Source organism: Miscanthus floridulus, chromosome 5, assembly GCF_019320115.1.
Source record: "Miscanthus floridulus cultivar M001 chromosome 5, ASM1932011v1, whole genome shotgun sequence".
Taxonomy (NCBI): domain Eukaryota; kingdom Viridiplantae; phylum Streptophyta; class Magnoliopsida; order Poales; family Poaceae; genus Miscanthus; species Miscanthus floridulus.
In genome coordinates this window covers 19,412,079-19,483,569 of record NC_089584.1, presented here as the reverse complement: position 1 = coordinate 19,483,569, position 71,491 = coordinate 19,412,079, and the positions used below count along the sequence as shown (strand labels likewise).

Sequence of the window (71,491 nt, the reverse complement as noted above, 5' to 3'; positions counted from 1 at the left end):
GGTCAAAATCACCACGAAAATTGTTGCAAGGCGCACCGAACGAACGCCGCGCCATAACGTCGTGCGAACTCGAAGCAACCACCACAGACGGGAATGTCTTTTCTCTTCTCTCTGTTGGTCTGTGCTTCTGCTTTTGAGTGACAGTAAAGAATGCGCAAGCTAGATCCCGGGCGGCGGCGTGGCCAGCATGTCAGCGGCGGGCGCAGACGGCGGCGGAGTGCGTACGCGCGCGGCCCTTCTGTTCTGAATGGCCGCTGCTCGTTGTAGTAAGCATTAATATATATTTTTTTTTGTCCGAGTGGAGTAAGCACCATTCCAACACTCCCAAGGGTCCGTGCTTTTCTTGGCTTTGGGAAGAGACAAATAAAAGCAATTGGTTGGGCTATAAGCTTGTTTAGTCGCTGTTAGTGGTATATCTAGTACTGTAGCATGACTTGGAATCGCCAAGCTAAGAAGCACACTCAATGCCTTTTCTGTTCTCAATCTTAAACCGCCCACTCCACATATTATGTACTACATTCTGTCAGCAAAGACTAAAATACCAATCATTTTTTATACTCATAATTGAAAAAAGGCACACCCAAGGGTGAAGTTTCTGATGGTTTCGGCGATGCATTGATCTTCAGGTTCGTCAGCACTCGTCGTGCTAGAGTAACCTGTCGATGAATTAGTAACTGTCAGGCAGTCAGGTTCAGCGTACAAACCATACAAGAAACAATGTAGCATGCAGAAGCCGTACGTTGAGCAACCAACGTTGGACTTGCTAGCGGCGAGGACGATGGATCATCAGAATGCGACGTACGTGTCCAATTTGCAGCCGCCCCACTGCAGCTGCACGACGATGTGGACGAAAATGCACGACAAAGCTTCAAGGCACAAGCATCGGCTAAAAGCAGCAGCGAGGTCGGTTACATATATCGTGTTGTTTAAAACCTACTCCTATATGTGATCCAGGAGAACCACAGGATCAGCACCAGCAGATCAGCAGATCGCTCTCGAATCTTGGCAGCAGCAGCAGCAGCTTCACCTCGATCGATCCCGGTCGGCGATGTCACTTTCAGTACGCAATGCCGCGCTAGCTACGCATGCATGGAACTCGATCAGCTCATGCTTCACGGCCCAAGCAAGCAAAGTGGAACTCGATCAGCTCATGCCTGGTTCCAGCGTGCATGCAGTGTGTGTGCTCTGTCCGTATGCCAGAGCTGGGATTGAGATCGGCCACGACGTCACGTTTGTTTCAGTGTGGAACGTGGTGCACTCACAAGGGGAAAAGGCGACGAAACGGCTCCCTGAAGCTACGCATATGAATTTTGCCGTGTATGGGCCATTACTAACTGAACATTATTTGGAAAACAAACGCATCTACAGTACTCTTAGGGGGGGGGGGGGGGGAGACATGTAGAGTATATTGGTATGCTTCTTCTTTGATGTGACAAATTGAAAACGTTGAATGATGTGATCAAGAAAATGGAGGTGGAACAAGTCTTGGTGGTAGGCCTGAGAGGGATTTTGAGGGCACTTCGTTTCCCCGTGGAGGCAATCCACGAAGTGCTGTTCTCCCTGTCGCTCTTTGGGAACCAGGGGTAGATCACGAGGGAGGTGGTGGAGGAAGTCATCACGAGCAAGGAGGCAGAGGCGACGCAGGACCGGACGACCCGAAGAAGAGAAACAGAGGCGTCGACGGGAGATGCGAGCTGAGGAAGAGAAACAGAGGCGGCGGTGAGCAAGGAGAGCGCTTCTCGCCGTTCTCGGCCTATTGGGTCCTGGATTTCTCCCCCATGGAAAGTAGAGGGAATTGGGCTCCAAAACTCTATCACTTGGGCTTCCAAATGCTACGGCAATCTGCCACGGGGAGGATGACCCATGGACTCGTGGCCCCGGGAAAAGGGCGGGATCCCGGCGGGAAACTGACTGCTAGCGCTGAGTGGGTACTGTAGGATGGGGCTGGAAATCGCTTTGAGATGCAAACTTGAAAACATTTTCTACAAACTGAATATTTTTTTTGGCAAATATAGTTGAACCATCATGTTGATTAAATTGTGAAACAAAATGAGATCAAATAGTAACATTCAATTAGTCTTCTAAAATAATCTGGATCTGGACATTGTAAATGTGTACTAGTCCAATATGTTGGGTATAGTATTTCAACAGTTTCAACAGTCATGCTTCCAAGCATTAGCGGAGCCAAGATGAGCACCTCGGGGGGCTAATCAATAGAGATTTAGAACAAATGTCGAAGATTAACGGTGAAATCACGTTTTTGCTACAGTAATTATAAAGGAAAATCACTCTCACAGGGGCTGCTGCCCCCCTAGCTCCCCCCCCCCCCCCCCCCCCCCTGGATCCGCCACTGCTTCCAAGAGTGTTGAATCGGCTCATCTACATCATGCGCACATAGGATTTTTTTTTCGGGATTATAGACGGTCTGGGCTGTATTAATATTGTATGACATCATGTTTTCTGGGACGGGCCTGCAGGCCGGGCTGGCAATGGGAACGAAACAAGTGCACGTTGGCTAACAAACGCATCTCTTCCTTTCAAATTCACCCACGTAACACGTTAGCCCAATAACCGTAGGATCCGGCAAACCCGTGATATGGACCATCTGATCGGGACGTAGCGGGTCTCTCACCTGTTAAACCGTCAATCCAGACAGTCGTGAATCCTCGTGAACCCACTATTGACGGTTGTTAACAATCATTATAAACCGTCAATATAACATGCATAAGGGCATAAATATAATCACGAACGAAGGTTTAGGGGTTTAAACTAATAAATTCTATGAGTTTTGGTGAATCTATATTTTCTGCAGAGTTTATTCAGAAAACCATCAAGGTGGACCTATATGTCAGATTTAATCGCGCTTATCCACAGCGAAACGGACACTAGAAAACTCTAGAAGACTCGAGAGGACTCCGCGCCGAGGTAGAGAGGCAGAGGCTGCCAGGTGAGGCCGGCCGGCCCCACCTGCACGCCGCCCGCCCCCCTGGGCCCACATGTCAGCCCCTTCTTCGAATGTCCGTTCTCCACTACCTCCTAGGTTGCATCTACGCCATCCTTTAAGTCGGTTTGATCCAAGGGCTCACGTTGGACGCTCTAGCCTATATATATCAGCCCCTGCCACTCTTTAGGCATAACCCCGGTCATCAAGTTATTTGAAAAGACAGAAACCCTAATCATCCTCAGAGCTCCACCATATTTTAGGGCATAGCTAGTTAGGCTAGCTCTAGAGGGAGGCAAACAGGCTTCGATTGGATTCCCGATCTTGTCAAGAGCGTGATTTGATATAATCTTTGTACCTCCATTATTTTTATATGCTAATTACAATTGTTATGACAATATTAATATTCATCTTATTCATGTTCTTTGTTATAATGTTAATCGTCTACTTTAATTATATGCTTAGTATAGTTAGATTATCACCATGTTCATGCATAAGTTCGTATAGCGCTCACTCTAAGGTACCATGGGTGAATAGTCGATATTATGTAAGCGTATTGCTTATACGTTACTCCGTCCTAGAATATCTGTCGTTCTCGTTTCTCGAGAAACAACTTTAACAAAATATATATTAAAAAATATTATTATTTATGATACATAATTAGCATCATTGGAAAGATCTTCGAATCTAGTTTTTTTAATAAATTTATTTGGAGACACAAATGTTGCACACATTTTGTACAAATTGAGTCAAAGTCGTGGCACGAACACCGAAAACGACAGTTAAATTGGGACGGAGGGAGTATTTACCTGCGGATACACCCTATATTCTGGGTCATGTGGTAGATCGCGGATATGACACTCCCATTGAGTTCTTTGTAGTCCACTTCCCGAATATAGACGCATGTAGGGTCCGGTTACGAATGAAGAACAAGCTCCGTTCTTAATCTTACTTAGTAATATCCCTTATGTGTAGATATGAAGATGATCTTAGCAATGACTAATAGGCATAATTACACTAATCAATATATGTTTTGACTTGTAATTAAGAATAACTCAGAAATTATTCCTCTAATATTCTACCTGACCATGCTAATGCCATAGAAAGGAGTACTCTAAGTGATTTATCATTATTATTAGTCAATACTTATCATATATCTTATCCTATGACTTACCACTGTTATGAGTAGAACATTGGTTATGGTTTACTTCTCCATCAATAGTATAAGTTATTAATACATATCTGTGACAGACCTTTTCTGTGATAAAAATATAAATAACGATACCTGGAATACTCCCGGATGAAGTGCTACAATGATATAATTATCTGTGCGCTTGCAGATTCCTTTCATATATATAAATTCATATCTATTCTTTTTAGTCATATAAATTAATAAAGAACTTCTTAGTATAATTCTTGTAGCAATGATAGGTAATACCAACAAACATCTCTGGCATCATTACTAGGGACGACAACCTAATAAAGTAATGTTAGAAGATGTAGATAAGCAATAGGTGGCTACTTAAAACAAGTGATAAGTTAATAAATACCAATAAGTATTTTTGGCGCCGTTACCGGGGACTAGATTCTAACTCTATTCTTAGCAGTGACGCTAAGAAATGTCAAGTTGTTGGGGACTAGATTAAGTCTGTTGTTAGCAGTGACCCTAAGAAATGCAACACCCGCTCGCGAGCCCTCTCCACGGCGCATTTCTCTCCTCTAGTCCTCAGGCTGCCCTCCGTCACCCTGGCACCTCCCTGCTCCTAACGGCACGAGCGGGATGCGGGCGTGGCGTTCCCGGCGCGGGTGGATCCCCAGCGGCCCTGGCAACCAAGGCGCAAGCGGTTTGCGGGCGCGGCGGCTACGGCCACCCTGGAGCGGGCGGCGGGCGTTGGCACGGCGGCTGCGGCCACCCCGGCGAGGGCGTGGGGCTCGAGCGCTGCAGCCCCTCTCGAGATGCTCCTCCCCTACAGCAGCGCCGCCTCTCCTCGCAGCATGCGCCAACCAGCCACGTCACCCGCCGGCTTCTTCACTTTGTACGCCTCGTAGCTCACGCCTGCCTTTGCCATGGCCCTCCTCTGGGACCTCCTCCGCGCTGACGCTCTGTAGCTCCCCGCGCCCCTGTGTGACCTACCACCGTGCATAGCGGATGGGCCAGTGCTCTGGCAGCCGGAGCAGCCGACAACATCCACAACGCCCAGCAGCTATTTGACAAAATGACTCCGAGGCATGCCGCTCACCAAACCAGCACCAGGCCCAGACGTCCTCGACCCGAGAGGCCTAGAACAAGGTGGCAACTTTATCCTTGGCCATGTCTTGCTTGTGTCCTCAATTTGAAATTTTCTATGTAGATTTTTTTCCCAATCTAATTTCAACGTAGGCCTTGCAGCTAGCATGAACACACAAGCAGCTTCTCAAACTCAACCAAATCAAAGATGCAAAGAAGATCGCCTTGAAGCACTGGCGGCGTCAGTAGCAGCACAGTACCAAACCCCATCCCCGTCTTCCCTACGCCTTCTGTGTTTTAACTAAAGGAGATGCTGGTGAAGGAGTAAAAATGTTATTCAGGTTGAGTCTCAAATATTTTTCCCACCAAAAGATCAGTAACATTGTTCAAATGTTTAATCTACTGATAGCTTGCTAATTCCACTTAACAGACTATCTTAAACTATTATTATTAATATAACAACCCTTTGAAGCTTTACAAGTTTCTCTGTTTAACTGAGTGTTAGATCAAAGAAAACCGCACTAGAAAACATATTGAAGTACAAAAAGTATTAGGGATGCCGTACTATTAATTTTCTCATGTGCTGCTGAAATTCGAGTTTACAGATCTTATCCAACCCAACGAGATTCATAACCTCACACAACAGGTGAAATTGTCGTTCTCTTGTTAGTATGTGCTGAAATGAAATGATGCAAGTGTGATATGTGGCTTAGATGACACTAGACTCAGTCAGTAGTTTATGAGGATGACCGATTTATGTTTGGAAGACCGGAACAATGGTTTTTCCCCCTTAAAATCATCATATTTCAAGTCTCTGTGTGAAAGCTCTAAACTGACTACAAGATCTGCATACTTCCTGGAGAAACTACAACGTCATTAGTTTTTACAAAACTACATCTTATCTCATTTGTAGTAATTAGCGGATTTGTAACCATGTCCAATGGTACCCATAGAGGTTCTATGTGCATCTTTCTTTCTTGACCTTTTTTTACAGCAAGCTTGTGAGAAGGGCTATGCCTGCATTACATATCATTGCAGAAATCTCTGTCAACCTATGATGCTCCATATCTTCTGTCGGCACAAAATTTAATATTACCTTCATAAAATATTTTACACATTAAGTAGTTTCAGTTATAGATTATATACTACTTTGCAGTGAATGGAAAATCTGTAGTGGAGAAATGGTGACACATCTTTAGAGAATTCCTAGGTAGGATAAGAGGATTATTCAAAAAGTGGACAGGTCTTATCTTGAAGTATTTGAAGATAGTAAAGAAAATGTCTTAAAGTGGGTGTAAAAGCGTTTTTCACTAATAGTTCCTTCCTGTGCTCCTTAGGTCTTTTAATAGTCTCCCCTCACTGTTGAATAGTAAAACCTAACCATGTTTGTTTACTGAAAATACATTGGGCAAGGAAATTGAACAGGGCCCATTTACGTAACTGCACTTATCCCCTACATATGTTCTTGCTAGCTATCAATTACTATACTTTGATGGCTTCAGTTTTAGAGGTCAAACAACTTTACAAAATTCATGTGCTAGATAGGGGTAAACATTATCTGAACCACCCCCTCTTCTCTGTTAATGAACAAAACATTATATTGCCTCAAAAGAGCAAATTCGAGAGACCTAAAATTCAGTTGCCTCTAGTAGGCGTGAACTATGCTATTGAATTAGTCTCACACAATATCAATAGCCAGACTTCCTGATATATTGATTGTCTTGCTATCCGCTGCACAAACACTAAATTCTACACAACCAGCTGGCCAAGCCTCTCTTTGCCCCCACACGATCATGTCTTGCCCGTCCATTGGAAGTTGGGCGCTTGCAAAATGTGGAGCTGCGAGGGAGGAGGACTCAATCATGTGCATGGGAACTGAAGCACGTATTGTATGCATACCAGGTGTTCAATGAAATAGCTAAAGGCATCAACTCTCATTTCTTTTACTCACTGGCAATTTTCCCGGGCTCAAAATTTTCTGATATGGTGTCTGATGATTATGTCTTCTATGGTGCTTATGATGTAGATGGTAATTAATTCAATCTAGCTTCATATACTGCTTTTATGATTCTGAAAATGTAAGGCTATCAGATTTTTTTTGAAAATTACATCCATGTGCTATAGCCGGTCTAAATTTTTTACAAGATCCAACCTTTACCAGGCTACCAGCTCACCTGCAAGCATTATTATTATTTAGCATAATTATATTATGTAACCACTGATCTTACAACAAAATCTGGTTATTTGTGTTATATGTGCACCGCAGATGATTAATTCACATGCACATCTCAAGAAGATCTGAACAGATTAAGAAAGCATATTATCGATCACATTTACCTATGACGCTAAGAACAACGTCAGCTACATACCTGTTCTGAACTATAAAATGTAAATCATCTTTAGTAATCCACCCATTTATGAATATGAGTGTTCAGTCAAGTTCTATTCTATTAGAAGAAATTTATTTCCTTATGTAGAGCTCACCTATTCCAAAAGTTGGATATGCTAAATTAAATGTTTCTTCATTGTATCTCTACAGCACTCCCATTCTCAGACATCATCATGTATTCTTTGTTTCCATGCAGGCTCTTGAAATGAAACTTTGCCTACAGATATTTGGGAGTGCAAGTGTCCGCCCGTGCCACCGGTGCCCTATACAGAAAAGACAGGGTCTCACATAGTGGACTGGACGCTGGTCATGTGGTGACCGGACGCTGGAGTCCTGCGTCCGGTCAGTGGCAGCAGAGAACGCGCAGCGTTAGTCTTCAATCGGATGCTGGCGCTGAAAGTGACCGGACGCTGGCACGGTGCTTCCAGTCAGGCTGACATATGGTGACTTAGGCGACGCGGAGAAGTTGGAGAAGGAGCGAACGCTGATGCTGCGTCCGATCATGACCGACTGGAAGCGTCTGGTCATGACAGGATGCTTACTGGAAAAGATCGGACGTTGGCTGAGTGAGAGCACCTCAGGGGGACTTTGTGTCCATGCTTGTGAGTGCTTAGGAACCCTCCATCTCACATATGCTTGATAGTGATCATCCAATTGTGTGAGAAAGTGATTCTAGTGTGATTGCATCGTGAGGTTGCATCGAGTGGCACTAGGTGATCGAGTTGTAAGCCGGTGGTGCTTGTTACTCTTGGAGGTTGCCACCTCCTAGACGGCTTGGTGGTGGTCTCTGTCGAAGCCCGCAAGAAACTTGTGCGGTGCTCCAGAGAAGAGCTTTGTGAGGGGCATTGTGCTCGCCCCGCGGGAGCCGCGAAGAGCAACTCTAGTTGAGCGTGTCATTGAGCTACCCTCACTTTTAGGGTAGGTTCTTGCGGTGCCCGACGTGCGGGCTTAGCGGGTGATGACAATTAGCCGCCGAACCACTAAGTGAGCGGTTGACACAACGGGGACGTAGCGTGTTGGCAAGCACGTGAACCTCGGAAGAAAATCACCGTGTCTACCTTGTTATTCCCGTTGGTTTGCAATCCCTTTACACAAGCTTGTGATTACTTTTATATATATTGTGCTTGTGTAGTTGCTCTTGTAATTAGTTAGCTTGTGTAGCTCACTAGTTACCTTCTTGCTTGTGTAGCATAGAAGTAGCTCCCTTGCGTGGCTAATTTGGTTTGTGTAACCTTGTTAGTCACATTGCTTAGTTTGTGTAGCTACGTATTTGCGCTCTCTAATTTGGCATTGGTTGCCTTGTTATTGAGCATTGCTAGTGAGCTTAGTTGGCCTTGTGCTTTTGCTTATTAGCATGTGTAGGAGCTCCCTCATTGCTTGAAGTACTAGTGGCATAGGTTTGTGTGATCTTGCTCCTAGAATTGGTTAGGTGAGCTCTAGCTAGCCCGGCACCTTTGTTGCTTAATTAGGATCTTAGCGAGGTGTTAGAGAACATAGATAGAGGGGTGTAGTCTTGGCTAGACCGATAGTTTTAATTCCGCACTTGTTTCAGTTAACCGACGTGATTAAGTTTTAGAAATGACTATTCACCCCCCTCTAATCGCCATCTCGACCCTACAGCAAGGATGTTACATTTCATAGAGAAATGCCATGCAATTTTTCCCTTGGACATAGTGTTCTTTCAGCTTAGTAGGCAGGACCTTTTCACTTTTTGGCACTATATAAAATACCATTCCCATGTTGGGCTATGCTGACAAATCAAGGACAACATAACTATTGTAGAGTCGACATACAGCTGTGGAGTTGCACGATTTAGTGAGAGCAATGCATATGAATCCATACTAAGAAATCTGAATTGAATCACTAATTTGATGATCAGGTCTTCTCGGTAATGTTCTAATGCAAGATGTTGTATTCTTCTCCGGTAACAACAACTTAGTTCAACTTCAAAATCATCATCATCATATATCTAATCTCGTAGCTCAAGTGCTAAACCTTTTTTTTGCAAAAAAAATGCTACACTGGTTAACTCCAGGAGGGCACGGCAAAGCCGCCCCGAGTTTTCTAGTGCAGCCTAATTTGAAGTGTACGTGCGTGTGTTACTGTCACGCCCGAACGCAGGAGAGTCGAGTTTGAAGAAGAAGAAAGAAAGAGCAGAAACGAACATGGGCTGACCTTTCCTTGTGATGGGGCTGAGTTTTATCCTTCTGCCCCACATGGGCTGTTGTTGTAACACCCCCGGTGTTATGATCTCGTTTAGCACCGCGATTTAGGCCTAAGAAAAAAAATTCGAATCGAGTTTTTCTCGGGTTTTAATTTAAAACGTACTTGAGGCGATAATCGGATCCTGTGTGACGTAGTTTCGCGGACTCAAATAAACGTCCAGGTTAAATTTCAGTGCATAAAAATATTTTGGAATGTCGAACGATAATCCTGGCAAATAAATGGCGAACGGTTTGTTCTGTTAGATTAAGTATGAAAAGCAAAGTGCCAGTAACGAGCCCCGTTGATGATTGAATGTGCTGTTGCCTGCTCTGCTCGACACTGTTCACGACCAGAGATGGATGAGCCGTGTAAATGTCATCGTCTTGTTTTTTCTCCACCTCACTCTCTCTCTCTCTCTCTCTCTGCCCTATGTTGTCTCTGTTGCCGTGGACTGCCTCCGACAGGCGCTGCCTCTGCTTGCCTGATGTGACCTGTCTCTGTCTATCTTTTTACTCTCTCACGTTGCTTCCTCGTTGGCCCACTCTTGTCCTCGCTGCTGCCATCATTGTACGTGGTTTTGTCCCTGCCGTGCCGTGTCCCTTCACGTTCTGTGGGCACGCAGACGTCGTTTTGGCCATGTTGTGACAGGTCGCACACGCTACTACCTCCAACCCTCTGCTCTTTCTACTTCTTGAGGACGCCAGGCCACTGCTCGACTTGCCCACCCCACTCTCCACTGACAGTTCACAGAAGCAGTCTCTCCTCTGCTCCCACTCCTTCTCTCGGCCGGGTCTGGCACGCCACTCCTCTCGCTGCTACTACCTCACGTGAGCGCCCTGCCATGGCGCGTCCCTGCTGCCTACGCCAGCAGCGCCTTGCCTCCACCTGCGCGCGCCCAAGTCCTCGCTGTCGTGCCGCATCCGGCGTCCACGCCCTTGCCGGCACGCCGCACCACCATGTCGCCACGCTGCATCTCCTTTCCCCACTCGGCACCATGGCTTCTCCCCGACGTTGCCCCTTCTGCAGTCCCACAGCGCGCCCGTGCTCGGTCATGGCCGCACACCACTTCTCACCGGACCGGCGGCCCCACGGCGCTCCTCCTCCAGTGCCGTTTCTGCCTCGCCTCGCTCCTCCGTAGCGCCGCCATGGCCAGTCATCGGCGCACGCCATGCTCGTGCTGCAACGCTGCTCCGCCTCGCGCTGCTCTTCCTCTCCCTGCTCTCCACTTCCCGTGTGCAGTACCGGCTGCTCTTGCGCCGCTCCACCTCCACGCCAGTCTTTCCCCGCGCACCCTGCGCGAACCTGCGGTTCCTTCGGTGCGCCCGAGCCATGTGCGCCCAAGCTCCTCATGCCCCCGTGCTGCTCCGCCCTGGTCCACGCTGCCAGCGCCCTCGGCCCGCTGTCGCCCGAGCCCATCACCTAGGGACCTACCATCACCACCGCGTGCGCCCCTCGGTGAACCGAGCAGCTCTCGACGGCCTCCGCTGGCACCTACGCTGCTCCCATCGCCATGCCGCCTCTCCCTTCCCCGCCGCTGTCTCGCAGCACGCCATGGCCGTGCCCGCTTCCGTCAGCCATGGCCGCGAGCCTCGAATGCGAGCGCAGCCCCGCCTATCAATCCGCTGCCGCGCGCGTGTGTGGCTAGGGTGCCGTGGGCCACCGCTGGTCATGCCGCTGGCGTCCACGTGCACGGCCGGGTCCATCGCTGCCCCGCGCGCTGCCCTGCGACACCACTGCCACCGGCGAATGGTCTTCCCTGCCATGCTCTGCTCTCGAGGAAGGGGATAGGTGAGGAAACGTGAATAGAAGTCTTTATCGGGGTTATTTTGTAAAAAGCGCTAGACTCGTAGATTCACAAATAAGGGCTTAGATAATTTCAGGTAAGCTCAGGGTTCTTTATGCATAGTTGCGCGCCCTTTCTCGGTAGGCCGTGCGTGGGCTGGTTGGTTGGGCCGCCTGTGCGCTGCTTGGGCTGGCCTGGTGCCACGCTACGCGCCTGTGGGCCAGCCTACTCGCGTTACTGGCCTGCCGCGCGCCCGCTTAGGGACTGCTAGGCCGCCGGCCACGCCCCCCCCCCCCCCCGCTTGGGCCGGCCTGGTGCCGCGCGCGCCTAGGCCACTCACCCCTGCGCTGGGCCGCTGGTGTGTGCTGTGCTCTGGGCTACCGCGCGCCGTCCGCCTAGGCCGGGCTGGTGCCGACTGGGCTGCCTTGCTACTGGGCCAGTTTCGTTGACGCCGGCCTTTTTAATTTGTAGAGCAGTTTCTAATTTAGCTTACAAGGAAAATTTATAAACTTAAAATAAAATTATGTAGATGTCCAAAAATGAAAAAACCATTTTTGTTAGTCTCCTAAAATCATGATCTATCTGTTAATATATATTTTATTCACATGGTTTGATAATATTCTTGGAAGCTATATAATTAAATTGAGATACTTAATATCGTTAAGACATAAACTTGTAGGAGTTTCTATGATAAATTGGTAATAGTGTTGGATCCAAAATTTCTACAGTAGGTTCCTAGCAGTATTAGGTACTCATTGTAATTTTTGTAGCTCCAGAATAATTAGTCTGCTAGATAGATAATGAGGCTCTATTTCGAATAATGATTAAATCGATAGAATAAAATAAAGAAACACCTTGGTTTATATAACTAAAATTATTGCTGGGAAATAATGCCTTATCCGACAACATGTATATGTAGCCTAAGTACGGTAATCGTTAGAACTAGCCCATTAACTCGAGAGCCGTACATCGTATTTTACGAGTCACGATTGCAGTTGATTAATGACATCTTTGCATTACATCGCATTGCACATCATATAGGTACGATGATGGATCAACGGATCAATTGAAGGATGGTTGGAAATCCAAAGATGGTGTAATGGTATTCTCTCCAGGAGATGATGCAATGGGCTTGTTATTTAGCTGATGGTGGATGATCTGAAGATGCAGATACTAACTTTTTAATATATCTTACCCAAGCAAGCCTCGGTGCATAACCCCTACTTTTCTGTAGTTTAAATTATATTTGTGCATTAAGTTTTAAGGAGTTGAATGAAACCCACTTGTATATATATATCTTTATCCTATGAGTCTTACTAGTATGATAGGATCGTGTAGATTGCTATGCTACAGGACTCCGGTAGAAGTCGAGTGATGGCTGTCACTCGCGAGAGATAGAAAATATCTTATTGGACTATTATCACTTGGAAAATATAAATGGTGGAAAGGAAAATGGTGACCAGGCAGGGATATGATTTGGGTATTGGTGAGTGTAAGAGGTTGTGTCGCCGTAGATGCGGGGCATGGCTTGGTTACACTGCTTTCCCTGTCTGGTCGATTAAGGACCGATCGTTGCATAAGCCATCGAGGCAAGTCACAGACTTATTATCCCAAGCACATACTTGGGTATGGGCGCTTGAAAGACTTGTTGCTCTCTTGTCGCGGATCCGGCTCTTTCTAGACTGACTGATTAGAGGCGGGGATGGTGGAGGTCCTTGCACCATACGGAGTCCGGGACTCAGGATGTGGGGGCTTGGAGTCCAAGTTTGGACGGGGACCTGGACACCCAGGACAGGAGAGTGATGGGTTAGTCCTGCTTGTGCCTAGGGTGCAAGCGGGGCATGTGTTTTCGGGGTACCCAGCTGGGGGCATTAATTCGTGAATCGCCGGGCAATCCGGTACGACTTGTTTCATGCCTAGCATCGTAGTAAGAATCGAAGATGAAAGATAGAAAAAGGAAATCTGATTGCTTACCACCTGCTTGAAAGTAGCACATGTGCTTACATAGAATGGTTAGTTATGAACCAATGCGGCTATTAATAAAAACCGAATATAAGGACGCACATTTAGTAATGCTTCCTGCAGATGCAATGAACCCATAAGCCAGATAGCCTTGCATATTCTTGGAGTCTTTTCTTTTCTCCTGTCGGGTAAATCTTGCTGAGTACAATTGAGTACTCAGGGTTTTATCCCCCCTGTTGCAAGTGATAGGTGGACGCTAGAGCTGACCCTTGTGTGTGGATTCCTCCTGGTGGGCTCAGCGAAAATTTCCTTTACACTATGATCATATTCTTTATTTATAACTCTCACTAAATATTTTTATAAATGAAAGTTTTATAATCTGTTGTCATATTGTACATATCGAAGTTTCATCATGTCATGAATAGATATTTACATTCCGCTGTAATTCTGATCACATGTTTATATTTCGCTGTTAAATTAAATTGTTCATAACTCTGATAATATGATTATATTCCGCTGTTATAATGATAAATATTATACTCTGATGTTGAATTAAAAGTGATGTAAGAAATGGTTAAGAATGATGTAAGCTTTATTCTCTCATTTGTGATCCTGATGGCAAAAATGTGGATTTTCGGGTTCTCCCCTGGGGTGTGCCCGACGGAACCAAGTAATTTAGTGTTCTCCCTCGAGTGCTTAGTGTCTAATGGAAGACGAGCACTCCTGTGAGGCATTAGATTAGGCGGTTCTGCCACAGTTGTCTAGTTGTTTGCTGCTGAATTTTGTTTCACAATCTCTATATCTGTGTAATACTAATTCTGAGCAAAAAAAAGGGCGGGCAGTCGATCCGCATCGCCCGTTAACAAGTAATCGTGACATTCACCATCTGATACAAATGATAGTGGGTTTGTCGTCCATTAATAGAGAAATCAGGCACTTAGCTCTCCTCGAATCAACTTGGGAAACGACCTCATTCCATGCGATTTGCAAGAATTGTGATTTGTGTGAAGGTGCCGGTCTCCACCCTTCACCTATTGGCATCCGCCCTCTACCTACTACACCATTGCAAAAAGCACCCACTCGAGTGTTACAGACGCAAGGGACACTCGATTTTTTTCCCGTACGCAGCTTCTTCCTCCTGCTGCCCGCGCCCCTCGTCTGCCGCACCCTCCCTCGCTGTCTAGCACCGGCCGCCGTCCTTGCCTCTGCCCTCCTCCTCATCCTCGTCCTCGCCCCCACCGCCGCACACCGCCCCGCCGTGGTGCGCTAGGGTTCGTCGGCGCTGGAGCTCCGGCGAAATCTAGCACGCCTGCGGTGGCCGCCTTCTTCCCCTCCCCTCCCCTCCCCCTTGCCGGAGCTCCGCCATGGCCATCCTCGCCGGCGACGCCGTGACACCCCCACCCTTCCCTGTCCTGGCCGCCTCCACCACCGCCAGGACCCCTTAACCGCTCGGCCACCATCCCCACTGTCTGGAGTTGGAGAAGAAATAGGGGGAGAGGCTCGCTGGAACCCTAGCCACCGCGCCGGAGCTGGGGAAGAAGAAGGTGGCCGTGGGCGAGGAAGAAGACGGCGAGCGCGGAGTTGATGTTTAGCATTTCTGTAGCAAAAACATCTAGACACTAAGTGGGCTTTGGTGAATTAAGTGACAACAAGATTAAAGAACTAATGAGTTTGGCTAAGTGTTTGAAGAGGTGGATAATCCATGAAGATTATCTGTATCACTCAGCTTATTGATTGATCAGATTATATAAGATAAAGTTTATTTCCCATGGATTGTGATATATTGATATGTTATATTGACATATGCGTAAGTTGAAATGTGAAAGAGATATAAACACATGCGTAAGTTCAGAGTTGGCACCATGCTTTGCTGCAGATCGAACTTGTGTTCACGTTCCCCTCTGCCGAAGACTTAGGTGTACGCCCAGGTCAACTTGAGCTCTGCAGTTGGAATTACTGGGACTGCTTCAGGTCTGATCATTGAGATTTGAGACTGCGATATTCAACATTCAGTGATGAACCTCAACCGGACATGCTGCTTGTTTAGTATTCCGTATGGTACTGTTCTCTATGGTTGTGAGCTTGCGGTGGTACGGCAACATGTACATGCTGACACTTGTTGTCTAACTGAACTAGTGCACTAGCTCTAAGCTTATCTATATAATAAAAAGATGGCAAAAAGATTACTTCTTTAATAGTTTGTCTCATTGCTCAAAGTTATTTTTAATAATTTGTCCTTTTTGACAGGTTTTTTGTTGAGTTTTTCCACTGACTTCAAAAGCCCAATCAAATGTATGTATACAAGAACAGCTCCTGAAGCAGAAACAAACAAAAAACATTGAAGTGGAAGCCAATTTTATTAAAAATTGAAGCCACTAAGGCCCTATTTACCGGCGCTTCCTAGCTCCACTCCACACAAGAAGTTCTCTATGGTTGTGAGCTTGCGGTGGTACGGCAACATGTACATGCTGACACTTGTTGTCTAACTGAACTAGTGCACTAGCTCTAAGCTTATCTATATAATAAAAAGATGGCAAAAAGATTACTTCTTTAATAGTTTGTCTCATTGCTCAAAGTTATTTTTAATAATTTGTCCTTTTTGACAGGTTTTTTGTTGAGTTTTTCCACTGACTTCAAAAGCCCAATCAAATGTATGTATACAAGAACAGCTCCTGAAGCAGAAACAAACAAAAAACATTGAAGTGGAAGCCAATTTTATTAAAAATTGAAGCCACTAAGGCCCTATTTACCGGCGCTTCCTAGCTCCACTCCACACAAGAAGTTGCAGAGCGCCAAACACCGCTGCAGTACTCTGCCCCCGGAATCGCTTCCTCCGCTCTAGGACTTTTGTACTGTGAGTGGGGAGTGGAAAAAATCTGCTCCCTACCTTTCTATGCCGTTCTCGGCCATGCCACCACTCCTCTCCGCCCACGCCTCGCCGCCCCTCCTCTTCGTTTGTGTGAGCGAGCCCCACCTCTTCGTCCTCGCCTTGTCACCCGCTCACAAGGCGTCGACAACACTCCTCTTCACCCGCATCGTGTTGTCCGATCCTCTCTGCCTGCTCGCGGCGCACCAGGATTGCCCTTCCTCTCCACTCAAGTTGAGTCGCTCGCTTGCGCCTCCTCTCCTTGCACTTGTCATCACTCCTCTTTGCCAGCACCATGCCTCTCTGTGTACTCGAGGCTAACGAAGAACCTTTGCCAAATAGTGTTTTTTAGTGAGGAGCGAGAAGAACTGTAGCTAAGGGAAGCGGGAATTGGAGCCGTGGGAGCGACTGCTACCAAACTAGCTCTAAAATGTGGCTTTCCCTGACGTCAAGAGTTTTGGAGAAGCCCGCCTTGTCAAAGACAACCTTAATATCTTTCACAACAACATAGTGTAAACCCCACTTGTAATGCTATTACTCTCGCCTTCTAAAAATTGTCATTCCCACTTTTGAAGAAATCAATGAATCACAAGTTTGACCAAATAGATACAAAAAAGTACTAATTTTATGATTGTGTAATAACTATTATTTGAGGGATCCTAGAATATATTTTTATAATAAATCTATTTAGAGATATAAATATTGATAATTTTCAATAGAAAATTGCTATATTTCTTTCGACAGAAAATGTTGATTCATATATGTCAGATTCTAGACTGTTTATTTTGTTTGAAGATTCATGCTGTCCTCTGGGTAGACTGTCTACCTATCAGCTGACGGATTTGTTCTGTCAAAATCTATCAGATTTTGACCAATGAAAAGATGACAACTCAGAGAAAAAACTGACTTTGTACTATATAGGTTTAAAACTTTGAGCTATCACATTATGAACTTTGCACTGCAAGGTTCAAAACTTTAGGGTTAGGATTTATAAACTTTCAACTATGGCATTATAAACTTTGTACTGCTAAGTTCAAAACTTTGAACTATCACATTATAAACGTTGCACTGCTAGATTCAAAACTTTACACTCACAATTTATAAACTTTCAACTATAACATTACAAACTTTATACTTCTAGGTATAAAACTTTGAACTATAACATTATAAACTTTGTGCTGCTAGGTTCAAAACTTTACACTTATAATTCATAAACTTTCAACTATGACATTACAAACTCTGTACTGCAGCTGCTATGTTCAAAACTTTGAACTATAAAATTATAAATTTTGTACTGCAATGTTCAAAACTAAAACGAGCGGGTTTCCAAACCCGTTAACCGTCAATCCAAAATTCAACATATATAAAGCCAACAAAACTGTCGACAGATTTTCTTTTGGTGAGCAGTCTTTTTTTTGATTGGCCAAAAATCTGACAGATTTTGTCAAAACAAATCCGTCGCCAGATTTCTAGACAGACCTTTTTTTTTAAACGAAAACGGGGCGGGGAGCTTCCCCACCAAACTTCATTCAGAAGCAGCCTCCGAAGAAACGGAGGTAACAGTTGTGTTACAAGCTATGAGATACAAGCGCCACTGCCTAAGACAAGCTACGTCATGGCTAGACTTAAGACGTTTTTCCCAAATTACAAAATCATCACACACTTTAGAGATTACACGCCGGCTACAGAAAGGCTCATCTCGAAAGATTTCTCCATTCCTGGCGTCCCAGATTCTCCACAGTAGGGTGAGCAGCACAAATGGCCATAAATTCCGGTCCAGGTGCAAGGGAATGGTAGCAGTCCAAAAGTCTGAATCTGTGAGGGTCATCACATTCCGTAGCTTGAGTTTGTCCCAAAGCTCCAAGCTAGATGAGCAAGAGAAGAAAAGATGTCCCCGGTCCTCTGGATGGAGAGAGCACCGACGGCATATATCATCTTCCAGGACATGCTTAGCGGATAGATTGCAGCGCGTACTTAATGTGTCCCTGAAAAACAACCAGGCAAAAATTTTAGAGTAAAGTGCACCGCCGGTCTATAAACGTGTACCGTTGTGTTATCCCGGTCCCTAGACTCGCAAATCGACCGTTTAGGTCTTAAAACTTGTCATTTGTGTCATCCCGGTCCCTAAACTTGTTCGACTGTGTCATCCCGGTCCTTAAACTTGCAAATCACCCGTTTAGGTCCTTAAACTTATTCAGTTGTGTCATCCATGTCCCCACGCTTAGTTTTGAGTCTCATCTGGGTCAAAACAGGGTGATCTAAAAACTTTATATAAAAAATAATTCATAACTTTTTCATATGAAGACAAACTTTATATCAAAATTGTAGCCCTCAACGCGATCTACGACTTTGTAGTTGAAAATTTTTTGAATTAAAATTGTTTAGGGTCCCAAAATACTATTGTATATTTATAGATTTTGAAATTTAAAATTTAAAATTATCAAACAATCTTGGATATTGATATGGTCTATATGAAAGTTATAGTTCTCAATACGATCTACAACTTTGTAGTTGAAATTTTTTTGTTTGAAGTCATTTAGTGTCCTAAAATTTAATTTTAAATTTTAAATTTTAAAATCTATAAACATACAATAATATTTTGGGACCCTAAACAGTTTTAATTCAAAAACTTTTCAACTACAAAGTCGTAGATCGCGTCGAGGGCTTCAATTTTGATATAAAGTTTGTCTTCATTCGAGTTCATATGAAAAAGTTATAAATTATTTTTTGATATAAAGTTTTTAAATCACCCTGTTTTGACCTAGATGAGACTTAAAACCAAGTTTAGGGACCGGGATGACACAACTGAACAAGTTTGAGGATCTAAACGAGTGATTTGCAAGTTTAGGGACCGGGATGACACAACCGAACAAGTTTAGGGACCGAGATGCCACAGATGAACAAGTTTGAGGACCTAAACGGTCGATTTGCAAGTTTAGGGACCGGGATGACACAACGGTACAAGTTTAGGAACCGTTGGTGCACTTTACTTATTATTTTTTGATATAAAGTTTTTAGATCACCCTGTTTTGACCCAGATGAGACTCAAAACCAAGTTTAGGAACCGGGATGATACAACTGAACAAGTTTGAGGACCTTAACGGGTGATTTGCAAGTTTAGGGACCAGGATGACATAGCCGAACAAGTTTAGGGACCGAGATAACACAGATGAACAAATTTAAAGACCTAGACTGTCGATTTACGAGTTTAGGGACTAGGATGACACAGCGATACTCAGTTTAAGTTTAGGGACCGCTTAATTTTATTTGGCACCCGTGTTCTCCAGATTCGCTGCCCCACAAGGTCTGTTGAGCCTTGACTGGAATCGAGGACAGTATATGCATCTTTGGATGTATAATGTCTGCGTGTGAGCTTCAGTCGAAGGTCATCTGGCTCCTCGGTGAGAACAACATCCTGCAGGCAAAAAAGCAGAGCTGCTAGCTGAACACTAGCAACGTTGGTTAACCTTGGGCGAAGGCACAAATCAAACCTAGACTGGAAAACACGCTGAACCGATACATTAGGCCGGGAACTGTGGGAGAAGAGAGCAGCGTGGGTGATGTTAAGAGGACCACCAGGCAACTAGTGGTCGAACCAGAAAGAGGTAGAAGCACCGTTGTGAACATTCACATAAGTGATAGATCGGTAAGTATCAAGTTCATCGCTAATAATTTTCCACAAATAGGATTGAGATCCATTAGTGGGGGTGTCAAAGGATGCAGCATCTCGAAGAATCCAGTTTTGCAAGGAGCAAGATCATTAGAGAAGAGCTTATCAATAAATTTCATGAGCAGACACCGGTTTTGCTGTTCGAAATCCTTAATACCGAGGCCTCCACTGTCTTTACTGACACATACGTCTTCCCAGGCTACGAGACATTTGGAACCATGACAGACATCTTCCCCCGTCCAGAAGAAAGCACGACGACGGCGATCAATAGCTTTGATGATAGTCTTAGGGACATCCAAAGCAGCCATAAAGTGGAGGGGGAGGGAGCTGAGAACCGAAGTAGTCAGGGTGAAGCGCCCCGCCCGATTAAGCAGAGAAGCCCGCCAACCCGAAAGGTATCTATCACAGGAGGAGATGAGCGGCGTGCAGTCAGTGACAGACAGCTTGGTGGGCAAAAGGGGGAGGCCCAGATAAGTCTGAGGGAAGGAGGAGATCGTACATAAAAAAACAGCAGCTAAATCTTGGGCGGTCGAGTCCGGGACTCCAACAGGGAGGAAGGTAGTCTTGTGATAGTTGATCAAGAGACCCGTAGCTTGCTCGAACTGCATAAGAATGCGCTTCGTACCAACAACGGCTTCATGGGAGCAATGGAGGAAGATTAAAGTATCGTCCGCGTACTGAAGGACAGGGCAGGGATCATTCGGAGTGAGAGGGTGCCTAAGAGCAGTAGCAAAAGTTGGGTGCTGGAGCAAGCGACGCAAGACATCAGCAACAATGATAAAAAGGTAAGGGGAGAGGGGGTCTCCTTGCCTCAAGCCTTTACGGCAGTTAATCCAACGACCAGGGACGCCATTAAGGAGCACAAAGGTATTCCCAGTATTTAGGAGGTTGAGGATCCAGGAGCACCATTTGTCAGAGAATCCCCTGTAGTGAAGAATATGCACCAGGCTGTCCCACTGGAGAGTATCAAAAGCTTTATGGAAATCAAGCTTAAGAATAATTGTAGGTTTATTTCTGCTATAGCAACAATGAAGCAAGTCGGCGGCATAGGCAAAACTCTCAGCGATGCAACGACCAAGGACAAATCCAGATTGGTCACCGCCCACCAGGGAAGGGATGAATGGCAGGAGCGTGTTAGTGAGAACTTTAGAAATGCCTTGGTGCAAGCGTCTTACCGCCTGTGATCGGAAGGTCCCGTGTTTGAGTCGCGGTCTCCTCACATTGCACAGGCGAGGGTAAGGCTTGCCACTGACACTCTTTCCCAGACCCCGCAGAGAGCAGGAGCTCTCTACACTGGTACGCCCTTTGAGGTAGTATTCTGCAGAGCAATTGGTCTGAAGTCAGCCGGTCGGCAAGCATTATCTTTTTTAGGAAGCAAGACTAGATAAGACCGATTGATTCGCTCGATCTCAGCATTGTTATTGAAGAAAGAATCGAACAAGGCAAAAATATCAGAAGAGGTAACATCCCAGGAGTTTTTGAAGAAAGATGGGCCAAAGCCGTCCGGCCCAGGGCTAGAGTTGGAATGCATACGGCGAAAGGCGCAATCAATCTCAGAGCGGGAGAAGGGATCATCAAGGCCGGGAAGTGGGAGGGGGTGTTCAGGATAAATGTCACGAAGGTTGAAATCCTAAGTAGTGCTATGGGGAGTCCACAGAAGACTATGGTAAAAGGAATGAAGAACAAAGGCTTTCTGGTCAAAGAGCTCACAGCCATCATGCTCAATGATTTGAATTTTGTTGTTTTTGAAACGCTGGTTGGCGCAAGCGTGGAAGTATCTGGTATTCTCACCACCTTCAATTGCTTGACGGACCTTGCTGCGCTGTTTCCAGAAAGCAAGTTTAGCTTCAGTCACTCTTCCAAGGATGGTAACTATTACAGAGCGCAGCCTAAGCTCAGCTTGGTGAAGATTAATGACAATCTTGCAATCTGATTCCTGCTGAGAGATGCGGGGTTTATTTTTCTTCCAAGTTCTAAAAGCAGCGCGGGTATTTTTCAGCTTAGCCGCAAGGATGGCAGCGGGGTCATTGCACTGAACAGGGGTGCCCCAAGCCCCCAAGCATTAGAGATGATGTGACGATAACCGGTGGACTGAATCCAATGGTTTTCGAACCGAAAAATAGTAGATTTGGGAATGGTAGTGGAAATATTGATTTTAAAGGGGACATGATCAGATGTGGTTCTAGTCAAGGAAGAGAGCATGGAGCTAGGGAGAGCAGCATCCCAAGCAAGATTGATGAAGGCTCGATCAAGGTGCTCAAGAGTCGGAGAAGAGCAACGGTTGGACCAAGTGAACTGTCTATCAAGAAGGGGAAGCTCGATGAGGGACAGCTCATTGATACAGTCATTGAAAGCTTTGGCCTCCGTAATCCTGAAATTGTCGTTATTCTTTTCATGGGAGAAACGGATCATGTTGAAGTCGCCAGCAATGATCCAGGGGGTGTCTTGGGGAGGAGCAACCGAAAAGAGCTCGTCCAGAAAAGCTGGCTGAAGATCAGGCGTAGAGGGAGCATAGACATTAGTAAGCAGAAAGGAGATGTTGGAGGAGGTCGTGGTGAGGTAGACAGAGACAGAATGGGGGTGGACGAACTGCCAGAGCAGGAGAAAGAGCTGAGGGACCAAGCGGTAAGGATGCCACCAGAGCTCCCAGAGGCATAAGCGAGCTCCAGACCATCCAGGTGATGAGGTAAGAAGGAACGGAGTTTGGCACGGGAAATACTGGATAGTTTGGTTTCCTGAAGGAGAACGATGTCAGGGTTCGTGGCAAGGAGTTCAGAGAGGACATCGCCACATTTGACAGAGGCACCCAAACCACGGACATTCCAACAGATAACTGTAAAAGTTCTATTAACCATAGGAATGGTGAACACCACCAACCAATAGACAGAGCCCACAACCACGCGGCACTGTCTGGATTACATTAACAGGAATCTTGGAGGAAACGGGGTACAGACTAAAGACCTCTAAGGTCAGAGAGAAGACACAAGGAACAAAAGATAGCGTCTCCAGCTTGCTGTCACTAGCAGGGTACAAGTACAGAACTAAGAGGGACTTATTACATAGCCTGGGGACTACAAAATTGGAGATAGGATGCCTCCTAGCATGGCGATGAGCTTCTGGGTAAGAAGCGATGGTGGAGGCGCAGCCGAAGGAGTTGGCGCGCTCCGAACGAGCAGGGACAGGCTGGGTGATCATGCTTCTCCGGACGGCCCAGCCGTCACACCAGAAAAGATCGACAGGTCCTCCTGAGTCGCGCCGCAAGCCGTCGCTATCTCGACGAGGGCATCATCTTCACCAAGAAGAGAATCAGAGCCAGAAAGGATATGGGATCGAGAGATAGCAGTGCGAAGACGACGGGACGCACCAGAGTAGTCAAATTTGGCTTGCTGGACATGAGAGGCCTTCGCAGCAGGAGGTTCGTAGGAAGGCTCTTCCTTGGCCATCAGTCTTGTGCTTGCGGGCCTGGCTCTCATGCTCCACGTCAGAGGGGGGGCCCACATTGAAGACTGGGGGCTCCCCTATGTTCAGAGGGGCGAGCATGCTGATAGCAGCCTCATCAGGGCTGGCCACCGGAGAGGAAGGCTGCAGCAGGGGGGATCGGGCCCCGGCTCGTCGGCATGCACAACATCAGGCACGCCAGCAATGCCATACCATGGAAGATCATGAACCACGGGAGGATCATGGGTGTTCCGAGTGGAGGTGCAGGCTTTGTCGGTGGGATAGGGGGTGGCCTGGCAGGAGGAGGGATCGGGGATAGGTTGGAGTTGGGCCCATCCCCGACCCCTCATCCTCTCTCCAGCTTGGCCTAACGGTTGAGTTGGGCCTTGACCTCACGTTCTAATCAGGGGCGCCTAACCCTACATAGTTGGTGGGGCCCGTCACACTGCGCTATAAAGAGAGGTGGGGCCAGCGGCTCTCTTCCCGAGGTTCACCGGGAGCAGCTGCAGTCGCCGCACCGACATAACCCTAGCCCGATCTAGAGGTTGTGCAGCCAGTGACGGAAAGCCACCACCGTCTTCTCCGCCGGGACACCGCGCCACTGCTGGACAGCACCGCCAAACTCCACAACAACACCGACATCGCTATGGACCGCTCCAGCTCCACCGCCATGCCCTCCGACGGTCGGTGATGTCTTACCTCTCACCCTCTCCTCTCTGTTACTCTATTTCTTCATGTACTAGGATGAACTATATCTTTTATCACAAGTAGAAGAGGTTGTACCCACTAGATCTATGCCTAGTTGATCCTACAGTTACTATCAATGGTATCAGTCGAGCCTAATCTGGGCGTAGATCTAGGCTCTGGGGTAGAAAAGAAGAAGAAATTAGAAGGAGTTGATTCGATTTTTTTGATCTGGATGAAACCCTAACCCTAACCCTAAAGGGGAAAGGATGAAGAAGGGGAGGAACCTACCTGGGTTTTCTTGCCTCCGTCGACACTGCCGTTTGCGCGGGAAGAAGACCGCACCGCCGCTTCGCCGGGGCGAGGGAAGGGAGCCGCCGGAGGGTGCGGCCTCACCGCCGCATGTACCCTACCGGGATTGGGCGCAGGGCACCGCAGCAAGACCGCTCGACGGCGGCACGCTCACCCTCGGGTGAACGCGCGCGCCGGCGAGGGGACCTGCGGCGGCGCCGCTGACCTCCTTCCTCCGGCTGCGCTGCGGGTGGCCGTCGTCGCTGCTCTGCTTCGTGCTGAGAGAGGGAGAGGGAAGGGAATGAGGCTAGGGTTCGGGGGGAGAGCGCCGTCGAGCTGTTTTGATCAGCCAAGACGCGCGCTCAACCGTCGATCTGAGATGGATGGCTGCGAGCGCACCGGGCCGGATTGAGCCCAGGCGAGGAAGTAAATTCCTGGCCCAGGCCCAGGCAACGGCCTGGGCGCAGGGAGTGCGCGCGCGAGTTAGGCCTGGACTGCGCTGGAGCTGTGCTGGGCCGTGCGCGCGCTGTTGGGCTGCGGTTGCCGCACTGGGCCAGGCTAAAGGAACAATACTCAATGTTTTTTTAGAATTATTCATTTTCAGAAGCATTTTGATGTTTTTTCTCTATGTTTTGATGCTAAATCTCTGTCAAAATTTGAACCAACGAAATATTTTTTCGGAGAGTAGATGAGTACAGTAAAATGCTTCTAAAAAGTAGATAAAGTATTTTTCATGTTTCCGCTGCGAATGATGATGTTTATGATCTTCTAATTAAATTCGAACCATTGGGAGAATTTAATTTTGAGGAGTAGTTATAATTTTCAGTAAATTTATGATTTTGCTATTTTCTGACCAAAGTTGTTGATAGCAATATTATAAATGTTTGATTTATGAGTTTATGCATTAATTCTATTTTCTGCCCAACGGTGATGTAGAATTAATGTAGAAGAAGTTGTATGTTTTAATTTTGACCAACGTTAAATTAAGACATGCAATCATTATGTTATGTTTTCTCACTTTCTCTGACACTGTTTTCAGGACTCAATCCTATGGCATTTATTTTGCATATTACGCCTCTTGAAGGGGGCAACTACAGAGTATGGTGAGAGAAGTATGAGTTCGCACTTGCGCTGTCCGAGAATGACTTAGCACTTACCTCTCCGTGTCCCACTGAGCCAGAGGACCCGGTGAGGGTAGAAAATGAGACAGATGCTGATTTCACTCGTCGAAAGCGAGATCATGCAGAAGTTAGAATGAAATACGATCTTGATCGGAAGAAATGGGACATCTCGAACCGCAAGTGCTTGATGGTGACCAAGTCCACTATCTCAGATGCTATAAGGGGATCAATCCCAAATTGTGATACCGCCACCGAGTATCTTAAGAAAGTGGAGAGTTAGTTTACTAGCTCTTCAAAAGCTTATGCAAGCACCTTGATAAAGAAATTATTCAATGAAAAATACTCTGATGGAGGTATAAGAGAACACATATTGAAGATGAGCAACATGGTATCCAAGCTCAAGCCAATGGATTTGGGGCTCAAAGATGAGTTCCTGATTCATTTGGTTTTTGCTTCCTTGCCAAAAGAGTATGAAACTTTTATTGTTAACTACAACATGCAGCCCGATAAGTGGGATATAAAGAAGCTCATCGCAATGTGTGTTCAAGAAGAGGAGAGGCTGAAAAGCTCACAGGGTGACTCTGCTAACCTTGTGAAGGACAACAAAAAGAAGAATTTTCAATAAGAATGCCAAACCTAAAGCGAAAGCCCCTCAGAATGACCACCATCCAAAGAACAACAATGCTCAAGTTGAGAAGGATCAGTGTAAATGGTGCAAGAAGCATGGATATTACCAGAGGGAATGTCTAGACTTCCTGAAGAGCCTTCTGAAGAGAGGTGATGATTTCATTACATTCATAGATGAATCCTTGTATTTAAGTTATGCAAAATCTACTTTGTGGATTGATTAAGGTGCAACTGTTCATGTTGTAAATTCATTACAGGGATTCTGTACGAGGAGGACCCTGCAAAGAGGAGAAAGAAAAATTAAAGATGCAAATAGAGTTGAAGCTGAAGTTGAAGCCATTGGAGATCTATCTCTAGAATTATATTATGGTTTTAGACTGCAGCTTTTAGATATTCTTTATGTACCCTCTTTGCGTAGAAACTTGATAAGTGTTTCAAGATTAGATGATGATGGATATGATTGCCATTTTGGTAATGGCAAATGTAGGATTGTGATTAATAATAAGTGTGTTGGTCTTGCCTTCCGACAAGATAAGCTTTATTTATTATCACTTTCTGAGAATGTGAATGATGTGAGCACTGAGAATGAGAATGCTTCCTCGTCTATGAACGCAACAAATAAGCAAAAGAGAGTGCATGATGTATCTTCGAAATTATGGCACTGTCATTTAGGCTATATTTCGAGGGGGAGAATAGAGTGATTGATTAAGAAATCAATTCTTCCTCCTTTAGAATTTTTAGATTTAGAACAATGCATTGATTGCATAAAAGGAAAATACATTAAGAAAATAAAGAAAGATGCCAAACGAAGCGCATGAATTTTAGAAATAGTTCACACAGACATCTGTGGTCCTTTTTCTGTGAAGAGTGTGGATGGTTATGATTCATTTATAACATTCATAGATGACTATTCTTGTTTTGGCTATATTTATCCAATTAAAGAAAGATCGAAACCATTGGATAAATTTAAGATATTTAATGCTGAAGTAGAAAATCAGCACAACTTAAAGATTAAGGTAGTAAGGTCCGACCGTGGGGGAGAGTACTACGGTCGACACACCCCATATGGCCATGTTCCTAGACCCTTTGCAAGGTTCTTACAGGAAAATGGCATAGTAGCCCAGTATTTTACACCGGGCGAGCCTCGGCAGAATGGAGTGGCTGAAAGACGCAACCGTACCTTAATGGATATGGTGAAAAGCATGATAAGTTACTCTACCTTACCAATAAGTTTATGAATGGAGGCGTTAAAAACCGCTATCCATATTCTTAATCGAGTGCCAAGCAAGTCGGTGCCCAAAACGCCGTATGAGTTGTGGACAGGAAAGGAACCCTCACTTAACTATTTACGTGTGTGGGGTTGTCCAGCTAAGGCAAAAGTTTTTAACCCAAACATAGGGAAGCTAGACTCCAAGACAGTCAGTTGCCATTTCATTGGCTATCCAGAAAAGTCAAAAGGTTATCGCTTCTATTGTCCTGACAGACAAACAAAGTTTGTAGAAATAAGACATGTTGTCTTCTTGGAGGATGATATGATCAGGGAGAGCATGGTAGCGCGAGAAATTAGTTTTGAAGAGAAGTGGGTACACGTGCCCACTCCTATGGTTCAGGAGCCATTCTTCACGCTACCTATTGTTGTTGTACCAACAGTGCAAGACATTATAGTAACAACACCTATTGTTAGTTCTCCTTTGGCAACAATGAATGAACATAAGAAACATGTCCTTCAGGATCCCCTAGAACTCGTTGTCACACATGAGGGAGAGCAACAACAGCATCATATAGAACAAGCGTCATCTAACGAGGCCCCTAGAAGGTCTCAAAGAGTCAAGAGATCAGCCATTCCTGATGACTACGAAGTTTATGAATGTAAGGAATTTCAAATAGAGGGTGATCCCACCTCATTTGAAGAAGCCATGAGAAATACTCACTCATCCAAGTGGCTTGAAGCCATGGAAGATGAAATGAAATCAATGAAAACCAATGGTGTTTGGGACTTAGAAACAATTCCTAAAGAAGCCAAGACAGTAGGCTGTAAATGGGTCTACAAAACCAAACATGACTCCAAAGGGAATATAGAAAGATTCAATGCGCGACTTGTGGCGAAAGGCTTCACGCAAAGAGAAGGTATAGATTATAATGAGATATTTTCTTCAGTCTCATGTAAGGATTCTTTTAGAATCATAATGGCGCTTGTAGCACATTACGATTTAAAATTACATTAGATGGATGTAAAGACGGCGTTCCTAAACAGGGATCTGGAGGAAAATGTTTACATGGCACAATCCAAAGATTTGGTTGTGGAAGGAAAAGAACGTATGGGTTGCCGCCTGAAAAATCCATTTACGGATTAAAACAAGCTTCAAGACAGTGGTATTTGAAGTTTGATAGTACAATAAGAAAGTTTGGGTTTCAAAAAAATATAGAGGACAATTGCGTTTATGCAAAGTTCAAGAATGGAAAATACATTTTACTAGTCTTGTATGTGGATGACATCTTGCTCGCAAGCAGTGATGTTAATCTACTACTAGAAACAAAGAAGTTCTTGTCCTTAAAGTTTGATATGAAAGATCTCGGTGAAGCTTCATTCGTCCTATGAATAGAGATTCACTGAGATAGAGAAAATGTGGTTTTAGGATTATCACAAAAGGCATACTTAGAAAAAAGTTCTAAAGAAATACAGTATGCAAAATTGTAAGTCTTCACATGCTCCCATAGTCAAGGGCGACAGATATGGGGAATTTCAATGTCCCAGGAACCAATATGAGATCGATCAAATGAAAGTAGTTACATATAGTTCAGTTGTCGGAAGTTTATAGTATGATCAAGTATGTACTCGCCCTGACTTAGCATTTGTTACCGGGTTACTTGGCAGATATTAGAGTAATCCAGGAATAGAACATTGGAAATTAGTAAAGAAAGTTTTGCGTTACCTGCAAGGTACAAAGGGTCTTATGCTAATGTACAGAAGATCTGATTCCCTACACATAGAGGGGTATATAGATTCTGATTATGCGGGAGATGACAGAAAATCCATGTTAGGATACATATTCACTCTCGCAGAAGGAGCTATATCGTGGAAAAGCTCAAAGCAAACCGTCACTACATCGTCAACAATGTATGCCGAGTTTGTAGCATGTTATGAGGCCACAGGGCAGGTGAATTGGCTGAAGAAATTCATGCCCGGGTTGAAAGTGGTAGATGATATATATAAACCACTCAAGTTATACTGCGATAATAATCCAGCAGTATGTTATGCTCAGAATAATAAGTCAACTGGTGCTGCCAAACATATTGACATAAAGTATTATATTGTGAAAGATAAAGTCTGGGATCATATAACTAGTCTTGAGCATATAAGAACAGAAAAGATGCTCGCGGATCCGTTTACAAAAGGCTTATCACCCAGCGTGTTCAGAGAACACTTAGCCAGCATGGGTTTAAGGGAAAGCCTATGATTCCTGGACAATAAGGGTCTAGTTTAGAATCTATTTCAAAAACAGAGAAGTGCATTGTAGCTATTTAATCTAATGGCAACTGACTGTGACGATGAGGCACGCTCTATGCATTGATCTGTGATGAAATAAAAATAAGATAAAGTAAGTAAGTTAAAGTTTAAGTAATAAGATGAGATCAATGGGGAGATTGTTAGTGGTGATCTCTCCAGCTCGGCCCAACGGCCGAGTTGGGCATGACCTCGCGCCCTGATCAGGGGCGCCCAACCCTACATGGTTGGTGGGGCCCCATCACACTACGCTATAAAGAGAGGTGGGGTCGGCGGCTCTCTTCATGAGGTTCACCGTGAGCAGCTGCAGTCGCCCCACCAACATAACCCTAGCCCGATCTAGAGAATTTTTTTTAATTTTAACACTTTTTCGAACTTAATTTTAAATCTAACACTCTCGGTTTTTTTAAAACTAATACTTTTGGCCGCGCCTATTGTCCTGGCACGGCCAAATGCCTATGTCGCGCCATGCATGGTGGCGCGGCAGAGGGCTGACGTGGCGGCGACCAGAAGCGCTGATCGCTGACGTGGCTGGGCTCTGCCGCGCCACCGATCTTGGCACGGCAGTGCCGCTCCCTGATCCATGGCGCGGTAGAGCCAGGTACAACCTTCGCCGCGGCCAGTCCCGCTGGCCGAGCAGCAAAGCGGCCTACCGCCCACGCCTGCCCGCCTACCTTTGCCCGCGCCTGCCCACCGCTGTGCACGCCGTCTACCGCGGCCGCGTCCGCCCACACCAGCCAGCTCACCCGCGCCAACCAGGCAGCCAGGCAGCTAGGCCGCCAGGTGCGGCCGCCGCGCCCGCACGCCAGCGTGCCTCCCCCTCCGGTCATGCACGGTGGCTGCCCTACGCCCGTGCCTTCTGGCCCAGTCTTGCGCTCCACAACGAGGTACTCCACTAATATAGTTAGCACAGTTAATAAAGTTAGTAAAATTATTAAAGTATAATTAGTATAGTTAGTAAAGTTAGTTAGTTAGTTAAGTTAGTATACGTAATATAATAAGTTAGTATAGGTAGTAAAGTTAGGTAGTTTAGTTAGTACAGTTATAGTATGCCTTGTATAGATGTTAATATTTGATTAGTTAGTATAGTTATAGTTAGAAAATATATTAATGTTAGTATGGACATTACGTACGATGATTTCGATGACTTAATGAAGTTTCTTGAAATGCTTCTACAGATGGATTGTTGTGTTAGAGTTTTATACGGAGGAAGTGTTAGGAGAGAGGATGGTATGTTTGAGGATATGGAAGAAGAATTGGAATGGTTTGATGAACCTCCTAGCTTCAACGACCTTTGTGTCATTTGAATATAAAGTTTGGCGGTGATTTCACACTAAAGGGGAGGTTTGATACTGGGAAGACTAGGGCACACTATGTCCTCAAGCCCTTGCGCGACCCTACTCACTGGTCCCGCTACACTAGGGTTCTCCAAGGTTCCAATGTGCCCATGGCTGAGGTGGTGGTGGAGAATGGGTACAGGATGCATGGTGTTTAGGATGGCCTGTCCATTGATGGTTTCAGAGGCAATGAAAAAGAATTAGGGGTCGAAGGGGAAGCATCTCAGGATAACATGGATTTGGACGGTCAGTTGATGCAGGAGTAGTTTCATTCAACTGTAGTAGACTGTATAAGCAATGACTTTGATGTGAATGAGTTCGAACGGGAAGAGGAGGAGCAGGAGGAGGAGGACAGGATCGGTGATGTAGTTAGCAGTGATTCAGATGATTCTGATGATGACCAAGGAGGTACAGATGCTATGGCAACAACGGTTGATGTCATGCCAGTACCGGTACATACTATGCCATTACCAGTACCAACTAAGGTTTTGCAAGATGTCCATGCTCAGGGTAGACTAGTCATAGATTTGGCTGTAGATGATATCCCCTATGATTCATGGGCCAGAATTAATGAAGCGAAACAGTATGTTCCACCACCACCTTACACAGCGACTGAGCTTGAGCAACTAAGGTCCAAGAACGTACCTTTCAGGGGTGTTCTGAACTATAGGGATGTCAGCATGACGGATATGGCAGTTTGTGATACCAGTCTCCAGATGTGTAGGAATTCATTGTATAACCATGAGACAGAAACCCTTAGGAAGGGGATAATATTCAACACAATGTTAGAGATGAAACTCTTCCTTCAGGGCTATGCTGTGTACCACCATAGACCGTACACCGTCACTCATTCGGACCAGGAGTTGAGGTACCACTTGATATGCAAAAATGGTTGTCTATGGAGGTTAAATGCACGAAGGAGACAGAATGATGGCAAGTAGAGGATAACTAAAGTTGTTGAACCCCACACTTGCCTAGACAATAGGGGGAAGGAAAATCATCATCAGCTCACTGCACGTTACCTTGCCCATCGTATATTGGGGCTCGTTGATGACAACAATGACATCTCGGTGTCTTCTTTACAACAGTCTATATCTAGATTCATTGGGTATGATGTGACATACGGAAAGGTTTGGCGTGCTAAGCAAATTGCTCTAGCGATTCAATGGGGGACTTGGGAGGAAGCGTACAATAGGGTGCCCCACATCTTATGTGCAATGCATTATTATAACCCTAGCTTGAAATGGTTTATGGACATCGGAGGGATGTTTTTTTGGGACCCATTGAGGCATGTCCTCTATCGTGTGTTCTCGTCGTTTGCGCAAACGGAACATGCATTCCAGTTTTGGTCGTCTAGTCGTACTTGTTGATGGCACTTTCCTGATAGGAAAGTATAGGGGCACCTTGATGATGGCTGTTGTTGTTGATCCTAAGGACCAGATAGTACCCGTGGCATTTGCTTTGGCAGAGGGAGAGACCAATGAATCGTGGTCATGGTTCATGCGGCTTCTACGTGTGCAAGTGCTTGGCCCAACTCGCACTATATGTTTGATCTCCGACCGTCACACAGGGCTTCTTAATGCTGTAGCTGAGCATATAGATGGGTTCCCGCCTCTAGTACATAGATGGTGCATGAGACACTTTGCCGCTAATTTCTGGCGGCGTCAGTGGAAGCAGAAGGTATGTGACAAGGTAAAGGCTCTATGTTGTGTACATACAGAGCACCAGTTCAAGGAGATAAAGAGAGAACTAGACAAGATGGTAAATGCAGCGAGAAAGGCCTGGTTAGAGGCGCAGATGGAACAGAAGGCTCAGTGGGTGTTAGCATATGACGAGGGGGGTTTCAGGTATGGCATCATGACCACTAACTCCTCGGAGTCCTTCAACCGTGTATTCACCGGAGTTCGATCGTTGCCTGTGTCTGGAATTGTTGAGTTCTCCTTTCATAAGTGCAACGAATATTTTGTGAAGAGGTGGGAGCTTGCGCAGAGGAATATAGCTGAGCAGGGGCGTTTTGGCAAGGCCAGAGCTGAACATTTGAAGGAGGCCGAGGAATTGGCCAAGCAGCACACCGCTGAGCCGTATGGACCCCGCCGCCATATCTTTAGTGTACGGGGAAAGGGTGGCACAAGCCTGGGTGGTGAATGTTATGGTGGATGAAACTACCGAGTTGATCTTGAAAAGGTAGAGTGCAGTTGCAACGTCCCTCAGATCATGCATGCCCCTTGCTCTCATATGATCACAGCCTGCGGGGTTCGCGGGTACAACTATGAGGATCTGCCATATATGTCACCCTTGTATCTCCGTTCGAACACCATTAGTATTTGGGAGATGAGCTTCGAGCCATACCTTGACCCAACACAGTGGCCACCTTATAATGGTTATGACTACGTGCCGCATCCGGATCTAATAAAGGTAGGGAAGGGTAGGAGGAAGAAGAAGTGACTGAAGGGGGACATGGACGCTATGAGAGGGTACGGCAAAGACATGTACGGTGGGGGAGACTTCAACGAGACCCGTGGCAGGAATCTTTGCTCCGTTTGCAAACAATCTGGCCACAAGGCTAGCCAGCATAGAAGACAGCAGGTGATTTCATATTGTGTTCGTATTGCAAAACAAGTAGTTCAAATTTTGCAATGCTACATAATGTTACTCTGAAAATTGTTAATTTGAATACTCCAACCCTTTGTTTATCATTTTGTAACATGATGGCCCCTCCGATGCCACACCAGCTGATCCCCCTTCTTGATGTGAAGTACGACGACCCCCTTCTTGTTCCGGACGACGAGGTTCATTATGTCATGGGACTTAGTCGAACTTATGTCGAACGAATATTATCGTCGAAAACTTGTAGACTCATAAACCAATGAAAATGTTGTATGGCAACTTATCGTCCATTTATTTGCTCCATGTTCGTTTTGTACAACACTTGTAGTTTTGTACAGCACCTCCGCCTGTAAGCCCACCTCCGCTTGTAGTTCTATAGTTTTGTATAGCACAGACGCGCCGTGGGCTATGGCGCGACAAATGATTACGTTCGTTTTAGAAATTTTTAACGCATGATACAAACAGATGTGATCACTTAAGATCGATCATGGATAATCCGAGTATATGATACATGGGTACAATACATTAGTAGTTCAAATGGAATATAAGACAACACAATAGAATTTCTACTACATGGCTACATTGATCATTAATAAAGCATGGAACTAACAGACGGCGCAATCAAAAACCCTCAGTCAGAAACATACTGAGTAAGCAACTCATCGTCCGAGTACCAATCCTCAACCACAACCATGTTGCTGTGGCTAGGCTCACCTGCGTTGCTCTGACCTACTTGTCGCCTGTAGTAAGCGGCCTCTGCTTCATCTGCGGTCGCTGCAGCCTGAGTGAAGAACACGTCGTCATCCTCCTCCACCTGTAACCCCACCTCTGCTAGAGTGATGAGCTCGCTCAGTCTGCCAGTGTCGTTCTCATCCTCCTTCGTCTGCAAGCCCGCCTCTGCTAGAGCGATTAGCTCGCTCAGTCTGCCAGTGTCGTCCTCATCCTCCTCCGCCTACAAGCCCGCCTCTGCTACAGCAATTAGCTCACTAAGTCTGGCAGTGTCGTCCTCATCCTCGTCCCCCTCATCAGACAACATAATCGGTGATTCAACGGTGCGACCAGCTCACTTTCTGTGCTCATCTAACTTCTTTTCCTCATACATTGCATGAGCCACCTCTACAGCATGTTCCTCGCTGCATCCAATCCCTTCATGTATAAAATACAATCAGATAGTAACGTGATTATATTACATTTAAAATCAGGTAACGAAAATAGGCGTTCAAGCACTCACTGGCACATAATGCAGCAACATGCTCGTTCAAGACCTACATCTGTACTCTTGTCTCCTCCCTTGCCTCCTTCCTTGCCCTCTCCTCCTCTAACGTCATCCATCTCTCCAATCTCCATTTGTTAAGCCCAACATCGATTGGGTTACAAATACCGCGCTGTCTAGCAAACTCACACATCTTTTCTTTGTGATGTTTAACGAATAGGTTGACGTAGTCAGGTCCATATCTCCTCTTCCTTGCAATTAGTTGCCTCTTCTTTAGTTCATCCAAGAACTTAGCTTGACCATCGTAACGTTCCCACATGTATTTCCTAGTGCTCTGTTTAAAAGAAATATTATATCATATATGTCTTGGCAAGAGAAACAAAATACGATTTCTTGTTTACCACAAAAATAACGAACCTCTTCGTACTCAACCATATGGCCGCAATAATGGCCTATTCCAAGCTCCGAAAAGACTAGGCCATAGTTAGAATTAACACCACATTCGCACTTGACTGGTGGTGCTTTGTAAATTAACCTTTCTTTCTTCTTTTGTTTTGCTTTTGGAGGTTCTTCAGGCTATTTGTTCTTAGGACCATACAACCACTCCTTGAAACGACACTTCGCCATTGAATACACCTAAATAACGTGACATTAGTACATGACACATATAGCTCAATATTTCAACACATACACTTTGCACTTACTTCATGCTTGTTTGGACACACAAACTCCAACGTATTGTCAGGGTTTATCACGGCTTGGTCTCCGCAATGGCACAAAGGAGGTTCCTCGAGTCGTCTAACTGCGGCTAAGTGATTCTCCTTAGCCGTCATTGGAGGGGGGTTAGGGGGAGGTGGAACCCACCATTCGAAGTGCTCTCGTGGATGTCGCCCTCTGCACCAATCGTTGAAAATGAGGTACCTGGGGTCAAACTTGTCTGCACCGTCGATCCACTAAAAGAAAAAGCACCTCTCATGGGCCTACACAATAAAAATTCAACAAAATATTAGTAACCTAGTAATACAAATGAAGAAGAAAAATATACGGAAACAATAACTTACATTAAAACGACTGCACGTGTAGAAGCAACGAGCCGCTGTGTCCGGATGTCTCGATTGAAACACGTCGGCTGGATGACCATAGTCACACTTAGGGACAGGGAGTTCAGGAGGGACGGGGGCATCTTTGCTAGACTCGTCGGGATACATTTCTCTAGGACGACCCCGTTTTCGCCATAACTGCTCCCGAAACATGTCTTCCATCTAATAAAACGGTTCAAATTAAACACCAATCAAAACAACGCAAATTAATGTAAAATGTAATCATTCACAATGCAACTAAAATATTATAAACAACAATTATAGCAACAAAAATATGCATGGCAAACATACTTCTAATTAAATAATTAACCTTAACATTGATAAACTCATACTAATATCTTCACCATAGTTCCCAAACATAATTTTCCTACTTACCTTAACTCCCATTTATAATATCATATCCACCATTCAAACAAAAATAAAATGTACGTCATTACCTTGAACTAGGACGAGGAGGGAGGGAGGCGGCCGGTGAATGGAAGGGAAGGGAGGGAGGCGGCAATAGAGGGCCGGGCTGCCGCCGTTCGTGGCGCGGTGGCCTGCGTGCTTGGCGACAGTCGGGAGCGGGAGCGACGCCTAGGCCGTTTTGCTGCTCGAGCAGCGGGACTGGCCGCGGCGGAGGTTATACTCGGCTCTGCCGCGCCACCGATCAGAGCGCGGCACTGCCACGCCATGGATCAGGACGCGGCACTGTCGCGCCAAGATCGGTGGCGCGGCAGAGCCTAGCCACGTCAGCGGTCAGCGCTTCTGGTCGTCGCCACGTCAACCCTCTGCCACGCCACCATGCATGGCGTGGCACAGGCATTTGGCCGCGCCAGGGCAATAGGTGCGGCAAAAAGTGTTAGTTTTAAAAAAAACCTAGAGTGTTAGATTTAAAATTAAGTTCGAAAAAGTGTTAAAATTAAAAAAACGATCTAGAGGGTGCGCAGCCAATGACGGAAAGCCGCCACCGTCTTCTCCGCCGGGACACCGCGCCACTGCTGGACCGCACCACCGGACTCCACAACAACACCGACATCGCCATGGACGGTTGTAGCTCCTCCGCCAAGCCCTCCGACGGTTGGTGATTTCTTACCTCTCACCCTCTCCTCTCTGTTACTCTATTTCTTCATGTACCAGGATTAACTACATCTTTTATCACAAATAGAAGAGGTTGTACCTATCACAATCTGCGTACCTTTTTTTATTATGATCGTGGGAATGAAGCCGGTTGCTTTGAAAATAGCCAGCTGACGGTCGACCGACCCAATAGGAAGAGGAAGCAAAACTTATAGAGACTGAAATTTTCGAAGATTAGAGCTTAGCTGACGGGCTCAACAACCGAGAATCTTTGATATGACCATTAGCCGGTCGTCTGGAAGCTGATTCGGAAGGGGCTGGGTGATTTTGAAGGGCGTTGCCGTGGAAATTTAAAACCAGCAACTGATCACAGAGCCACGGAATGTGATGCTTCAGTGTAGTCATAGCTCTAGGACTTTAGTGCTGCTTTGCAAAGTTCAGCTACGTCTTCTCTGTAGGTCGTTTTACATCTGGATAGATTGATCGACGTGCGCCCAACCCTACTCCTTCGTTGTTTTCTCTCACAACAAATCAACATAAATATCAACATAAGCTAAATTTCAGCGAAACGAACAGGGCCACTGGATACAGAAAGCTGATACAACGTGTGGATGCCATTGCCGTGAAGATTTCCCCGATCGCAGGACCAATCCCATGGCAATCGCATTGTGGATGGAAATGGAACCGGTCGATCTGGTTGTAGGGCACCCACGCGCTATTGGAATGCCAACGCATCTCTCTCCTTATCTCCTACGGAGTCTACGGATATTGCTGTCACATCAGAATTTGTCGACCGCTCAACCAACTGAATCAGAATCACTACAGTGTAATTATGCAACTTACGCCTGTCAAAATCAAAGGAACGCTCACTGAAATCTGAAAACAGGGAAATCACACCAGGAAACGAAAGCAAAACGTTCAGAGAAACTGTGTCTGAGCTCTGAAGAGAGGAGCTCCAGTTTTTCTCTAGGATGTCGTATTTGCTTCCGTGCTAATCCTGACCAGAACCCTCAAATCGCAGCAAAGTCGCACACATGTGAGCCGGGAATGGCTTGGATTATTAGTCAAACCAAACTGGTCTGCCCGTCTGGGGCAGCAAATCAAATCAATACATACATCAAGTACGCCACAATATAATACTGTAGATGATGAGTATACATTATATAATACGTACAACTCCTACGTCTACATGATAGTCATGGAGAATTTTTATTCCCAAGTACAGTGGTTTTACATTTTACTGCAGGAGTATTTCCTCCAGACACAGTAGGTGAAAATAATGCCAGAGGCAGAGACACTCCAGCCCTTTCCCCCCGAGCACACACCCGTTACTCCCTCTTGGCCTTGTCCGGCCCGGCGGCGCCGGCTTGGGGCTGCTGGGGGCACATCATCTTCTTGAACTCCTCGAAGCCGACGCAGCCGTCGCCGTCGGTGTCGACGCAGGCGATCATCCTCAGGCACTCCTCGGCGCTGCACCCCTCGCCGATGCGCGCGAGCACCTTGCCCAGCTCGGCCGCCGTGATGCGGCCGTCGCCGTCGACGTCGTACACGTCGAAGGCGGCGTGGAGCTCGGCTTCGAGCTCGTCCCCGCCGTTGTCCCCGGGGCCGCGCGCGTGGAACGCCTTGAACTCGCCGAGGTCCACGAAGCCGTCGCGGTCCGTGTCCAGCTCGTCCATCATCGCGGCCACCTCGCGGCGCCCGTGCGAGGAGCTCGCCGGCGGGGAGATGGCGCGCGACACCGCGGCCAGCTCGGAAGGGGAGATCCGGCCGTCGCCGTCCGCGTCGATGTGGGCGAACACCCTCTGCATCTCCGCGTCGTCCGCGGCCGACGACACCACCGCCGGGGGCCTCGCCTGCTGCTGGGCTTGCCTGTTCTCGCTGGCGCTGGTCGACATGGCGATGGAACGGAGTGTGGTGGTGGTGGTGATGTGAAGGGCGCTTTGCCTGTGTGGTCTTGCGGCTGAAGAGGAGGTGTGTGGTGTGAGCTTGTGGCGTTCTGGATGCAGGAGTGGTCTCGCCGTCGCCGGAGGTATTAATAGGCCGCTGGTGCAGGCACACTGGCGACCACCACGCGCTATTGACACGCTGCGGTAAAGGCGCCGACTTTTTTCTCGCTTGCCGTGCGGAGTCGTACGTGAACCGGTGAACGGGAGAGAGACTGCGAGACGGGTCTTCGTGGCGGCTGCCTCGGTTGGTGAATGTGCCAGGCATCGCGCCGCGGCTGAGCCACGTGGAAGGCCGACGGAGAGGCCGCGCGGCCGGCCGGTGCGGATCTCGGTGCAGGTTTCCTTTGCTGCGGCGGGCACTTTCCTAGAAGGTCCAGAGCAGAAGCGCGTTGAGGAGGCAGCCTGAATCTGTGAATCACCACCCACGTCTATCTGTACCAATGGGTCGTCATGCGTCCGCAAGGCACGTGGCCCATCGGCCACAACACAATCCAAATCATGTAGTACGTGTGGGCACGGCTCACGGTGTGTGTGTCGTGCTTGATGGGAAAAGCCTCCCTGTCTGTGTACGTGGCTGGGGGCCTATCTCGACCGTCCATACAGCTGGCGGCACGAATCTTGATGCTGCTACATTCCTATGGCCCTGTTCACTTGTCTTTCGAGCATTACTATTTCAGCGAACGAACAGTGTTTTTCTCTTACAACAAATCAGCGGACAGTACTTTCAGCCATGGCTTTTCAGCAAAGCGAACATAGCCTATATTGCTTGATTAGGGATTAGGGATTAAGGTTTAGGGATTAGGGTTTATGGTTTAGGATACATGGTTTAGTGTCTTATATTAAATCTAATGGTTTAGTAAGTTGACTCACACGTGAGCACAAATCTTGATGCAGCTGGGACACTTCGACTGCCACGATATGCCGTGCGGCCACACATACAAACGGTAGATCCACTCTCATGCTTGATCCACTCCTGAATGGCCCACTAACCTTCTTAGAGCATCACTAGTGTGAATAATAAGATAGTCCTAAACTTCTTATTGGGTCAAGCTTCAGGTCGGTGCTCTGTCCCTAGTATATTTTGGTGGTAGGTGAACCCTTCTGCAGAGCAGTCTTCTTCGAGCTTAAGCTCCAGTGCCCTATTTTTCTACATCACCAGACATTTTCGATGAGTGACTGGACGCTGTCTGTCTTCTACCGAACTCAATCTTTTTTCTTCGACGCCTCTTTTATGTGAAACACCAGACCTTCTGAGTAGTCCTTGGCAGTGCTTATTTTACTTCGTTTCTTCGCGTCTTTTCATCTGGGCTTCTTCATCTTGATGACTTTGGACCTTATGCATGGCTTCTATGATCTTCAATAGTACTCCTTGGTCTTCCTTGAGGTGTCGACCACTTGATCTTCGCATTGCCTTTGGACCTTTTTGCGGGGTTGAGTGAGGCCACCTGTGTCGGGGCTCCAGCCCCGCACGCCAGGGGTCGCCCGAGCTTGCTCATGTTGGGCCAAGGCCATCCATGTCATGTCAAGGTTGCTCTTGCACCCGTATTGGCTATTAATGTTAAACGAAGTTAGTAAAACTTTGTAACAATTTTGGACTTATATATGAACTTATGCCTCTTTTTTTTTAGGGAAGCCATCTGGCACTATGAACTTATGCCTCTTCCTTAAAGATACGGAAAGCTAGATTTTATCCATTTTCTAAAAAAATGGATATATCCGTGTTGGGCTGCCAAACTAGTTGGGCTAGTCAAATCGGCAAAGCACAACTAACCCAGCAGCCTAGTGTTGTGTTCAGGCCTTGCACTGAGATCGTGGGCCGGCACGATTCATCTACCATGTTTCAGGCCCACTCTAGTCTTTCCGTGCTTAGCTGGATCCAAATTCTCACCTGGGTCCATTCCACCTTTTCTGCCTGTCACACACGGCGACAATTCAGTGTCATCTAGACTCCAGAGCCCACGCCGAGACTCATGATCCATGTTAACCCGGCATGTTATCTCAAAGTTGGGTATGCCAGCCCATCTCTTTGCACCTCGACCCATTACACCTTTTCAGCCCATCACGCACGACTCCAGTGCAGTGCCCACGCAGCCACGCCAGTCCTCATCCATGGCCCACGCAACACCTACCCACTCCCCATCCAGTCTAGAAAACTCGTGCTAATCCGCGCTCGGTTTTTTATTTAGCAGAAAAAGAGGCTTCGCGACTCATCCGACTGGCGCTAGAACAAGCAGGAGACATCAGTCCTGGACCTTCACGACGCGTCCAACAGATCGTCGATTGGCTCCTATAAAACGCAACGGCAATTGAGCGATCACTCTCCAAGTTCGACACGAGCAGCAATCGAAGCAGCTAGCTAGCTATACATACATCTCCTAGAAACAAAGCAGCATCGATCGAGTTCACGTGGTCTGATCGGCTGATCGCAAGAAGCAAGCAATAATGTCGCTGGTGCGCAGCAGCAACGTGTTCGACCCGCTGTCGCTGGACTTCTGGACGTCCGCCGACCCGTTCGGCGTCGTCCGGCCGCTGGCCGAGCAGTGCCCCGTGCTCACCAACGTGCGCGTGGACTGGAAGGAGACCCCCGAGGCGCACGTGTTCAGGGCCGACCTCCCCGGCGTCAAGAAGGAGGCCGCCAAGGTCGAGGTGGAGGACGGCAACGTGCTCGTCATCAGCGGCGAGCGCGCCAGGGAGGAGGCCGGCAAGGACGAGGCGTGGCGCCTCGTCGAGCGCAGCTGCGGTAGGTTCCAGAGGCGGTTCCGCCTGCCGCGCGGCGCCAAGCTGGACCAGGTGCGCGCGTCCATGGACAACGGCGTGCTCACGGTCACCGTGCCCAAGGAGGAGGTCAAGAAGCCGCAGGTCAGGGCCGTCGAGATCTCTGGTTGATCGATCCGGTCGTTGCATGCTTTCATGGACGCGATCACAGTACGAATGATACGAAGGGCCAAGCTGTACTACAAGTAGTATAACCTGCAGTGGGACAAGAAGAAGAATAAAACTGTCTGTATCCATCCATCGTTTGTGTATGTAAGTGTTGTGTTTCTGTGTCAAGTGCTTCTGCTAAGTGTCTTGTGTCTATGTGATGTGTAATGCGCCTGTGCTTTTTTAGCTGTTGACAGTTGTGTATCAGTCATTCGTGCAGTCGAACAAACTGAGTTCGTCTTGAGTTCTTCCAGACTACTGCTACTGCTACAAGACAGTGTTTGCCGAAATAAACGGACTGTGTTTCGCCAAATTGGAAGTTCAGACGATCAGCTTGTGATGAGCTGAGCCGACTGAAAGCAAAAGCTAGAGATCGCAGAGGCTGCCTCCTTCGCTGCGCCGTTGTCGCCCTCCAAATAGGAGGTCCTTCGGGCGCTCTTCGTTCCAGATTTCGATCCGGTGGTCATGGAGCTGAACATCACTAGCTTAGAGCACAACGCTTTTTAGCCACTGAGTTCAGGGCCTACTGTGTTTATCTCTATGGTTGATCCTCCTCACGGTCGCTAGGTAGTTTGTGTTTGTTCCTATGGTTGATCCTCTTCACGGTCGCTAGGTAGTTTCTTTTGTAATTACAAATATGTAAGCTCTGTCGGTATTTGACTCGGTAATCATAATGAGCTGAGCCTGCTGCTATTCCGAGAATCTGAGTCATTGGTTAGTCAAGTTACTACCGTGTGTTGACTGGATTGCATTGCTTACAGTACTGACCAGTGAAGTGAGGCAGTGATTTGCTTACAGTACTAATCAGCCCTCGTCAACGGCAACGACTTTTTCTTTTGAACAGAGACTTTAAATTTAGAGAAAATAGACACATTCCTCCTGTGTGTGTACGTCTGGTGATCCGTAGTTCGAAGTCTATGGCGAGTCTTCGTCCCTGGCAGCTGCAGCTGTAGCGTTGCCTAAAGGTTTAGCACGAGTCCGATTTCCAACCTCTAACTTGCACAGTAATCCATTTTTCAATCTTGAAATATGAAGCCGCCTTCCAACTATTGAAACCAGACAAATTTGGTCCTCTAGATGGTTTTTGTTTTAAAAAATAATTAAAATTTGGCTTAATGTATAAAAATCATTAACGAATTTATTTTAATCAAGTAAATATGAAACTAGTACCATTTTTCCCCCAAAAAATGTTATCTATCTATTGGTGGATCTATTTAGATTTATTTAAAATCTATTTATTTATGTTCCTATTGTTTTGCTATTCACAATGTTCAAAAAAACGCTAGACGCTAGCCTATGGTTTAGAGTTTCGGAAGTTTAAACGTAGATTAAATATGATTAAATGTTTTTGTTTTGTTTTTTACTTTTTGTGATGCTGAGAGCAAAATCAGTACTAATAACACAACTAGAAGTAATAACAATGACCACACCTCTTGCTGCACACTTGTTTTTGACATCAGTTCCTTTCCTCATTGGTTTCTTGCATTCAACAGCAGCTAACAATCAAAGAGAGACAAGTTAATAATCTGAAAACAGAAAAATCAAATAATAGGTAAAGAGTAGAAACTCATCTATGAGGGGCAGCTCAATATTGTACATGACTACATGTACAGCCAAGCTTCCAAACAACAGGGCAGCAGCACAAGGCAAAATATCACAAGAAAATATACACACAACAGTCACAGTTCATCACATGATTATCTTTCTTCTTCTTTGCTATTTCATCAAGATTCTTAATGCACTTTTGCTTAACTTCCTCAGGAACTTTTTGGCACTTCACTATAGACGTGCCCCTATGAGCAAGATGCTGCTTAATGCGATTAATTCCTGCACTCTCATGGCCACAAAGAAGACACTTGACTTTGTTCTTGTCATTGGGATCACAGAGACGCCCCCACTCCCAGCCTATATCAGATGATTTCCTCTTTAGGTGGTTGGCAACCTCGGCGGCTTCTGGAGCCGCTGCTGTAGTACCAGCAGCAGCTGCAGCTTCGGAAGTCGACATCCTAATCCTAATCCAAGAACAAGAGTAGCATAATAAGGACCAACAAATCAACGCATCATAAGGACTAAGGAGCTACTGAGGCAGTACACATTCAATCTTAACCCTAAATATCCAATCCAATTCATCAATTGAGTGATTGACATGCAAAAATCAAAATTACAGAGAATGAGCATGGAAAGATGGGGAGAGACCGAGGGAGCACCTAGAGTGTGAAGCTATGGCGAGGACAGATGCGGGTGGTGAATGTAACAGAACCGACCAATTATACGAAATTAAGTAAGAAAATCATCCACCAGAGCAGACGCTTTAGCAAACTTAAGCCCGTATAACCCGGTAGTCCGTGAAATCACGAAGGATTTCAAACCAACTCATGTCCCAGCCATGATCGTAATAAGTTTAGCGGTCACCAATCACATATTACATAAAAGTTTGCATAACAGATACATCAGAGTTTAAACATAGTTATTACAAAACAAGTTCGAATAAAAAGTAGCGGAAGTCATTTGTTTAAAACCACACACACTCACACGGAGTTCAAATATAGTGCCAGCGAATGATCATCTCCAACAAAAGCATCAGATGAGACGTAAGGAATGACCATGCCCATGGTCCTAAGCATCACCCATCGCAGGATACAGGCAGTTGATACAGTAGCCATAGTACATCTGCCCATCTGCAACAAGTGGGAATAAAACCCTGAGTACGAGAAGGTACTCAGCCAGACTTACCCGACATAACCGAAAATAATGACACCAAGGATTATGAAGGGCTTTATAGTAGGGTAGCTGACTCATTTGCAAAAAGAAGCATTTTTAGCATTTCAAGAACCTGTCTAAAAGCATTATTGCCAAGTTAATTATTATTAACCTGTCAACTAGGTTTGCACCTATGCTAGAGTAAACATGTGATTAAGCAGATAATGATAACCAATGATCATTAAATAACTTCCATACTGTCATATTCATTATAACTGTCCAAGTGTTCCATAACATTTACTACGATGAAGTCACTCAAGTCAAGTGCTCACTATCCAGGAGCGATGGCGATTCGAATCGATTCCTAACCAGCTGGTGATTTATTCCTTACACAAACCTCACTCACCCGCTAAAGTGAGATATTGATCACCGAGCCAACTTTCCAGGTATCTCGAGTTTGCTAGGAACCACATGTACCCGGGGGCCGACCGACTGCACTTTGGTCTTATCATCTCGCCCCCGTGTCCTACCACACCTGCTCCGGCACAGTGCGCTGCGGGCAATCTACTCGGCCCGAAAAATCTCCCAGCTTCGCGGTCGGAAGGTACTTTATCCGGCCAGCTAAATGTAAGGCATGCGTTCAACATGACTCGAGGCCCAACAACGGTCGGTCCTTAATCGACACAGACGGAAACACTACAGTCCAAAACTCTGCAAGTCTCCGTCCGGTCTCAACTTCATTTAACACTTAGTTATACCATGACTTCATAGTCATCCAAGCAGATCCAGGTAACCACCTATAGCTCGCAGGTGACAGGAAATCACCCGACTTCTACCGGTCTAAGCCAGCTAAGTATTGACTCGACTGCGGATACCAGGGTAACAAGGATATAGTATAACAAAGGTAAACAAGGTATAATGCAGCAACGGTTGCAAACAACTCCTGAACGTAATGCATCAATTAAAGTAAAGCATTTAATTAAATCATTGCAAACCGGGAGAAAAATGCTCCGGGGCTTGCCTCTCTCGAAGGAGCTCGGACGGTGATCGGGGCACTCCGGAAGTTCCTCAACGTCCTCCTCGTCGGCTTCTGGCACTTCCTGCTGCTGCACCTCGAGCTGCTCCTCTGGCTCCTCGGGTATGACGACTAGGTTCTCGGTTTGCGATCCTGTATGATGCAATGCGCGTAAGTGATTATGCAAACGGTGCATCGAAGGAGATGAATGCAATGGATATGTTGAAATGCAAGGTAGTCAACATCATCTAAGAACTATACTACAAGCACATGTCATCTACTGCATTCTCTTCTACTACTAATATGTTAAGTTAACCTATCTTATGAAATGCTTCAAAGATACACCAAAGCTTTACGACTTTCTTAATCACACTTAAAGCGACACTGGCTTAAACCCTAGTTAATAATAGGTTTGAATAGCAACCTATATTTCTGATGCTCCTAAAAATCTGAGAAAATTGCAGTAGCATACTACTACCCTAAACAGACTACCATAAAAATTTCATGGCATTTGGATAAGTAAACTATCCTACACAAAAATGACAAGCTATAGCATGAAAATGAGCATGAAATTACTTTGTACTATGAAAAGTGTCAAACAACAGAATTAATATTTTTCCTAGGTTATTCATAGCATATAATGACTGTACAAAAATTACCACATGCATGTTTTATACAAATTTTGCTCTCTAGCAAAAATAACAAAAATCAGCCATTAAAGGCACTTGAACTACACCTCCAAAGTTTTCCACAGCACATGCATGAAACATATTTTCCTTAGTAAGTACATGACATAAGAAGATGAACAAACTTGAAATCATATTTTTCTGAAGCCTATATATTTTTATACACATTTTTCAAGTTATCAGCAAATTACATGATTAAATAAAATCCTACAGAAAAGTATCCCAAAAATGACATGCAATAATTTTCCCAAGTAGATCTGATGATAAGGAACCTAGCAAAATTTGTTTCAACAAATTTGGAGCAAGTTTGATCATCCAAACATTTTTCAAACCATTTCTATTTTCAAATAATAAAGAATACACTGAAAACAATTCTTCAAAACTCTACTGGGCCGGCCCGAAGGGAATAGCTGGCCCATGGCCATCACCGGCCTGCGCGGCCCGAGCGCGAGGGAGGGGGAAACGGCCCAACAGGCGTCAGCCCACGGCCTGGCTCGGCCTGGCCAGCCGAGGCGAGGTGCCTCGCCGGGGCGCGCGCTGGCGCGGCGGCGTGGCTCGGCCAGCGGCCAGCGGCCGTCTCCGGCCACGGCAACGCCAGAGAGCGAGCGCAGGAGACGTGCGAGGAGAAAGCGAGCTCGGCAGGGTAGCTATGCGAGGCTGGAGGGGGAAAGGAAAACGGATTCCATGGCGGCCGTGCACAGCGGCGCCATGGCCGTCGGCGGCGAGACGCGGGGAGGCCCGACCTGTGCTCGGAAGGCGGAGCAAGCTCGAGCACGACTTCGAGGAAGGCGAGGCGGAGCTCGGGGCACGAGGAATTGGAGAATGGCACGGTGGTGCGGGAGTTGGACGCCGGCGGAGCTCGAGCGCGGCGATGGCGGAGCTCGGAGCTCGCGGCTTTGGAGGAGAAGGGGAGGAAGTGCGGGCGCGAGTGAGCGAGTGCGCGGGCACCAGCAGGTGAAGGCGGGCGCGTGGGCGCGGTGCCAGGCCACGGCTGCCGCGCGGCGGGCGACGCCGGCGCGGAGTCGCCACGCGGCGGGATTCCTCTGTCGCGGTCGGGACGCGCGGCGCGGCGCGTCAGCGAGCAGGCGCGCGGAGGCAGGCCAGCGCGGCGCTGGGCTGGGCCGGGGCGCGGTGGAAGTGCGAGGCGCGCGGGGGCTTCGCTGGGCCGGCTTGCGGGGCTGGGCCGGAAAGGAGGCGGCGGCCCGCGAAAACAGAAACATTCTTTTCAATTTCCATTTTCAATAAATTTTCAAATAACAGTTTTCACATATTATTTTGAGCAAGAAAATGACCTCTTTTGAAAATATACCAAAAATGAAAGTTGCTTAGAATTTAATTCCCTACAACTTTGCTTTTATGACCAAAGTCCAATTCTATCTAGATTTTAAATTATAGAATCAAAGTTAAATTTTAACTCAAAACCCTAATTTTGGGAATTTACTTTGGAAGCAAAATTTTGAATTAATTTAAATACAAACCTTGCTCCAAAAATTGTGCTAAACAATTCTAGATGATTTACAAGCATAACCAACAATTTCTACTCAACTAGCAAGCAAGAATCAGAGCAAAACAACTCTAATAAGTGTATGCATCATTTTCTTTTCACAAACATGTTTCGTATGTTTCGAAGTAATGTTTCAGTTGTTATATGCAAGATCATGCATGTAGGATTAGGATGCTTGATGATGCATGACATGTATGATTAGCAGTGCCTATATGTAGGCATAACACCGGGGTGTTACAGCCCTCCCCCCTTATAAAAATCTCGTCCCGAGATTTGGGTTACGAACCATTTGTTATAAAAATCTTCATAAGCCTTTTGTAGATACTCTCCTGTTTCCCAAGTTGCATCTCCCTCATCATGATGATCCCACTGTATCTTGTATGTTTTCACCACACTATTCCGAGTAGCACGTTCCTTAGTGTCTAACACTCGGACTGGTTGCTCACGATACACCAAATCTGATTTGAGTTGAATACCTCGAGGTTCTATTCTTTCCTCCGGAACACGCAAGCATTTCTTGAGATGTGATACATGGAAAACTGGGAAAACTGTACTCATTGTCTCAGGTAACTCTAACTTGTAGGCTACCGGACCTCTTTGTTCCAAGATCTTGTATGGTCCTACGAATCTTGCGGCAAGCTTTCTTCGGATTCCAAACATTTTCTTCTTCATTGCTGTGACTTTCAGATAAACATAATCACCAACTTCAAACTCAAGGGGTCTCCTTCTTTTGTCCGCATAGCTTTTCTGACGTGATTGGGCAGCTTTCATATTCTGCTGAATAATATGAACTCTCTTCTCGGCTTCTTCTACAAAGTCAATGCCATAATACCGTCTATCACCAGGCTCGATCCAATTCAATGGTGTTCTACATTTTCTGCCATATAAAGCTTCGAATGGGGCCATCTTGATGCTTTCTTGATAACTATTATTATAAGAAAACTCAGCTAACGGTAACCATGACTCCCATGATCCCTTAGAAGATAATACACAGGCTCTCAACATATCCTCCAAAACAGCATTTACTCGTTCAGTCTGACCATCTGTCTGAGGATGATAAGCGGTACTGCGAATCAAACTAGTTCCTAAGCCTTTGTGTAAATGTTCCCAAAAATGAGCCGTGAACTATGAGCCTCTATCAGATATTATGGTCTTTGGTATACCATGCAACCTCACAATTTCTGCGACATACTTCTCGGCATATTGAGGTGGTCGATAAGTGGTTTTGACAGGTAGGAAATGAGCGGTCTTGGTAAGACGATCCATAATTACCCAAATCGAATCATGTCCTTTTTGAGTAGTGGGCAAACCCGTGATAAAATCCATACTGATATCGTCCCACTTCTAACTAGGGACTGATAAGGGTTGCAACATACCGGCAGGTTTCATGTGAATGGCTTTCACTCGACAACATGTGTCACATCTGGCAACATATGCTGTAATTTCTTTCTTCATTTTGGTCCACCAATAGCGAGATCTTAGTTCTTGATACATCTTACTACTTCCAGGATGGATAGATAGCTTAGAAAGGTGAGCTTCATCCATGAGTTTATTCCTAAGCTCTCGATCCTTGGGAACCACAAGACGGTTGTCAAACCACAACACGCCCTGTTCATCCACTTTAAAGTGTTGAGACGGCTTTTCTTTTATTTTCTCTTTGATGTGGAATATCCCCTTGTCAGTTTTCTGGCCTTCTATTATCTTACTCTCCAACGAGCAACTAATCTGAATACTATGTAACACAACAGGATGCATTAGATCGAATCCATCTTCAAGTAATGGCTGCACATTCAAGTAATGTGACTTTCTGCTCAAAGCATCTGCCACTACATTGGCTTTACCAGGATGATATTGCACATTCAAATTGTAATCTTTGATCAATTCCAACCATCTACGCTGTCTCATGTTTAGCTCTGGTTGGGTAAAGATATACTTAAGACTCTTGTGATCCGTGAAAATATTGCACACATTACCAAGTAGATAATGTCTCCAAATTTTTAGGGCGTGCACAACTGCAGCAAGTTCCAGATCATGTGTTGGATAGTTGACCTCGTGCTTCCTCAATTGACGTGATGCATAAGCTATGACTCTCCTTTCTTGCATAAGTACACAACCCAATCCAGTTTTAGATGCGTCGCAAAACACATCAAATGGTTTCTCGATATCTGGTTGTGCTAGAACAGGAGCAGTGGTCAACAGTTTCCGCAAAGTGTGGAAAGCTGCTTCACACTCCTCTGTCCACACAAACTTGTGATCCTTCTGTAGGAGACTCGTCATCGGTTTGGCGATCTTTGAGAAATCTGGTATAAAGCGACGGTAATAACCCGCTAGTCCTAAGAAACTTCTAATCTCAGGAACTGAGGTTGGTGCTTTCCAATTCATAACTTCTTGCACCTTACTTGGATCGACTGAAACTCCATTCTCTGACAGAATGTGACCAAGGAAAGGAACTTCCTTCAACCAGAATTCGCATTTGCTAAACTTAGCATACAATTGATGATCTCTAAGTCTGGTCAAGACAGTTCTCAGATGCTCTTCGTGATCTTTCTCATTCTCGGAGTACACCAGAATGTCATCGATGAATACTACCACAAACTTATCCAATTCTGGCATGAAAACTGTATTCATCAAGAACATAAAATATGCGGGAGCATTTGTAAAGCCAAAAGACATGACAAGATACTCATACAACCCGTATCTGGTGGAAAATGCAGTTTTTGGTATATCCTGTGGCCTAATCTTGATCTGATGATAACCGGATCTCAAATCTATTTTTGAGAACACCTTGGCCTTGGATAATTGGTCAAACAGAACATCAATATGTGGCAAGGGATATTTATTCTTGACGGTCACAGCATTGAGTGGCCTATAATCTACGCACATTCTCAACGTGCCCTCTTTCTTTTTCTTCACAAACAAAGCTGGACATCCCCATTCAAACTTGCTTGGCCGAATAAACCCCTTTTTCGACAAATCTTCTAATTGCTTCTTTAGCTCAGCTAACTCGTCGGGAGGCATCCGATAGGGCCTCCTTGAAATCGGAGCGGTTCCGGGGACTAACTCAATTCCAAACTCAATCTCCCTATCTGGCGGAAGACCAGGTAGCTCATCCGGGAATACGTCCGGGAATTCACACACTACCGGAATCTGATGAATAGGAATGACTGCCGTAGCGCATGTAACACTTATAAGGTCTGTTCTTCGAGGCAATGGTACATGGAAAGTACCCTCACCCAGGGGATCCTTAAGGGTAAGTACTCGACCTCCAGTATCTATGACTGCTCCCCAATCCTTCATCCAATTCATCCCTATAATGACATCCAAGACTAACCCAGGCATAACTATCAAGTTCACTCGGAACTTCCTGCTACCTAATTCAAGGGTTGCCCCTCGAACCATCCGGTTGGTCAAAACATCAGCCCCTGCTGAACTTATACGGTAACCATAACCCAATTCTGTGCATAGTTGTTCATGTTTCTGTGCAAATGCTTGACTCATAAAAGAATGCGATGATCCAGAATCAAATAGAACAACTGCAGGGTTTTCATTGACAGTAAACTTACCAGCAGTGATGGGCTCTCCCTCTGGAATTTCATCCACTGTTGTACTGTGCACTCTAGCATTATAAGTCTGCTGCTTCTTCTTGGGCGGGTATGGACAAAACCTCGAGAAATGACCGGGTTGATCGCAGTTATAGCAGGGTCCTCTTACTGTTCCGGCAGATCCCACAGCTCCCTTGGAACTGCTTTGTACCGTAGTTGCGGCTGCTTTGTTGGGCTGTACTGCCATCTTGTACGGCTTTTGAGGTCCATGGAAATTCTGGCTTCTTGGCTGAGGTGGCCTGAATCTAGCGCCAGGTGCCGATGGGCGATAAGGAGGATGACCTCCCATAGGTGCTCTAGCTTGAGACGGCCCACCTTCGAAGGCTCTTTTGCGTGTCTTGGCTGCGGTGCTGGCGTTGTTATTCTTCTCCTGCTTCAGACAGTCGCTGATGAAGTCGTTGAATCTGACGTGGTTATTGGTACCAACATGCTTCATCATTTTTGGATTTAGACCCCTCTTAAAACTGGCTATCCTTTTGGCATCTGTGTCTACCATGTCGGGAGCATAGCGACACAAATTGTTGAAGGCATGCAGGTATTGCGTCACGGTTTTGGTACCCTGGTTCAATGCCAGAAACTCTCCCAATTTCATTTTAGTCAGCCCGGGTGGAATATAGACTCCACGGAAGGCCTCAGCAAACTCTCTCCAAGAAATCTGAGCATTTGGAGGGAAGGTGGTGCGATGGTGCTTCCACCACATTCCCGTCGGTCCTTGCAATTGAAGTGCGGCATATTCCGTTTTTAGAACCTCAGTCATCCTCAACACACGGAATTTATCTTCCATCGTGTTGATCCATTCCTCAGCATCGAGTGGCTCTGTTGCTTCCTTGAATACGGGCGGCCTGGTGTCCATGAAATCTTTGAAGCTGCTGTATTGGTTCACTCCCATGCCACCACCTTGATTGTTACCACGTTGCACGTTGTTGGCTATGGTGCGCAGAAAATCTTCCATGTTCTTCTGGGATTGTTCCGCATTGCGCTGACTCCCGAGCAGCTGTGCGAGAAACATCTCGGGGGTAAACGGGGGAGGAGGTGGCAAATGCGGTTCATGGGGAGGCTCATTGTTGTTGCCATGATTTCCACCACCACCACCAGTCCCTGAACCGTTAGCACCGGGCTCAGCGGCTTCATACATGGTTCGGCGAGTGTTTGTCATCTGCATATTTCAGCAACAAGTAATGATTGAGTGGAGCTGTAATAATTGCGAGTGAAGGAAAAATTATGCCGTACTGAATTTACTGGAGAGAATAAATTCATACAATAAAACAGAGGCACAACAATCGCAATTCCAATTAAAACAACAGCACTTAATCGGATTACTTAAATGGCAAACATCGCGTCCATACAATCACATTGCCAGCATACATACACTGGACTTTTTATGCGTTCAGATATCGCATTTGAAAATCAAGTTCCAACCACATGCCAATTCTCATACGTTCGAAGCAACATACGATAGATTACATGCCAACAAAAGAAAGGTCATCGCGACAAGACCTAGATACTAGCGCAAGACAACTAGCCTACTCCTCGGGGCCATCGTCGGGATCGGAGACGTCACCATCGCCTCCAGGTGAAACTACAGGCTCATCCTGGTTGTCGTCGTCGATGTCCATGCCAGCGGCGTTCGGTGGAGCATATGGGCCAACCCCATTGTAGAGCGCGTGAAACTCCTCGTGCAGGTTGCCGTTGTATTCCTCTAGCTCATCGACTCTCTGCAACAGAAGGTTTCTTGCGTTCCAGGCTTCATTCCTTTCCTGAACCAACTGTCCAATCATGCGGTCTGCATTGTTGTTGGCTTGAGTCAACGTATGCACTCGCTGCATAGCTCTATCACCTCTCTCAACCGCCTGATCTCGCTGTAAGTTCATATCAGCCAACTGCTCCTGCAAGCTAGCTATGGCTCATGCCTGTCTCTTCTTCTGCTTCTTCCCTTTGAGCTTATCCTCACTACGCAAGCCAGTCAAAGTCCAGTAGGTACTCTCGAGACCCTCATACGCTCTGATGGCGGCGAACATAGCACTCATTGCCTGGTTGTCGCTAGCCTGTCCCTCAGCTGGACCTCTGACTAATGCGCTTCCTTGAGGCTGAACCCAAATGGCATCACGAGGATCATCCCTAGGAAAAGTACCAGCTAGAGCTGCAGCAAGCTCACTGGGAAATCTGCTCATAATGTCCCTGATGACACGGAAGGCTGCTCCCTCTGCACCCTCAGCTGGAGTGCGACCCTCAAACTCCAAATGCCAACCATCCCAATCTGGAGCATCACCGAGAGCAGGAACCGTGATCTCCACCACTGCAAGTCCATCATCTGCTAACTAGCTCTCATTCCAAGAGTACACCAGCTCTTGACCCTCTAGGTACCCCACATCATGGAGCACTCTCCAAAGCAAGGTCGGCATGCCAAACTCGCTCAAGAAGGTGTCCATGGTGCGGTGCTCCCTCAGGGCCAACGGACGTCGGGGTGCTCTTCCTCCGGTGGACTTACGGGCGGTCTGCTTCGTGCGGGCCATCTGTAGCAAAAGTTCTCTTATTACTTCGGGGAAACATATTTTTGGTGATACACTTTTATCAAAATGAGATAATCAATTTATAAGGGGAGGTATGCATGAGATGAATGAGATGCACAAGTAACATGATGTATGTACGTGTCGTACGTTCTCACAAACTTAGGAAATAAATAATTTCTAACGACGAATTCGGTGGCATAACAACGATCTCTCAATTACGTAGCTAATACGTTCTACACGATAGCGTTGTTATGTACCTGCAGAAGATTCATTTCAGCCCATACAACCACTCCTTGAAACGACACTTCGCCATTGAATACACCTAAATAACGTGACATTAGTACATGACACATATAGCTCAATATTTCAACACATACACTTTGCACTTACTTCATGCTTGTTTGGACACACAAACTCCAACGTATTGTCAGGGTTTATCACGGCTTGGTCTCCGCAATGGCACAAAGGAGGTTCCTCGAGTCGTCTAACTGCGGCTAAGTGATTCTCCTTAGCCGTCATTGGAGGGGGGTTAGGGGGAGGTGGAACCCACCATTCGAAGTGCTCTCGTGGATGTCGCCCTCTGCACCAATCGTTGAAAATGAGGTACCTGGGGTCAAACTTGTCTGCACCGTCGATCCACTAAAAGAAAAAGCACCTCTCATGGGCCTACACAATAAAAATTCAACAAAATATTAGTAACCTAGTAATACAAATGAAGAAGAAAAATATACGGAAACAATAACTTACATTAAAACGACTGCACGTGTAGAAGCAACGAGCCGCTGTGTCCGGATGTCTCGATTGAAACACGTCGGCTGGATGACCATAGTCACACTTAGGGACAGGGAGTTCAGGAGGGACGGGGGCATCTTTGCTAGACTCGTCGGGATACATTTCTCTAGGACGACCCCGTTTTCGCCATAACTGCTCCCGAAACATGTCTTCCATCTAATAAAACGGTTCAAATTAAACACCAATCAAAACAACGCAAATTAATGTAAAATGTAATCATTCACAATGCAACTAAAATATTATAAACAACAATTATAGCAACAAAAATATGCATGGCAAACATACTTCTAATTAAATAATTAACCTTAACATTGATAAACTCATACTAATATCTTCACCATAGTTCCCAAACATAATTTTCCTACTTACCTTAACTCCCATTTATAATATCATATCCACCATTCAAACAAAAATAAAATGTACGTCATTACCTTGAACTAGGACGAGGAGGGAGGGAGGCGGCCGGTGAATGGAAGGGAAGGGAGGGAGGCGGCAATAGAGGGCCGGGCTGCCGCCGTTCGTGGCGCGGTGGCCTGCGTGCTTGGCGACAGTCGGGAGCGGGAGCGACGCCTAGGCCGTTTTGCTGCTCGAGCAGCGGGACTGGCCGCGGCGGAGGTTATACTCGGCTCTGCCGCGCCACCGATCAGAGCGCGGCACTGCCACGCCATGGATCAGGACGCGGCACTGTCGCGCCAAGATCGGTGGCGCGGCAGAGCCTAGCCACGTCAGCGGTCAGCGCTTCTGGTCGTCGCCACGTCAACCCTCTGCCACGCCACCATGCATGGCGTGGCACAGGCATTTGGCCGCGCCAGGGCAATAGGTGCGGCAAAAAGTGTTAGTTTTAAAAAAAACCTAGAGTGTTAGATTTAAAATTAAGTTCGAAAAAGTGTTAAAATTAAAAAAACGATCTAGAGGGTGCGCAGCCAATGACGGAAAGCCGCCACCGTCTTCTCCGCCGGGACACCGCGCCACTGCTGGACCGCACCACCGGACTCCACAACAACACCGACATCGCCATGGACGGTTGTAGCTCCTCCGCCAAGCCCTCCGACGGTTGGTGATTTCTTACCTCTCACCCTCTCCTCTCTGTTACTCTATTTCTTCATGTACCAGGATTAACTACATCTTTTATCACAAATAGAAGAGGTTGTACCTATCACAATCTGCGTACCTTTTTTTATTATGATCGTGGGAATGAAGCCGGTTGCTTTGAAAATAGCCAGCTGACGGTCGACCGACCCAATAGGAAGAGGAAGCAAAACTTATAGAGACTGAAATTTTCGAAGATTAGAGCTTAGCTGACGGGCTCAACAACCGAGAATCTTTGATATGACCATTAGCCGGTCGTCTGGAAGCTGATTCGGAAGGGGCTGGGTGATTTTGAAGGGCGTTGCCGTGGAAATTTAAAACCAGCAACTGATCACAGAGCCACGGAATGTGATGCTTCAGTGTAGTCATAGCTCTAGGACTTTAGTGCTGCTTTGCAAAGTTCAGCTACGTCTTCTCTGTAGGTCGTTTTACATCTGGATAGATTGATCGACGTGCGCCCAACCCTACTCCTTCGTTGTTTTCTCTCACAACAAATCAACATAAATATCAACATAAGCTAAATTTCAGCGAAACGAACAGGGCCACTGGATACAGAAAGCTGATACAACGTGTGGATGCCATTGCCGTGAAGATTTCCCCGATCGCAGGACCAATCCCATGGCAATCGCATTGTGGATGGAAATGGAACCGGTCGATCTGGTTGTAGGGCACCCACGCGCTATTGGAATGCCAACGCATCTCTCTCCTTATCTCCTACGGAGTCTACGGATATTGCTGTCACATCAGAATTTGTCGACCGCTCAACCAACTGAATCAGAATCACTACAGTGTAATTATGCAACTTACGCCTGTCAAAATCAAAGGAACGCTCACTGAAATCTGAAAACAGGGAAATCACACCAGGAAACGAAAGCAAAACGTTCAGAGAAACTGTGTCTGAGCTCTGAAGAGAGGAGCTCCAGTTTTTCTCTAGGATGTCGTATTTGCTTCCGTGCTAATCCTGACCAGAACCCTCAAATCGCAGCAAAGTCGCACACATGTGAGCCGGGAATGGCTTGGATTATTAGTCAAACCAAACTGGTCTGCCCGTCTGGGGCAGCAAATCAAATCAATACATACATCAAGTACGCCACAATATAATACTGTAGATGATGAGTATACATTATATAATACGTACAACTCCTACGTCTACATGATAGTCATGGAGAATTTTTATTCCCAAGTACAGTGGTTTTACATTTTACTGCAGGAGTATTTCCTCCAGACACAGTAGGTGAAAATAATGCCAGAGGCAGAGACACTCCAGCCCTTTCCCCCCGAGCACACACCCGTTACTCCCTCTTGGCCTTGTCCGGCCCGGCGGCGCCGGCTTGGGGCTGCTGGGGGCACATCATCTTCTTGAACTCCTCGAAGCCGACGCAGCCGTCGCCGTCGGTGTCGACGCAGGCGATCATCCTCAGGCACTCCTCGGCGCTGCACCCCTCGCCGATGCGCGCGAGCACCTTGCCCAGCTCGGCCGCCGTGATGCGGCCGTCGCCGTCGACGTCGTACACGTCGAAGGCGGCGTGGAGCTCGGCTTCGAGCTCGTCCCCGCCGTTGTCCCCGGGGCCGCGCGCGTGGAACGCCTTGAACTCGCCGAGGTCCACGAAGCCGTCGCGGTCCGTGTCCAGCTCGTCCATCATCGCGGCCACCTCGCGGCGCCCGTGCGAGGAGCTCGCCGGCGGGGAGATGGCGCGCGACACCGCGGCCAGCTCGGAAGGGGAGATCCGGCCGTCGCCGTCCGCGTCGATGTGGGCGAACACCCTCTGCATCTCCGCGTCGTCCGCGGCCGACGACACCACCGCCGGGGGCCTCGCCTGCTGCTGGGCTTGCCTGTTCTCGCTGGCGCTGGTCGACATGGCGATGGAACGGAGTGTGGTGGTGGTGGTGATGTGAAGGGCGCTTTGCCTGTGTGGTCTTGCGGCTGAAGAGGAGGTGTGTGGTGTGAGCTTGTGGCGTTCTGGATGCAGGAGTGGTCTCGCCGTCGCCGGAGGTATTAATAGGCCGCTGGTGCAGGCACACTGGCGACCACCACGCGCTATTGACACGCTGCGGTAAAGGCGCCGACTTTTTTCTCGCTTGCCGTGCGGAGTCGTACGTGAACCGGTGAACGGGAGAGAGACTGCGAGACGGGTCTTCGTGGCGGCTGCCTCGGTTGGTGAATGTGCCAGGCATCGCGCCGCGGCTGAGCCACGTGGAAGGCCGACGGAGAGGCCGCGCGGCCGGCCGGTGCGGATCTCGGTGCAGGTTTCCTTTGCTGCGGCGGGCACTTTCCTAGAAGGTCCAGAGCAGAAGCGCGTTGAGGAGGCAGCCTGAATCTGTGAATCACCACCCACGTCTATCTGTACCAATGGGTCGTCATGCGTCCGCAAGGCACGTGGCCCATCGGCCACAACACAATCCAAATCATGTAGTACGTGTGGGCACGGCTCACGGTGTGTGTGTCGTGCTTGATGGGAAAAGCCTCCCTGTCTGTGTACGTGGCTGGGGGCCTATCTCGACCGTCCATACAGCTGGCGGCACGAATCTTGATGCTGCTACATTCCTATGGCCCTGTTCACTTGTCTTTCGAGCATTACTATTTCAGCGAACGAACAGTGTTTTTCTCTTACAACAAATCAGCGGACAGTACTTTCAGCCATGGCTTTTCAGCAAAGCGAACATAGCCTATATTGCTTGATTAGGGATTAGGGATTAAGGTTTAGGGATTAGGGTTTATGGTTTAGGATACATGGTTTAGTGTCTTATATTAAATCTAATGGTTTAGTAAGTTGACTCACACGTGAGCACAAATCTTGATGCAGCTGGGACACTTCGACTGCCACGATATGCCGTGCGGCCACACATACAAACGGTAGATCCACTCTCATGCTTGATCCACTCCTGAATGGCCCACTAACCTTCTTAGAGCATCACTAGTGTGAATAATAAGATAGTCCTAAACTTCTTATTGGGTCAAGCTTCAGGTCGGTGCTCTGTCCCTAGTATATTTTGGTGGTAGGTGAACCCTTCTGCAGAGCAGTCTTCTTCGAGCTTAAGCTCCAGTGCCCTATTTTTCTACATCACCAGACATTTTCGATGAGTGACTGGACGCTGTCTGTCTTCTACCGAACTCAATCTTTTTTCTTCGACGCCTCTTTTATGTGAAACACCAGACCTTCTGAGTAGTCCTTGGCAGTGCTTATTTTACTTCGTTTCTTCGCGTCTTTTCATCTGGGCTTCTTCATCTTGATGACTTTGGACCTTATGCATGGCTTCTATGATCTTCAATAGTACTCCTTGGTCTTCCTTGAGGTGTCGACCACTTGATCTTCGCATTGCCTTTGGACCTTTTTGCGGGGTTGAGTGAGGCCACCTGTGTCGGGGCTCCAGCCCCGCACGCCAGGGGTCGCCCGAGCTTGCTCATGTTGGGCCAAGGCCATCCATGTCATGTCAAGGTTGCTCTTGCACCCGTATTGGCTATTAATGTTAAACGAAGTTAGTAAAACTTTGTAACAATTTTGGACTTATATATGAACTTATGCCTCTTTTTTTTTAGGGAAGCCATCTGGCACTATGAACTTATGCCTCTTCCTTAAAGATACGGAAAGCTAGATTTTATCCATTTTCTAAAAAAATGGATATATCCGTGTTGGGCTGCCAAACTAGTTGGGCTAGTCAAATCGGCAAAGCACAACTAACCCAGCAGCCTAGTGTTGTGTTCAGGCCTTGCACTGAGATCGTGGGCCGGCACGATTCATCTACCATGTTTCAGGCCCACTCTAGTCTTTCCGTGCTTAGCTGGATCCAAATTCTCACCTGGGTCCATTCCACCTTTTCTGCCTGTCACACACGGCGACAATTCAGTGTCATCTAGACTCCAGAGCCCACGCCGAGACTCATGATCCATGTTAACCCGGCATGTTATCTCAAAGTTGGGTATGCCAGCCCATCTCTTTGCACCTCGACCCATTACACCTTTTCAGCCCATCACGCACGACTCCAGTGCAGTGCCCACGCAGCCACGCCAGTCCTCATCCATGGCCCACGCAACACCTACCCACTCCCCATCCAGTCTAGAAAACTCGTGCTAATCCGCGCTCGGTTTTTTATTTAGCAGAAAAAGAGGCTTCGCGACTCATCCGACTGGCGCTAGAACAAGCAGGAGACATCAGTCCTGGACCTTCACGACGCGTCCAACAGATCGTCGATTGGCTCCTATAAAACGCAACGGCAATTGAGCGATCACTCTCCAAGTTCGACACGAGCAGCAATCGAAGCAGCTAGCTAGCTATACATACATCTCCTAGAAACAAAGCAGCATCGATCGAGTTCACGTGGTCTGATCGGCTGATCGCAAGAAGCAAGCAATAATGTCGCTGGTGCGCAGCAGCAACGTGTTCGACCCGCTGTCGCTGGACTTCTGGACGTCCGCCGACCCGTTCGGCGTCGTCCGGCCGCTGGCCGAGCAGTGCCCCGTGCTCACCAACGTGCGCGTGGACTGGAAGGAGACCCCCGAGGCGCACGTGTTCAGGGCCGACCTCCCCGGCGTCAAGAAGGAGGCCGCCAAGGTCGAGGTGGAGGACGGCAACGTGCTCGTCATCAGCGGCGAGCGCGCCAGGGAGGAGGCCGGCAAGGACGAGGCGTGGCGCCTCGTCGAGCGCAGCTGCGGTAGGTTCCAGAGGCGGTTCCGCCTGCCGCGCGGCGCCAAGCTGGACCAGGTGCGCGCGTCCATGGACAACGGCGTGCTCACGGTCACCGTGCCCAAGGAGGAGGTCAAGAAGCCGCAGGTCAGGGCCGTCGAGATCTCTGGTTGATCGATCCGGTCGTTGCATGCTTTCATGGACGCGATCACAGTACGAATGATACGAAGGGCCAAGCTGTACTACAAGTAGTATAACCTGCAGTGGGACAAGAAGAAGAATAAAACTGTCTGTATCCATCCATCGTTTGTGTATGTAAGTGTTGTGTTTCTGTGTCAAGTGCTTCTGCTAAGTGTCTTGTGTCTATGTGATGTGTAATGCGCCTGTGCTTTTTTAGCTGTTGACAGTTGTGTATCAGTCATTCGTGCAGTCGAACAAACTGAGTTCGTCTTGAGTTCTTCCAGACTACTGCTACTGCTACAAGACAGTGTTTGCCGAAATAAACGGACTGTGTTTCGCCAAATTGGAAGTTCAGACGATCAGCTTGTGATGAGCTGAGCCGACTGAAAGCAAAAGCTAGAGATCGCAGAGGCTGCCTCCTTCGCTGCGCCGTTGTCGCCCTCCAAATAGGAGGTCCTTCGGGCGCTCTTCGTTCCAGATTTCGATCCGGTGGTCATGGAGCTGAACATCACTAGCTTAGAGCACAACGCTTTTTAGCCACTGAGTTCAGGGCCTACTGTGTTTATCTCTATGGTTGATCCTCCTCACGGTCGCTAGGTAGTTTGTGTTTGTTCCTATGGTTGATCCTCTTCACGGTCGCTAGGTAGTTTCTTTTGTAATTACAAATATGTAAGCTCTGTCGGTATTTGACTCGGTAATCATAATGAGCTGAGCCTGCTGCTATTCCGAGAATCTGAGTCATTGGTTAGTCAAGTTACTACCGTGTGTTGACTGGATTGCATTGCTTACAGTACTGACCAGTGAAGTGAGGCAGTGATTTGCTTACAGTACTAATCAGCCCTCGTCAACGGCAACGACTTTTTCTTTTGAACAGAGACTTTAAATTTAGAGAAAATAGACACATTCCTCCTGTGTGTGTACGTCTGGTGATCCGTAGTTCGAAGTCTATGGCGAGTCTTCGTCCCTGGCAGCTGCAGCTGTAGCGTTGCCTAAAGGTTTAGCACGAGTCCGATTTCCAACCTCTAACTTGCACAGTAATCCATTTTTCAATCTTGAAATATGAAGCCGCCTTCCAACTATTGAAACCAGACAAATTTGGTCCTCTAGATGGTTTTTGTTTTAAAAAATAATTAAAATTTGGCTTAATGTATAAAAATCATTAACGAATTTATTTTAATCAAGTAAATATGAAACTAGTACCATTTTTCCCCCAAAAAATGTTATCTATCTATTGGTGGATCTATTTAGATTTATTTAAAATCTATTTATTTATGTTCCTATTGTTTTGCTATTCACAATGTTCAAAAAAACGCTAGACGCTAGCCTATGGTTTAGAGTTTCGGAAGTTTAAACGTAGATTAAATATGATTAAATGTTTTTGTTTTGTTTTTTACTTTTTGTGATGCTGAGAGCAAAATCAGTACTAATAACACAACTAGAAGTAATAACAATGACCACACCTCTTGCTGCACACTTGTTTTTGACATCAGTTCCTTTCCTCATTGGTTTCTTGCATTCAACAGCAGCTAACAATCAAAGAGAGACAAGTTAATAATCTGAAAACAGAAAAATCAAATAATAGGTAAAGAGTAGAAACTCATCTATGAGGGGCAGCTCAATATTGTACATGACTACATGTACAGCCAAGCTTCCAAACAACAGGGCAGCAGCACAAGGCAAAATATCACAAGAAAATATACACACAACAGTCACAGTTCATCACATGATTATCTTTCTTCTTCTTTGCTATTTCATCAAGATTCTTAATGCACTTTTGCTTAACTTCCTCAGGAACTTTTTGGCACTTCACTATAGACGTGCCCCTATGAGCAAGATGCTGCTTAATGCGATTAATTCCTGCACTCTCATGGCCACAAAGAAGACACTTGACTTTGTTCTTGTCATTGGGATCACAGAGACGCCCCCACTCCCAGCCTATATCAGATGATTTCCTCTTTAGGTGGTTGGCAACCTCGGCGGCTTCTGGAGCCGCTGCTGTAGTACCAGCAGCAGCTGCAGCTTCGGAAGTCGACATCCTAATCCTAATCCAAGAACAAGAGTAGCATAATAAGGACCAACAAATCAACGCATCATAAGGACTAAGGAGCTACTGAGGCAGTACACATTCAATCTTAACCCTAAATATCCAATCCAATTCATCAATTGAGTGATTGACATGCAAAAATCAAAATTACAGAGAATGAGCATGGAAAGATGGGGAGAGACCGAGGGAGCACCTAGAGTGTGAAGCTATGGCGAGGACAGATGCGGGTGGTGAATGTAACAGAACCGACCAATTATACGAAATTAAGTAAGAAAATCATCCACCAGAGCAGACGCTTTAGCAAACTTAAGCCCGTATAACCCGGTAGTCCGTGAAATCACGAAGGATTTCAAACCAACTCATGTCCCAGCCATGATCGTAATAAGTTTAGCGGTCACCAATCACATATTACATAAAAGTTTGCATAACAGATACATCAGAGTTTAAACATAGTTATTACAAAACAAGTTCGAATAAAAAGTAGCGGAAGTCATTTGTTTAAAACCACACACACTCACACGGAGTTCAAATATAGTGCCAGCGAATGATCATCTCCAACAAAAGCATCAGATGAGACGTAAGGAATGACCATGCCCATGGTCCTAAGCATCACCCATCGCAGGATACAGGCAGTTGATACAGTAGCCATAGTACATCTGCCCATCTGCAACAAGTGGGAATAAAACCCTGAGTACGAGAAGGTACTCAGCCAGACTTACCCGACATAACCGAAAATAATGACACCAAGGATTATGAAGGGCTTTATAGTAGGGTAGCTGACTCATTTGCAAAAAGAAGCATTTTTAGCATTTCAAGAACCTGTCTAAAAGCATTATTGCCAAGTTAATTATTATTAACCTGTCAACTAGGTTTGCACCTATGCTAGAGTAAACATGTGATTAAGCAGATAATGATAACCAATGATCATTAAATAACTTCCATACTGTCATATTCATTATAACTGTCCAAGTGTTCCATAACATTTACTACGATGAAGTCACTCAAGTCAAGTGCTCACTATCCAGGAGCGATGGCGATTCGAATCGATTCCTAACCAGCTGGTGATTTATTCCTTACACAAACCTCACTCACCCGCTAAAGTGAGATATTGATCACCGAGCCAACTTTCCAGGTATCTCGAGTTTGCTAGGAACCACATGTACCCGGGGGCCGACCGACTGCACTTTGGTCTTATCATCTCGCCCCCGTGTCCTACCACACCTGCTCCGGCACAGTGCGCTGCGGGCAATCTACTCGGCCCGAAAAATCTCCCAGCTTCGCGGTCGGAAGGTACTTTATCCGGCCAGCTAAATGTAAGGCATGCGTTCAACATGACTCGAGGCCCAACAACGGTCGGTCCTTAATCGACACAGACGGAAACACTACAGTCCAAAACTCTGCAAGTCTCCGTCCGGTCTCAACTTCATTTAACACTTAGTTATACCATGACTTCATAGTCATCCAAGCAGATCCAGGTAACCACCTATAGCTCGCAGGTGACAGGAAATCACCCGACTTCTACCGGTCTAAGCCAGCTAAGTATTGACTCGACTGCGGATACCAGGGTAACAAGGATATAGTATAACAAAGGTAAACAAGGTATAATGCAGCAACGGTTGCAAACAACTCCTGAACGTAATGCATCAATTAAAGTAAAGCATTTAATTAAATCATTGCAAACCGGGAGAAAAATGCTCCGGGGCTTGCCTCTCTCGAAGGAGCTCGGACGGTGATCGGGGCACTCCGGAAGTTCCTCAACGTCCTCCTCGTCGGCTTCTGGCACTTCCTGCTGCTGCACCTCGAGCTGCTCCTCTGGCTCCTCGGGTATGACGACTAGGTTCTCGGTTTGCGATCCTGTATGATGCAATGCGCGTAAGTGATTATGCAAACGGTGCATCGAAGGAGATGAATGCAATGGATATGTTGAAATGCAAGGTAGTCAACATCATCTAAGAACTATACTACAAGCACATGTCATCTACTGCATTCTCTTCTACTACTAATATGTTAAGTTAACCTATCTTATGAAATGCTTCAAAGATACACCAAAGCTTTACGACTTTCTTAATCACACTTAAAGCGACACTGGCTTAAACCCTAGTTAATAATAGGTTTGAATAGCAACCTATATTTCTGATGCTCCTAAAAATCTGAGAAAATTGCAGTAGCATACTACTACCCTAAACAGACTACCATAAAAATTTCATGGCATTTGGATAAGTAAACTATCCTACACAAAAATGACAAGCTATAGCATGAAAATGAGCATGAAATTACTTTGTACTATGAAAAGTGTCAAACAACAGAATTAATATTTTTCCTAGGTTATTCATAGCATATAATGACTGTACAAAAATTACCACATGCATGTTTTATACAAATTTTGCTCTCTAGCAAAAATAACAAAAATCAGCCATTAAAGGCACTTGAACTACACCTCCAAAGTTTTCCACAGCACATGCATGAAACATATTTTCCTTAGTAAGTACATGACATAAGAAGATGAACAAACTTGAAATCATATTTTTCTGAAGCCTATATATTTTTATACACATTTTTCAAGTTATCAGCAAATTACATGATTAAATAAAATCCTACAGAAAAGTATCCCAAAAATGACATGCAATAATTTTCCCAAGTAGATCTGATGATAAGGAACCTAGCAAAATTTGTTTCAACAAATTTGGAGCAAGTTTGATCATCCAAACATTTTTCAAACCATTTCTATTTTCAAATAATAAAGAATACACTGAAAACAATTCTTCAAAACTCTACTGGGCCGGCCCGAAGGGAATAGCTGGCCCATGGCCATCACCGGCCTGCGCGGCCCGAGCGCGAGGGAGGGGGAAACGGCCCAACAGGCGTCAGCCCACGGCCTGGCTCGGCCTGGCCAGCCGAGGCGAGGTGCCTCGCCGGGGCGCGCGCTGGCGCGGCGGCGTGGCTCGGCCAGCGGCCAGCGGCCGTCTCCGGCCACGGCAACGCCAGAGAGCGAGCGCAGGAGACGTGCGAGGAGAAAGCGAGCTCGGCAGGGTAGCTATGCGAGGCTGGAGGGGGAAAGGAAAACGGATTCCATGGCGGCCGTGCACAGCGGCGCCATGGCCGTCGGCGGCGAGACGCGGGGAGGCCCGACCTGTGCTCGGAAGGCGGAGCAAGCTCGAGCACGACTTCGAGGAAGGCGAGGCGGAGCTCGGGGCACGAGGAATTGGAGAATGGCACGGTGGTGCGGGAGTTGGACGCCGGCGGAGCTCGAGCGCGGCGATGGCGGAGCTCGGAGCTCGCGGCTTTGGAGGAGAAGGGGAGGAAGTGCGGGCGCGAGTGAGCGAGTGCGCGGGCACCAGCAGGTGAAGGCGGGCGCGTGGGCGCGGTGCCAGGCCACGGCTGCCGCGCGGCGGGCGACGCCGGCGCGGAGTCGCCACGCGGCGGGATTCCTCTGTCGCGGTCGGGACGCGCGGCGCGGCGCGTCAGCGAGCAGGCGCGCGGAGGCAGGCCAGCGCGGCGCTGGGCTGGGCCGGGGCGCGGTGGAAGTGCGAGGCGCGCGGGGGCTTCGCTGGGCCGGCTTGCGGGGCTGGGCCGGAAAGGAGGCGGCGGCCCGCGAAAACAGAAACATTCTTTTCAATTTCCATTTTCAATAAATTTTCAAATAACAGTTTTCACATATTATTTTGAGCAAGAAAATGACCTCTTTTGAAAATATACCAAAAATGAAAGTTGCTTAGAATTTAATTCCCTACAACTTTGCTTTTATGACCAAAGTCCAATTCTATCTAGATTTTAAATTATAGAATCAAAGTTAAATTTTAACTCAAAACCCTAATTTTGGGAATTTACTTTGGAAGCAAAATTTTGAATTAATTTAAATACAAACCTTGCTCCAAAAATTGTGCTAAACAATTCTAGATGATTTACAAGCATAACCAACAATTTCTACTCAACTAGCAAGCAAGAATCAGAGCAAAACAACTCTAATAAGTGTATGCATCATTTTCTTTTCACAAACATGTTTCGTATGTTTCGAAGTAATGTTTCAGTTGTTATATGCAAGATCATGCATGTAGGATTAGGATGCTTGATGATGCATGACATGTATGATTAGCAGTGCCTATATGTAGGCATAACACCGGGGTGTTACAGCCCTCCCCCCTTATAAAAATCTCGTCCCGAGATTTGGGTTACGAACCATTTGTTATAAAAATCTTCATAAGCCTTTTGTAGATACTCTCCTGTTTCCCAAGTTGCATCTCCCTCATCATGATGATCCCACTGTATCTTGTATGTTTTCACCACACTATTCCGAGTAGCACGTTCCTTAGTGTCTAACACTCGGACTGGTTGCTCACGATACACCAAATCTGATTTGAGTTGAATACCTCGAGGTTCTATTCTTTCCTCCGGAACACGCAAGCATTTCTTGAGATGTGATACATGGAAAACTGGGAAAACTGTACTCATTGTCTCAGGTAACTCTAACTTGTAGGCTACCGGACCTCTTTGTTCCAAGATCTTGTATGGTCCTACGAATCTTGCGGCAAGCTTTCTTCGGATTCCAAACATTTTCTTCTTCATTGCTGTGACTTTCAGATAAACATAATCACCAACTTCAAACTCAAGGGGTCTCCTTCTTTTGTCCGCATAGCTTTTCTGACGTGATTGGGCAGCTTTCATATTCTGCTGAATAATATGAACTCTCTTCTCGGCTTCTTCTACAAAGTCAATGCCATAATACCGTCTATCACCAGGCTCGATCCAATTCAATGGTGTTCTACATTTTCTGCCATATAAAGCTTCGAATGGGGCCATCTTGATGCTTTCTTGATAACTATTATTATAAGAAAACTCAGCTAACGGTAACCATGACTCCCATGATCCCTTAGAAGATAATACACAGGCTCTCAACATATCCTCCAAAACAGCATTTACTCGTTCAGTCTGACCATCTGTCTGAGGATGATAAGCGGTACTGCGAATCAAACTAGTTCCTAAGCCTTTGTGTAAATGTTCCCAAAAATGAGCCGTGAACTATGAGCCTCTATCAGATATTATGGTCTTTGGTATACCATGCAACCTCACAATTTCTGCGACATACTTCTCGGCATATTGAGGTGGTCGATAAGTGGTTTTGACAGGTAGGAAATGAGCGGTCTTGGTAAGACGATCCATAATTACCCAAATCGAATCATGTCCTTTTTGAGTAGTGGGCAAACCCGTGATAAAATCCATACTGATATCGTCCCACTTCTAACTAGGGACTGATAAGGGTTGCAACATACCGGCAGGTTTCATGTGAATGGCTTTCACTCGACAACATGTGTCACATCTGGCAACATATGCTGTAATTTCTTTCTTCATTTTGGTCCACCAATAGCGAGATCTTAGTTCTTGATACATCTTACTACTTCCAGGATGGATAGATAGCTTAGAAAGGTGAGCTTCATCCATGAGTTTATTCCTAAGCTCTCGATCCTTGGGAACCACAAGACGGTTGTCAAACCACAACACGCCCTGTTCATCCACTTTAAAGTGTTGAGACGGCTTTTCTTTTATTTTCTCTTTGATGTGGAATATCCCCTTGTCAGTTTTCTGGCCTTCTATTATCTTACTCTCCAACGAGCAACTAATCTGAATACTATGTAACACAACAGGATGCATTAGATCGAATCCATCTTCAAGTAATGGCTGCACATTCAAGTAATGTGACTTTCTGCTCAAAGCATCTGCCACTACATTGGCTTTACCAGGATGATATTGCACATTCAAATTGTAATCTTTGATCAATTCCAACCATCTACGCTGTCTCATGTTTAGCTCTGGTTGGGTAAAGATATACTTAAGACTCTTGTGATCCGTGAAAATATTGCACACATTACCAAGTAGATAATGTCTCCAAATTTTTAGGGCGTGCACAACTGCAGCAAGTTCCAGATCATGTGTTGGATAGTTGACCTCGTGCTTCCTCAATTGACGTGATGCATAAGCTATGACTCTCCTTTCTTGCATAAGTACACAACCCAATCCAGTTTTAGATGCGTCGCAAAACACATCAAATGGTTTCTCGATATCTGGTTGTGCTAGAACAGGAGCAGTGGTCAACAGTTTCCGCAAAGTGTGGAAAGCTGCTTCACACTCCTCTGTCCACACAAACTTGTGATCCTTCTGTAGGAGACTCGTCATCGGTTTGGCGATCTTTGAGAAATCTGGTATAAAGCGACGGTAATAACCCGCTAGTCCTAAGAAACTTCTAATCTCAGGAACTGAGGTTGGTGCTTTCCAATTCATAACTTCTTGCACCTTACTTGGATCGACTGAAACTCCATTCTCTGACAGAATGTGACCAAGGAAAGGAACTTCCTTCAACCAGAATTCGCATTTGCTAAACTTAGCATACAATTGATGATCTCTAAGTCTGGTCAAGACAGTTCTCAGATGCTCTTCGTGATCTTTCTCATTCTCGGAGTACACCAGAATGTCATCGATGAATACTACCACAAACTTATCCAATTCTGGCATGAAAACTGTATTCATCAAGAACATAAAATATGCGGGAGCATTTGTAAAGCCAAAAGACATGACAAGATACTCATACAACCCGTATCTGGTGGAAAATGCAGTTTTTGGTATATCCTGTGGCCTAATCTTGATCTGATGATAACCGGATCTCAAATCTATTTTTGAGAACACCTTGGCCTTGGATAATTGGTCAAACAGAACATCAATATGTGGCAAGGGATATTTATTCTTGACGGTCACAGCATTGAGTGGCCTATAATCTACGCACATTCTCAACGTGCCCTCTTTCTTTTTCTTCACAAACAAAGCTGGACATCCCCATTCAAACTTGCTTGGCCGAATAAACCCCTTTTTCGACAAATCTTCTAATTGCTTCTTTAGCTCAGCTAACTCGTCGGGAGGCATCCGATAGGGCCTCCTTGAAATCGGAGCGGTTCCGGGGACTAACTCAATTCCAAACTCAATCTCCCTATCTGGCGGAAGACCAGGTAGCTCATCCGGGAATACGTCCGGGAATTCACACACTACCGGAATCTGATGAATAGGAATGACTGCCGTAGCGCATGTAACACTTATAAGGTCTGTTCTTCGAGGCAATGGTACATGGAAAGTACCCTCACCCAGGGGATCCTTAAGGGTAAGTACTCGACCTCCAGTATCTATGACTGCTCCCCAATCCTTCATCCAATTCATCCCTATAATGACATCCAAGACTAACCCAGGCATAACTATCAAGTTCACTCGGAACTTCCTGCTACCTAATTCAAGGGTTGCCCCTCGAACCATCCGGTTGGTCAAAACATCAGCCCCTGCTGAACTTATACGGTAACCATAACCCAATTCTGTGCATAGTTGTTCATGTTTCTGTGCAAATGCTTGACTCATAAAAGAATGCGATGATCCAGAATCAAATAGAACAACTGCAGGGTTTTCATTGACAGTAAACTTACCAGCAGTGATGGGCTCTCCCTCTGGAATTTCATCCACTGTTGTACTGTGCACTCTAGCATTATAAGTCTGCTGCTTCTTCTTGGGCGGGTATGGACAAAACCTCGAGAAATGACCGGGTTGATCGCAGTTATAGCAGGGTCCTCTTACTGTTCCGGCAGATCCCACAGCTCCCTTGGAACTGCTTTGTACCGTAGTTGCGGCTGCTTTGTTGGGCTGTACTGCCATCTTGTACGGCTTTTGAGGTCCATGGAAATTCTGGCTTCTTGGCTGAGGTGGCCTGAATCTAGCGCCAGGTGCCGATGGGCGATAAGGAGGATGACCTCCCATAGGTGCTCTAGCTTGAGACGGCCCACCTTCGAAGGCTCTTTTGCGTGTCTTGGCTGCGGTGCTGGCGTTGTTATTCTTCTCCTGCTTCAGACAGTCGCTGATGAAGTCGTTGAATCTGACGTGGTTATTGGTACCAACATGCTTCATCATTTTTGGATTTAGACCCCTCTTAAAACTGGCTATCCTTTTGGCATCTGTGTCTACCATGTCGGGAGCATAGCGACACAAATTGTTGAAGGCATGCAGGTATTGCGTCACGGTTTTGGTACCCTGGTTCAATGCCAGAAACTCTCCCAATTTCATTTTAGTCAGCCCGGGTGGAATATAGACTCCACGGAAGGCCTCAGCAAACTCTCTCCAAGAAATCTGAGCATTTGGAGGGAAGGTGGTGCGATGGTGCTTCCACCACATTCCCGTCGGTCCTTGCAATTGAAGTGCGGCATATTCCGTTTTTAGAACCTCAGTCATCCTCAACACACGGAATTTATCTTCCATCGTGTTGATCCATTCCTCAGCATCGAGTGGCTCTGTTGCTTCCTTGAATACGGGCGGCCTGGTGTCCATGAAATCTTTGAAGCTGCTGTATTGGTTCACTCCCATGCCACCACCTTGATTGTTACCACGTTGCACGTTGTTGGCTATGGTGCGCAGAAAATCTTCCATGTTCTTCTGGGATTGTTCCGCATTGCGCTGACTCCCGAGCAGCTGTGCGAGAAACATCTCGGGGGTAAACGGGGGAGGAGGTGGCAAATGCGGTTCATGGGGAGGCTCATTGTTGTTGCCATGATTTCCACCACCACCACCAGTCCCTGAACCGTTAGCACCGGGCTCAGCGGCTTCATACATGGTTCGGCGAGTGTTTGTCATCTGCATATTTCAGCAACAAGTAATGATTGAGTGGAGCTGTAATAATTGCGAGTGAAGGAAAAATTATGCCGTACTGAATTTACTGGAGAGAATAAATTCATACAATAAAACAGAGGCACAACAATCGCAATTCCAATTAAAACAACAGCACTTAATCGGATTACTTAAATGGCAAACATCGCGTCCATACAATCACATTGCCAGC

The 71,491-nt window shown here is 46.5% G+C and overlaps 4 protein-coding genes and 2 long non-coding RNA genes across 6 annotated transcripts; 2 read left to right on the top strand and 4 right to left on the bottom strand.

The window, feature by feature from the left end:
• Nucleotides 1-38,159: 38,159 nt before the first annotated feature.
• On the bottom strand, nt 38,160-39,036 carry LOC136449628 (probable calcium-binding protein CML16). The gene has a single exon (XM_066449734.1). It carries the CDS (start codon nt 38,918-38,920, stop codon nt 38,354-38,356), a length of 567 nt encoding a protein of 188 aa, XP_066305831.1. The 5' UTR covers nt 38,921-39,036; the 3' UTR covers nt 38,160-38,353.
• A 2,241-nt stretch (nt 39,037-41,277) lies between these two features.
• On the top strand, nt 41,278-42,166 carry LOC136449629 (16.6 kDa heat shock protein-like). Its single transcript, XM_066449735.1, has one exon. It carries the CDS (start codon nt 41,414-41,416, stop codon nt 41,855-41,857), a length of 444 nt encoding a protein of 147 aa, XP_066305832.1. The 5' UTR covers nt 41,278-41,413; the 3' UTR covers nt 41,858-42,166.
• Nucleotides 42,167-44,293: 2,127 nt separating this feature from the next.
• LOC136451689 (uncharacterized) lies at nt 44,294-45,752 on the bottom strand. Its single transcript, XR_010758628.1, has 2 exons — nt 45,615-45,752; nt 44,294-44,571 (listed from the first exon to the last, which is right to left on the bottom strand). It is a non-coding gene; the product is annotated as an uncharacterized lncRNA (long non-coding RNA).
• An 11,137-nt stretch (nt 45,753-56,889) lies between these two features.
• Nucleotides 56,890-57,766, bottom strand: LOC136449626 (probable calcium-binding protein CML16). The gene has a single exon (XM_066449731.1). It carries the CDS (start codon nt 57,648-57,650, stop codon nt 57,084-57,086), a length of 567 nt encoding a protein of 188 aa, XP_066305828.1. The 5' UTR covers nt 57,651-57,766; the 3' UTR covers nt 56,890-57,083.
• A 2,241-nt stretch (nt 57,767-60,007) lies between these two features.
• On the top strand, nt 60,008-60,896 carry LOC136449627 (16.6 kDa heat shock protein-like). The gene has a single exon (XM_066449733.1). It carries the CDS (start codon nt 60,144-60,146, stop codon nt 60,585-60,587), a length of 444 nt encoding a protein of 147 aa, XP_066305830.1. The 5' UTR covers nt 60,008-60,143; the 3' UTR covers nt 60,588-60,896.
• A 2,127-nt stretch (nt 60,897-63,023) lies between these two features.
• LOC136451688 (uncharacterized) lies at nt 63,024-64,482 on the bottom strand. Its single transcript, XR_010758627.1, has 2 exons — nt 64,345-64,482; nt 63,024-63,301 (listed from the first exon to the last, which is right to left on the bottom strand). It is a non-coding gene; the product is annotated as an uncharacterized lncRNA (long non-coding RNA).
• Between the last annotated feature and the right edge of the window lie 7,009 nt (nt 64,483-71,491).

Bases quoted from the DNA above. Each gene is read 5' to 3' on its own strand.
- LOC136449628 (XM_066449734.1), bottom strand. From the start codon at position 38,920: ATGTCGACCAGCGCCAGCGAGAACAGGCAAGCCCAGCAGCAGGCGAGG.
- LOC136449627 (XM_066449733.1), top strand. From the start codon at position 60,144: ATGTCGCTGGTGCGCAGCAGCAACGTGTTCGACCCGCTGTCGCTGGAC.
- LOC136449626 (XM_066449731.1), bottom strand. From the start codon at position 57,650: ATGTCGACCAGCGCCAGCGAGAACAGGCAAGCCCAGCAGCAGGCGAGG.
- LOC136449629 (XM_066449735.1), top strand. From the start codon at position 41,414: ATGTCGCTGGTGCGCAGCAGCAACGTGTTCGACCCGCTGTCGCTGGAC.